The sequence below is a fragment of the Setaria italica genome, chromosome VI (genome assembly GCF_000263155.2).
Source record: "Setaria italica strain Yugu1 chromosome VI, Setaria_italica_v2.0, whole genome shotgun sequence".
NCBI classification, from domain to species: Eukaryota; Viridiplantae; Streptophyta; class Magnoliopsida; order Poales; family Poaceae; genus Setaria; species Setaria italica.
The window spans coordinates 26,113,796-26,185,884 of NC_028455.1; the positions used below are offsets into that span (position 1 = coordinate 26,113,796).

Sequence of the window (72,089 nt, forward strand, 5' to 3'; positions counted from 1 at the left end):
AGGCGAGTGTGCGTACGTGTATGTAAGCGTCTGCGTCTGTACTATGTGGTTTCAAAAAAAATAATTGTCCAGAAGTTTTAGTTTGGTCAACTCAGTTCGCCCAAGGACGGTTCTGAAGAGGTGGTGTGCTCTTTTGATTTTCAGAGACTGTAAACTCAAATTTGTAATGCATCATAAGCATCTGGATCCAGCCATCCTTTTCCAGGTAGGCCTTTCCGAAGTGTCACTGCAACTTCCAACGGCACCTCAAAGATTTAATGAAAACGGTTGCCTGATGTGACAGTTTTAAAGTCCAGTACAAATATAGGTAGCCGACCCTTTAATTACAGTTTTAAAGTGCCAGTACATATATAGGTGGCCGACCCTTTGGTGAACACCCTTTTCCATAAATTAATCATAATTATTGCACCGGATCTTCTACCCGTTTTATCCAGTGATGTTGGTAAATAATACCGCGTTCTCTAAATTATTAACCATTAACGATTCGAGACATGTGGATCTAAATGGCAGAATACAAATAGACCTGTCGCCCAAAATCCTTACTGGACATATCGCTTTTGACAGCCACCACAAAAGCTTTTTGGCCGGGGCCTAGTGGGCTTTATAATTTAGGTTGTTGTTGCTAGCTTAGATTCATAGGCACATGCATATGCAAGCATATAAATGAAGATGCGCTTGCTGGTACCTGGACTGGTAGTCTGGTACCACACTACAAACTATGTACTCTTTAATTGCAGCAGCCTCCACGGCCCACGACCACCAGCGAGCGAGCAAGCCAAGAGCAGCGCGCGCGCAGCAGCAGCCGAGAAGCGAAACCATGGCCCCTACGCCGGTGGCGCTCGTCCGCGTCGAGTCTCCGCAGACCGCCGTGCCAACGCGCGCGGTGGAGCCCGGTCGGACGCGGCGCATCGCCGTGGCCGCGCCCCCGCTCCCCGCGGCCGCGCTGCAGCGGCGCACCCGCGTGGTGCTCTACTACCGCACCGGCGGTGGCGTGGACGGAGGCGGCGCTCCGGCGCCGGCGCGTCTGTGGGAGGAGGTATGCTGGGCGAAGGAGTCGCTGAGCGAGGCCCTTGCCGACCACCCGGAGATGGCCGGCCGGCTCCGGCGCCGCGAGGACGGGTCATGGGAGGTGAAGCTCAACGACGCCGGCATGAGGTTCGCGCAGGCCACGGCGGAGGCGACCCTCGGCGAGTTCCTGGCGGCGGTCCGGGACGACAAGGACCGGGCGCGCAGCTGGGAGGCCGCGCTGGCGCCGTGGGCCGACGTGAACGCCGAGGACCCCGACATGTGCGCTCTCTTCTACATGCAGGTGCGTGCTTAGCTTGGCTCTTCCATCGTGTGGGTTATTGTCAAAGTTTCATACAAGTTTTTCATGCACGTTGCCACATCAGCACATCAGCTTATCTGATGACATGATAGAAAATTTAAAAGAAGAGAGAAGGATTCAATTTCATTTAGATGAAACTCCCTAGCACCAAAACCAACTCTGAATGTGTTATGAAATTAAATGGTACGTGGTGGCTATGAAACAACAATATGAAATTGTGCATTGGAGGGGTAGTTTTCAACATAATTTCATTTTCTTCGTGATGACGTGGCTATCTTGAAAACATCAAAATAAAATTAACGGTAATGCTATACTACACGCGTCCGAACCAAGAGAAAAAATCGGACGCGGAGTGCTGGCCTCCGGCCCCACGCCACCTCAAGTAAGTAGTCTCGTAGTCATCCATCTCCCGTTTCATCACTTATACTTATCCACTCGTTTTTTCTCGAGAGTCCAGACTCTCTTCATCCCCGACCTTCTGTTTCTCTTCTAATCCAAAGACCAGCGAGATGTGTGGGATGATGCAGGGGTGGCGGCTCTCCAGCAAGCACGCTGGCGGGTGGAGCATCGTGACGTGCATCTCCTACCCGCGCCCCACACCGGCGTCCTCCTTGATCACCTCGACGGCGTCGCGCTCCCCCACCCGGCGGCCTCATCCCGCACCTGCGCCCCACGCCGGCGGCCTCGTCCCCCACCCGCGCCCCACGCCGGCGTCCTCCTCCCCACCTCGACGGCGTCACGCTCTTCCACCCCGGCGGCCTCGCCCCCCACCCAGGCGGCGCCCCTCCCCCCCCACGCCGGCAGCCTCGTTTTGCAACTTCATCTAATGCATTGCGTCCTCCTCCCCACCTCGACGGCGTCGCGCTCTTCCACCCCGGCGGCCTCGCCCCCTACCCAGGCGGCGCCCCTCCCCCCCACTCCGGCGTCCTCAACCCAGCGGGAGCGCCCAACGCCCTCGGATCCAGTGGCCCTCTCCCCGACCCCGGCAAGATCCGAGCAAGCCCCTGACCCTCCCCTACCCCGGCCGGCGGCAACCTCCTCAGATGCGGCGGCATCTCCTCTCTTTCGGCCGACAACGGGCAGGCTGGTTGTTGTGGATCTGAGTGTTGCAATAGGTACCTCATGGTGTTGCAATAGTTATTTTTGGATGTTGCAACGGTGGCTATTGACATTTCATCTGTTTTGCAACAGTCTGACTTGCTAGCAATCGGGTGTTGCACCAACTTGTTCCTTATGTTGCATATAGTTGTTTTCTCTGTTTTGTCTCTTCTTCTTTCGTTGTTGCAATGTTGTAAGAGATGTTTTTTTTGTTGTTGCAATGTGTCTGTTTTGAATGTTGCATGAAGCAATTCGGGATGTTTCATGCACGTAAAGGTGTTGCAATTCTCGGTGTTGCAAGGGTTGATTTTTGATGTTTCGATAGTTATTTTTCAATGTTGCAACGGTGGCTTTTGATGTTTCATCTGTTTTGCAACAGTCTGACTTGCCAGCAATCGGGTGTTGCACCAACTTGTTCATGATGTTGCATATAGTTGTTTTTTTTGTTTCGTCTCTTCTTCTTTCGTTGTTGCAATGTTGTAAGAGATGTTTTTTTTGTTGCAATGTGTCTATTTTGAATGTTGCACGAAGCAATTCAGGATGTTTCATGCACATAAAGGTGTTGCAATCCTCGGTGTTGCAAGTGTTGATTTTTGATGTTTCGATAGTTATTTTTCAATGTTGCGACGGAGCGTCCAATAAAACAAAATTATCGGATGTCCGGGCGCTAGCACTACCGTAAAATTAAAATAAAATCATCCACAGGGATTAACTTTATATGCCCCTGGTGTGGGTCAGTGTCACAAAAGGAGTTGCTAAAATTTAATTCCAATAGTGAGTAGGGTGTCTTTTCGCGAAGAGAGAGATAAAGCAAAGCTTTAGGAAGCAATAGTGTTTGTTAATTTTTTATATAATTATAGTGTTTGGTTAGCTGGGTCAAGCGAGGGGACATGATAATATTGAAAAAATTTTGAGTAAATTTGATCGAGACACTTGAGCTACTGCTGGTTGGTGCAATAAAGGGCCACGAAGATAATTTTGCTTATAATATATTTTCAATTAATTCATTATCATGTTAGAAGTACGAAACTAGTGAGATAATTTTTTTATATTTTAACATATAATTTGATTGCTTGTTAGACAACACATATATGAAACATGGATACAATTTGATTACTTGTTAGACAAAACATATATGAAAGTCAACTTTTTGTAATTGAAACGTCCTTATAAAAATCAACGGAGTGAATACATTTTAGGAGCAATTGGAGATAATCCCTCCAGCCGCAAATAGAAATATAAGTTATGTATTCGACATCAATAGACGTGACCAAATGCGGCCCCGCCCAGCCCGATAGCCCAGCCCGTGGCCAAATGTGGCCCTGCCTAGCCCAATGGCCCGGCCTGTGGCCTTTATAGGGTCGGGTGTGGCGCGCATTTTGCCTGCTCAAAAAAAATTCAGGCAGGCCAAGCCCAGCCTGATTATTTTTTGATTTATTTTACAACTAAAAAAGATCGGACATCCTAGTCCGACCTGAGCCCGACTCGAAAAAAGCCCGAAAAAGCTAGTTCGAAAGCTGTTCATGGGTGGACTTGACCACATTTTTTGGGCTGAAAACATTCTGGGTTTTTTGCCGGCCCAACCTGTATTTTGCTCAGGTCTAGACATCAATATGGTCATATAAAACATTAATTTGACAACTAACTTTTGTTAGAATATATTTCTAACACATAGGAAAAACACACAAATCTACTATATAACATAGTTAATCCATAATCAAATTTTAAAATAGTTGACTCAAGCCAATCCAAAAACACGATTTATTGTGAATAGAGGGAGTAAAAATGTTAGCTTGGTACTAGCATATAATGGAAGTCAACTCTTAGTCTTGGCGAGTGGCATATGCATACAGAATTCGTATACTTGTTTGAGTACTAAACAGTTCTTAGATGTAAGCTCATATTGGAACATCTTCAACTGCAAAGCGTGGCGGAAAATATTATCAATTATTAGTTATACAAAAGAAGAACTTTTTAGACGGTTTTTTTGAAGCTTGATTATTTAAAGCCCATTATTAAAATATTTTCACATATTTTTTAGTGTGCGGCCACGTTTGCAATTTTTTTTTAAAAAAGAACTTACAAATGCTTGAATCCCGAACAGGTTTGTGCACGTAGGCTGAAAATGTTGGCCTACATTTAACATAGAAACTTGTACTACGAAAATTAAAGAAACGGAATTTACTTGTGAAGCTGCTGCATATAAGAGTGGTCATTTTTAATTTCTTTATTTTCTCAAGTCTTAAAGGTTTGGTGTATTCCTTTTGCACTGCGCGTTCGAGTTCAGCATAGATTGTTGAGTTCACAGTTCCGTGAAATATTCACTCACTGGATGAAAGTTGTGATCAATGGCGAAAGTAGCGGGTGCATCTCCAATGCCCTTGACAGGCCACGCGGCCAAGGCAACGCAAAGCACCCGGAAACGACCCACTCCCCGACCTCCCGACCTCGGAGATAGGTGGGGGCAAGTGGCACTCCTCCGATATCCCCGTGTGGGGCTCGGAGGGTACGGAGCCACCGTACCAAGGATAACTGCCGGCCTCACATGGTGAGGGGGAGGGTACGGAGCCACCGTACCAAGGATAACTGCCGGCCTCACATGGTGAGGGGGAGGGTACGAAGCCACCGTACCAAGGATAACTGCCGGCCTCACATGGTGAGGGGGAGGGTACGGAGCCACCGTACCAAGGATAACTGCCGGCCTCACATGGTGAGGGGGAGGGTACGAAGCCACCGTACCAAGGATAACTGCCGGCCTCACATGGTGAGGGGAGCAGGCGAGGGCTGGCGCATGTGGGGCATTCAATGCATGCCATGATGATGTGACGTGCATGGCTCCCCACCCGCTCCTGCCACGGCACAGGAGGTGGGGGGCGGTCGTGGACCGGTGGGCCATCTAGTGCGACTTCACCCAAGGGACCGTCTTGATCAGCGACGCCATCATGGTGTGGCGGGACCGCTTGGATTAACTTGGCTAAAGCACAATTAAGTCACCTGACACGCGATCATATGCTTTAATCAAGTTAACTCGGCAGTCCGTCGGATTTCATCCGATATACCACTACATAGGATCGAGATAGCAGAGCTCACACGAAGGTGAGTGGTTACAGAGAATACAATAGATCATCCAACTTAAACAAGTACATTAATTTCTTACAACACTGGTTTGAAAATCAAAGTTTTACAGAGTTCTTAAGCAGCGGAAAAGATAAACTAGCGGAAGCTAGCGCCGAGGTCGGATGTCACGGATGAGACCGATCCTGACATCACTGGTCCCTATCCTCGCCGTCCGAGGAGGGATCCCACTTGACCGTCCACCCAGGCGGGAGCTGGGGAGGCCAAGTGCCAAAAGCAGTAGACTCAGGAGCTTCAACATCACCTGAAAGAGATTGCCACAACAAGGCTGAGCGACTATGCTCAGCAAGACTTAACTGACCGGTGGGATCTACTTCACCAACTTCTAGACATGCAAGGCTCTTTGGCTGAGGGGTTTGTTTTGCCAAAAGCAACTACAGTATGTCCTTACTTTCAATATTTTAGCTCAGATTCTAAGTTCATTAACCAGTCTAAATTAGCAACTTATGCTAAGCAAACATAGCTTCCAAACAATTTAAAGAACAAGCATCAAGATTAATATCATCATCATATTCCATCTTTACTCAGTGTAGCATAGCGATCAAGTAGTCCCAAACTGTGAGAGGCAGACGAATCGATTCAAATTTCTTAACCATGCATGGCGAACCTAATCTCACGACATCCGCGCACCACGGAGGGTCGCTTCCCTTGTCGGCCGTCCCCATCAATCCCTTGAGCCGTGTCGGGCCCACTTCTCTTGGTACAAGGTTCCACAGATCCGGCCTCTGCCGTTCTGTGACCGCACTTGTCACCACATGCGCCCGCAAGGGAAACTCTGTTCCAAAGACAGTGGATCAAACCGCTCACGTCCTGGTTCAATCAGGTACTATGCTTCCCCATCCCATACTAGGTATGAGATTAGTACTTTCAAACACTTAATCACGAACACCAACACTTTCCGACCTTAACCAATTTCATGTAGATAGACGGGGCAATCCACCGACCACCAAAATAGTTCACAGAGCCCTGCCCCGTCCATCGTCCTTATAGTTGTAACCAGAAGGAGAGCAAACAAATCCTACAACTCGCGAGTGATAGGGAATCACTCGACTTTTACTGAGTCCTGTTAAGCACTGCAACTACTCGGCCTATCATACTAGTGTTCAGATCAAGGGAACTAAGTCACGCATCTATGGTTCCAAACAACTCCTGAACGTAAATGCACATACATACAACAGAAGGCATGCGCAAGTTTAGAAAGATTGGGTGATGCTCTGGGGCTTGCCTTCGATCAGGGCGGAAGCAAGCTGATCTTCGGCGCTCTCGGGTTCAGCTCCTGCAGGCGGCAACTCGGCTACAACTCCATCTTCTGGCACTGGGTGCAGCTCGTACGTGCCGTTAGCGAGGTTTAGCTCTACACGGAATGCAAATGCAAGGGTTAAAACACTTAGACGGTTATTTCAACAACACATGCAAGGATTTAGCCCAAAACTATAGCAAAACTATAGGAAAAGTGTGAAACCCACTTCATTGGATTCTACTCAGAAAGAGGATTCCAACCCAAGTGATTCCACATTTTTCTAATTTTTCCTCAGTTTAAGCTGAATTTCCCAAGCTTCTATTGATTTAGAACAAGATAAAAGAGTCGGATCGGGAAAAACTTACGATCTGACCCTTAGACCTAAGGAATAACTGTACCGGGGTCCTCATACTTAAAGCAGAGAAGTCCCTAAAATTTTACACAGATACCCTCGGTCCAAAAGAAAAGGATATAGCCGAGCCCTCAGGCGAGGCGGATAGGGGTCGGGCGAAACAGATAGGGTCGGGCGAAACGGACAGGGGTCGGGCGAGACAGAAAGGGGTCAGGCGAGACGAAAAGGGGTCGGTAGCTCACCTTTGGTCCTACTGACGAAGTCTTGGGGTCGGGAAGAAGCAAGCTCAGGCAGGGCGACGAAAGGCGTTTAAGGTTCGGGCGGTGGCAAGGTCCGGCGGTGCTCCGGCGGCGACGGTGTTTCCTGTGGGCAACAAGCAAGCTCTAGCACAGCGTGGAAGAAGGCAGAGCGGCTGGCGGGGTTGGCAAGGCACGGCGTTGGGCGGAAAGGGAGCTTCAGAGAGAGCTCAGATGGCGGCACTTGCGTGTGAAGCAGAGGAGTGTGCGGTGATAAGGGTGAAGGAGATGAAACCACGCAATCAGTGCGGCGAGGGCAAAGATGGTGAAGGGAACTTCAGTAAGAGGCTTTGGTACCCTTTTTATAGCAGCGCGGAAGATTTCGGAAGAAGGAACGAGCTCAAGCGGTGCGAGGATAAGATCAAGGCAGAAAGGAGTGCTCTGCCGCGGCAGCGATTGGTCGGCGTCTCCATTGGCCGGCGAAGCGGAGCTCCGGGGATAGGATCTTTACGGCATTTGGCAAGGAAGACAGCGCTAGGCAAGCATGGTTTTGCCGGGTGGAAGGATTGGCGAGGTCGAGCGCGTGGCTGGTCGTGTCAAGCGCCGGATTGGTTGCGGCGACTCGGTATCGGCGGACAGGAGGGAGAGAGGGGGCACTGCAGGCGAGGACGCTGCGGGCGAGGTGACAAGGCAAGCGGCGATGCTAGCAAGCGCGGGACTAGCGGCTTTGCTGGGGCACGTTACTGGCGAGGCGGGGGAAAAGGAGTTGTCACTACCTAAGCGGTGGTTGGCGATGGCGGTATCGTCGCGAGGTGCACGCTTGCTGGTGTGGTCGCGCCACGCGGCGGCGGCGCTCTGAAACAGGGTGCATGTGCGCTCTGGTGCTCTTTGCCCGATAGATCTGCGGAATCCTGTTCTGGGTCCATCTTCCAGCATCATGATCTCTCGATTTCCAAACTACACCACTTTGACTCCCTTAACAAGAGTTGTAGAACACCAGCCAAGGTCCAACTTTTGTGTTGGATCGAGCTCAAAGACGCAGTGGATTTGGGGATCCAAAGCTCCAAAGTTTGGAGGAATACTGGTTTCGGGACTTAGAGAGAAACGGTGGTTTGCTGGGTTTCAAGGGTCGGGGCTGATTTGAACTGCAGATTTGGGGAAGTTTCGGAGATGAATTGGACCAAGGTCCAATTAACAAAGTTATAGCAGGGACTTCGTTCTCCAACTTCTATAAAGAGTTTTCTTGGCATCCTGCTCAACTTTCCAAATATAAACCCTCCCTAAGGCGCTAGGTTGGGCTGAAAACCATACTTAGCCGGTATAGCTCAAGAAAGGCTGAGTCAACCAGATTAGGGGCTTGTCTTAAGATTAAACTCGGCTGGGTTAATCTAGGTTGTTACACATGGCCTGCAGCACGCCTGGGAGTCTACCCTTTGCTACCTGTCCACCATTACATCCCAAACGTGGGCAGGGCTGTACGACCGCAGCTAACCTGTGTCGAGGGGCACGCACCAATGTGGGGCCTTTGGGCCCATAGACTGAACACAAACCAGAAGAGGGCTCCCGACCACTAGGAGGGAAAGGGGCGCTACCGGCATCATTCAAACGACAGTTAACAGCCAGGCTCCTACGCACCCTAGCATCGCACGCAGCCTCCCACCATGGGAGTTGGTGGATGTGACAGTAGCCACAGCTAGCATAGTACTGCCACAACCCGCACAGTGCCTGCCTCACCGTGCCTCACCTGCCACGCTGCACAGTGCGTGGCACGTCCTCCCCCTCCCCCCCCCCCCCGCCCCCCCGACGTGCCACAGGAGTAGGGATAGGATGGGAAGCTATTCCACGATGGGCCCATCACATCCGACCAGGCAAAGGGTCCCTCCCTGCTAGGTGTCTCGACCACTAGGGTTGAGGGACCCTCACTTTCTCGCTGTAGCCCAATCCCCAAGCCTATATAAGGGGAGTTGGGTTTTCCTTTGACTCTTTGACACTTCTCACACACTTGCATGCTTACGAGCACCCCGTTGTAATCCTGCTGCACACTCAGACTTGAGGAACACGAACTCTCACCTTGAATTGGACGTAGGGTTTCACCCCGAACCAGTATAAACCCTTGTGTCTATCTGCAAGTCATTGATTGTGAGGTGAGTGTGGCGTGATTCACTAGTCAGCGGTACAGAACACCGATAATTGGCGTGCCAGGTAGGGGTAGTCGTGGATACCACATCCAGCTCTTGATGGCTTCCTTCGGTTTCAGCTTCGGCGACAGCAATGCTTCCAACGACATCGTTCTCTTTAGGATTCTCAAGTTTGCCATCATGGTTGGGGGAGAGATCCATCTCATCCCCACCTTGGTTCTAGCCTAGGGTTTTCACTTCGGAAGCCTGGACTTCATAACCGACCAGTTCAGCCACCTACACCTCCACGAAGAGGAACGCCCTGTGTAGCGCGGACTACCAGAGGAATCCTCCTCTGATGATGAGGGTGTGCTACCAATTGACTATGACGTCCTCGCGCATAAAATCGACGCACACTTGGGGATAGCCTCGAGCCGGAGGCTTGCCGACACACGTTCTACGCGTTGGCCAATGTCTTCTCCCAGCTCTCTAGGGAGGCGCTGCTACCCCCAAAAAGTGACTTTTGGGACCCTAATACCATGCTCCCCCATGGCCTGCGTAATGCCACCCAACTATTTGAGCTCGACCTCGCACGCTGGCTTTGACCCCCATCACCAGATTTTGTGTTCGTGGGGGCTGTCGAGTACTCCCAGGCATCCTTTCATTACCTTTTGGAGGTGAGCTTCACGAGCAGCTCGTCTTCCGAGATGGAGCTCGTGCTGAGTAGCCACCCTTTGAGAGAGTGCTTCATGGTGGAGGCTGTAGCTGATCCAATGCATGCCGGAGGAGCACGAGGTGTATATTCGCAAAAAGGCCGAGCGCTGTACCGCTGAGGCAACGGAGCTGGAGAACAAGTGCGCGCAGTTGAAACGTGACCGTGCTAAGCTGGAGCAGCAGTGCAAAGGGCTTTTGGGAGGCTCTGCTCGCGCTCGTGCTCCTCACGTGCATGACCAGATGATGCGCGATGACAACGACATCCACCGCTTTGCACGGGCCAGCTAGAACATCGCGGCTGTGGTCATGATCCTATGCTCCATTCCCGAGTCTCAGGACCCCAAGGGACTTTGCATCTACCATGAACTCAAGGGGCTTCTGGAGGCTGCAGCGGTGCAATAGGCCGAAAGCTCCCTCGAGCGGTGACAGGAGGCATCCAGCAGGCACCAGGGACAAAGCGCCAGTGGGGTTTGGCCCCACAGCTGCTGCCTCTACCCCGAACAAGCCAGCGGGAAGCAGGCCAGCTCGCAAGGGGGGCATTGGAGCTGCAGCGTCCCCTGGCCTTGGTGCACAGTCACCTCGGTGGCACCCATGATGAATAAGGCATGATCGACGCCAAGCGGCGTGAGCGCGTGGCGACCATTTGTACCATCGTGATTGTGACGACTACCGTGACCGCCATGACCGACGCTATGACGGCATCCTCATGCCCAACTTGGAGGGTCTTGGCCTAAGGGCGTTCGGGAGGAGGATACGCTCTGCCCCTTTAATTTTCCCGAGTGCTTTCGAGCCCCGACCAACATCACCAAGTACATTCGGGATATGAACCCTAGTGTTTGTCTTGAGGACTACCGGCTCCTCTGCCGTGGAGGGGGAGGGGCACCATCGAAGATTACTTCATCATCCAGTACTTGCCAATTTTCCTAATGGAATCGGCTCGTGCCTGGTTCAAGTACCTCCAAACCGACTGCATCCGGGACTAGGCTAACATTCGCCAAATCTTCATTGGCAACTTCCAGGGCACCTACACCTGAACAGGCAACTCTTGGGACCTCAAAAGTTGTAAGCATAACTTCGGAGAGATGCTCTGGGAGTATATCTGTCGCTTCTCCTGGTAGTGCAATGAGCTCCCCGACATCGCTGACACGGACTTATTCAGGGCGTCCATCTTCGAGACCACGCCACCAACCATGCCTTGGGCGAGTAGGAGGTGGTCGCGATCTTTGCCAAAGGAAAGAGCAGCGCCAAGCATGGCGGAGATGAGGAGGGCGGCTCCTCCCACCACGACAAGAAGAAAAAGAACAAGAAGCGCCACGACAACGAGCTCATTGGTATGACCGATCGCGTGGGCAAGTAGCAGATGGGGGCAAGCCCACGCCCGACCACTTTGAGAAGCTACTAGAAGGGTTGTGCCCGAACCACAGCTTCCCAGTGAGGCACCTCTACAAAAAGTGCGACCTTATGAGGTTCTACATAAAGGGCAACCTCAAGATCGACGCTATGGGGAAGCAGTTGCTAACCACTGATGGCGACATAGAGAACAAGGACACCTTCCCCAATCCCCAAAGCTTCCTCATGATCTTCGCAGAGCTTGATGCCTAAGAGTCCAAGTGCAAGCAGAAGCTGATGGCTCAGGAGGTGAACACCGCTCACCCTGCAGTGCCGACCGACATGAAGTGGTCAGAGGCAGCGATCACCTTCGACAGGTCAAACCACCCCGACCACATCCCATCACCAAGGAGGTTCCTCCTATTCATTCACCCCATCATCGCCAACACCCTCTTGTCTAAGGTTCTCATGGATGGCGGAAGCGGCCTCAGCATCATGCACATCAGTATGCTTGATGACATAAAGATCCTACGTTTTGAGATCCGACTAACTTGGGTGCCCTTCCACGGGGTCATCCTAGGAAAACTAGCGATTCCAATCATGCAAATCGACTTGCCTGTCAGATTTATGGACTGTGTGAACTTCTGCATGGAAACCCTCACATTCGAGGTGGTGGATTTCATGGGATCCTACCATGCGATCCTCAGGCGACTTTGCAACACAAAGTTCATGGCCGTTCCAAACTACAGCTACCTCAAGCTTAAGATCCCTAGTCCCCAAGGGGTGATCACCATGAGCTCCAGCTACTAGCATGCCTGTTGATATTTCTTAACGTTACGAATAAATCCGCAAGCACAAGGATATACTATTATATCATTTCAGCCGAACAATATTTAGGGTATCATAATTTATATTTTTTTCCACCCAAAGGATGGCATTAGTGTAAAAGGATTTATCGGATACATATCCAGGATCATAAGCTTAAGTAATAGACCAAAGTTCATACAGGGGTAAGCCATGATAAATATATGAGGGTAATGCGATACACAAACAAGCCAATCTCAAGAATAAAGTATAAAAGAATAAGCTTAAGGTTAGCGGGAGCAAGGCGTCCAAGAGGTCCTAGTGGCAACTATCTATACTAGGAAAGGTCATACAAGCACACGGTTAGAGCTAACTCTAGGCATACAACATTACGGGGAGAATATCCGTCCCTAGTCTACCAAGGCAAGGTATCCTTTAGAACTCCTACACCATACCCGAACGTGGGGAACTACAAGGGACGGACAGGGCTGTCACCACCTACCGCCTACCCCTCAGACCGTGGGGCATAGTCATATTCGATAGATCCCAACGTGCTCGAGCACCACGCTCATATACGTGATCACTACTCTAGCCCCTCCAGAACCCCGACCATGATGATCGACAGGCATAGAGCTAGAGCAAGCCTGAAGGCACAATGAACCGATGCGGTAGCATAATTTAGCCTAAGCATACGAGTATAACTTAATAAAGCACAAGTCATGGCATAATACACTACCGAAATAGCATAACAACCATACTCTTTATAGATAGAACACCAACAAGTCGAGTACAAAGCCATACCGAGAGCCAGAGGTTACGTCCCCAACAAACCCGAAGACTAGCTTAGCACTATAAGAATTCAGCTCTATCCTAGCTCCACTAGCCTAAGGATTACAAGAGTAGCAAGAGAGAGAGGGAGAGAGGCTTCAAGGGTGGTGTGTGTGAGAGGGGGGGGTCTCCTCCTTTTATAGGTAGTTGAGGGTGGTTCCCGGGAGGCATCCACGGGGAATCTTCCCCAACCGCTATAGGGAGTCCACCAGCGATCGCCACGTGGAAGATAAGGGTGAAGGGACCCTATCCAGGTTTGGCCGACCCTGGGCTGGGCCTCCTCCCCACCGCCTTTGTCTGGTGGGCTACTGGTTGGACCTCAGCGCTTTCCCTTTTGGACCCATGCTGGATTGGGCTAGTTTGCTCTAGCATGTGGGCCCTCTTATCTATCATGTACGCGTCTAGTGTTCTTCTGTGTGTTTCGTCCATGTTCGCGCATGTTTCCTCTCTTGTATAGATATGTATCCTTGAAATAACTTATTTGCCAATACATGTGGAACTAGGTTATTGATAACAATTATGTGAGTAAGGAATGTTAGTTTTTCTTTATTCTTTGAGTAGTGTGACGGTCAAATTTCTATCATAAGGACCGTCAACAATGCCCAACTCTGCGATAAGGAGAACTGCAAGCTTGCCACCTAGACAATCTGCTCCCTAGAGTTTCGTGAGATCTAGAAGGCCACGGAGGAGGTCACCTCGACTCCAACAAGGCCTCCACGTCGGGTGCCTTCAAGCCCACGAAGGATACCAAGATGGTCCAGATCGACCCTGAGGACCCCAGCAAAGTGGTGTGGATCGGCACCATGCTATCCACGAAATGGGAGCGAGCTCATTGACTTCCTGCGCGCCAATCGGGATATGTTCACGTGGAAGCCCTCTAACATGCTGGGAATCCTCAGGGAGGTTGCTGAGCATGCCCTTGACATCAGGCCAGATGCCAGACTGGTCAAGCAACGCTTGTGCCACTACAACAACGAGAAGTGAAAGGCAATAGGTGAAGAGATAGCCCGGCTCCTAGCGGCAGGGTTCATCAAAGAGGTGTTCCACCCCGAGTGGCTAGCCAATCCAGTGCTTGTGTGGAAGAAAAATGGCACCTAGCTCATGTGCGTCGACTACACTAGTATAAATAAATCATACCCCAAGGTACTATATCCCTTGCCGCGCATCGATTAGGTGGTTGATTTGACCACAGGATGCGAAGTCCTGTGCTTTCTGGATGCCTATTCAGGCTATCACCAGATTGCGATGGAGTCCGACTAGCTCGTGACCTCATTCATCACCCCATTTGGTGTGTACTGCTACATCATGATGCCCTTTGGGCTCAAGAACATGGGCTCTAGGTATTAGGAAGTATATATGTATATTAGGATGTATTTATCCTTTCCTTGTACACTTGATGCATTCCTTGTACTTCAAGCCATATTAGCCATATATATATAGAGGTCAACCTTCCTCATTAGGGTGTGTGGTGTTTCCCATCTACTTCTCTACACCAGGTACCAAAGGTGCATGCACCAGTGCCTAGACTTGTTGGTCGATGACACCGTCAAGGTGTCCATCGGTGACATCATCGTTAAGTCCAAGAAGGCCGAGCAGCTCATCACCAACTTGAGGGATGTGTTCGAGTGTCTTAGGTGCTACAACATCATGCTCAACCTGGAGAAATGCGTCTTTGGGGTGCCAAGGGGAAACTCCTAGGGTTCATCATCTTCAAGCATGGCCTCGAAGCCAACCTAGAGAAGATAGCGGCGATCAGGAACTTAGGGCCGATCACCAACCTCAAGGGTGCTCAGAAGCTAATGGGGTGCTTAGCCTCAGCCACTTCATGACATGACTTAGGGAGCGTGGCATGCCCCTATACAAGCTCCTGAAGAAGTCTTACCAGTTCTTGTGGAACGACGAAGCTCAGGAGGCATTTGACAAGTTGAAGGCTTTCTTAGCCTCACCGCTGACCTCGATCTCGCCTAGACCAGACGAGCCCCTACTGCTCTACATCACCGCAACCATGCAGGTGGTCAGCACGACCCTTATCGTGGAGCACGTAGAGTCAGGACACGTCCTCACGGAGCAGAGGCCGATGTACTTAATCAGTAAGGTACTCTCTGACACCAAAGGTCCACTACCCCCAAATACAAAAGATGATCTATGTCATCCTCATCGCCACGCACAATCTCCTCCACTACTTTTGAGAGCCATCCCATAGTGGTGGTAACATCGGTGTCGCCTCGGGGCGAGTGGCCAAGTAGGCAACAGAGCTCATGGGCCACCAGATCTCCTACATGCTAAGGACCACAATCAAATCACAGGTCCTTGCTGACTTCATGGACGAATGGACCGAGGTCCAGACCCCGCCACCCTTGAGGGACTAGGAGTACTGGATGATGTACTTCGATGGATCACTTATGGCGATGGGCGTGGGGGCTGGGGTCATACACACCTCAGCCAAGGGGAATCGCATGGAATGTGCAATCCTCCTGCACTTTCACACCAACTACAATGTGGTGGAATATGAAGCCCTCATTCATGTCTTAAAGATTGCCTTCAACCTGAGCATCTGTCGCCTCTATGTTAGGGGCCATTCGAAGCTGGTCATTGACCAGGTCATGAAGGAAGCATTGTGCCGCAATGACAAGATGGTCACGTACTACAACAAGGTGTGAAAACTTGAGGACAAGTTCGATGGGATCGAGCTACATCACATCCTCATGTTTGAAAACCGTGTGTCGATTTCCTGGCAAAGCTCGTGTCCAGCACGGAGTATGCGCCGCCTGGGGTGCTCATCAAGCTTTTCAAGATGCCCAACCTGACCTTGGGTCCCACTGCCCCCGACCACAATCAAGCATTGAAGCCAACCTCGGGCCCTAAGAAAATGGGGGCCCAATCAAGAGGTCGAGACAACTGAGCCTGACTGGCCCATGCCCTTCCTCAACTACCTCTAGCAAGGCACCCTCACTAGCGATGCAACTAAGGCCTGACAGCTCGCCGGGCATGCATAGTCCTTAATCATCATTGGGGAGGAGCTCTACAAGCATAGCCCATCTGAAATTCTCCAGAGGTGCATTCCACGCGAGCAGGGAAACCTGCTACTTCTAGATATCCACACTGGCACCTGCGGCCACCACGCGGTGCTGAGGATGCTGGTCAGCAAAGCCTTCTTGCAAGGATTCTACTGGCTGACTACAAACACTAACGCCCAACAGATCATGCACACCTACAAAGGGTGGCAGTACTATGCACGACATACTGACCTCTCTACGCAGGAGCTACAAACCATCCCCATCACGTGGCCATTCGTGGTCTAGGACCTTGATTTGGTTATGCCTTTCAAAAGAGCGGCCAGGGGCTACACCCGCCTCCTCTTGGTAGTGGACAAGTTCACCAATTTGATCGAGGTGAAGCCCATCACAAAGGTCACATCCGCGGCAGCGGTTCAGTTCTTACTCGACATCGTGTATCAGTTTGGGGTCTTGAACTCCATCATCATTGATAACAGCACCCAGTTCATGGGGAAGAAGTTCCTCCATTCTACGACGACACAACATCCAGGTGGACTAGGCCTCCGTGACCCACCTGCGCACCAATGGCCAAGTCGAGCGTGCCAACGGCATGGTTTTGCAGGGTTTCAAACCCCGCATATTCGACTGCCTTGACAAGTTCACGGGGCACTGGGCTAGTGAGGTACCTGCCATGCTCTGGAGCTTCACAACAACACTGAATAAGTCCACAAGGTTCACACCCTTCTTCATGGTGTACGACGCGAAGGTTGTGCTCGCAACCAACCTCGACTATGGTGCACTGCGAGTCAAGGTGTACAACGAGGCAAGGTCGGAGGAGGCTCACCAAAACATGCTTGACTAGCTAGATGAGGGCGTGACATGGCACTCCTTTGATCAGACAAATCCTAGCCGGCCCTCCGACGATACTACAACAAGAGCGTTCAAGGTTGGGCCTTCTAGGTTAGGGACCTGGTCCTCCAACGGGTCCAACCACCAAGGGCAAGCACCAGCTCACGCCACCTTGGGAAGGACCCAACACCATCGCCAAAGTCCTACTCCTGGGGGATTATCGCTTTAAGGATAAGAATGGCAACGTCCTCACCAATTCAAGGAACATTGAGCTGCTACGTCGCTTCTACCCTTACTCATTCTTTGTTATAAACAATGAAAAGCCCATCATTCCCACCACCTCTTTCCCTTTCTTCTCCCTATTCCGAGCGGTTCATACCAACCTGTGCGGGTGACAGGCATGACCCTCTCGGGGGGCTACATACATATGAATACCTTAGCCGCGAAAACTTGCTTATCGTGATCCCGACCCACATCGTGCAACCAAATTGTGGAAGAAAGCCCCGCGGGCTAGCTCCCAAGCTTTACTGCACACCAAGCAAAGGGAAAATGAGAAAGTAACGCAACACAGCTAGAAAACTGAACTTAAAGACAAATTCCAAACAAGTTCTTGATAATCAAAACATCTGTTACAAAATATCTGAGCTTCAAAGGGCTAAAAATCTACTCTGCAGGAGCTGAGCGTCGGTCCTGGATGTTGGAGGGTGAGACCTGACTGACCAGCTATTGAGGGCTTACCGCCAGAGCCTTCCTGAGCACATGGATCTCCTCACCCAATTGTTTCCTCGTGTACCCACTCCCTACGGTGGCAAAGTTCACACCCTCATAGTGTATGGCCATGGACATGAAGGCAATGAGGGCACCATATTGACGCCCGTTAGTGATCTCGGGCCACCCCGAGCTGGTCCACCAGAGAGCCCGCGCTCTGTGCCCCTTCCCCCAAACACATAATCACAATGCCTCAGCCGCACCTTGGAGCATGTCAATCTCACCGACCACCTCCTACACTTGGTGCTTGCCGCCACTTGTTGCTGGAGGGCCGAGGTCGCCTCGTCTTGCAATCCTGAAAGGTTGAGCTCCCGATCAGAATCAGCACAAAGGTTAGAGGAAAACAAAAGCACCAAGGGAAGCTAGGATCCTACTGTTGCAGATCGCTCTGAGGGTGTGGACCTTGGTCACCAAGGTTTGCCGAGCCTGCTCCGCCTCCACCCTGGCGGTCTCGGTACACTGACGGGAGCGCTCCATTGTCGCCACGAACGCTTTCATCTCCTCCACCTGGCAAGCCCGTTTGATGACCTGCACCCGGTCCTGAACCACACGGTCGGCGAACTCTCTCCTTATAACCTCCGTAGTCCATGCAGCTTGGGTGGCGGCATCCTCGGTATGGCGCTATGCAGCCTGAGTAGCCTCCGCCTCGGATCGAGCCATGGTGAGCTCCTGCTGCAACTGCTACACCTCCACGCGTGCATGCTCTACCTCGAATGTTGTGTATGCCAGCCGCCATTGGTCGGCAACCTCCCTCTTCTGCAACTTGTATGCGCCTCGCTAGAACTCAGATTTCCTCATCGAGATACCCAATAGCTCCTAGAAAAAAGTAGCAGATCATGCAATCAAAACCTAACCACCACGAGCAAAAGAACCCAAACCAAAAACAACACCAGTCGGATTTAGTGACCGGCAGTCAACCAAGGGGTTACTCAAGTAGTAGATTTATAGGTTGGGGAGATCATAGGACCAAGAACTCAAATGGTAACACAGGGGCACAAGGTTTAGATAGGTTTAGACCTCTGGATAGTAATACCCTACGTTCTATGTTCTAGTGGATTGTATTGCTGATCGTAGGTGTGAAGAGTTAACGTGTCCTCGGGGGGCACCCCTGACTTCCTTATATAGGCTGACGACCAAAGGTTACAAGTCAAATAGGATCTAATATTAGTCGGTTGTTACAAGGAAATCAATCTGAGTCAGTTGACCGCAAGTATCCCGTGATATCCAGGCTGAATCGGTTCGCCCGGCCTCAAGCTTGTGCTTCATCGAACTTCACGCCTTGCCCCACATGCCATGGTCGGGCAGGGCACACTTGTCAGGCCAGCCAGTATCTTGGTCGGTGGGGACCCGTGGGTACCCTTATCCCTCAACACCGGAAAGGGGGTAGGAGGGTTACTTGCTCGAGCAGAAGAACCTCCTCCTCTATCAATATTAGAGCGCCCGTCAGGGCCCCCAATGCCACAACAAGCAGCACCTGGGCCTTTCCTAGGTCATCGCGGACTTTCTCGCCATGCCCGATGATGCTAGCCCACGACGCGCGCTTGCAGCCATCGTCAAGGGTGCACAGGGCCTTGTGAGGGTGTCAGGGATGCACCCAGGTCAAAGTCAGGCCAACCTCAGACCTAGGCAACACCCTGATAAGGACCAGGCCCAGGCCCGATGGACCCTTCGGTAGGGCTAGCTACAGGGTAGGGCTTTGACCCTGCAGGGGGACTAGCTTGCAATGGTGAAATCCACACCTCCTCCCATTGTTCCCTCCGTGGATGAGGAATCCTCCACGTCGATCACCTCCATGGCGGCCAGTGCAGCCGTGATGGACACTCGGGCCTCTGCTGTGCCCGAGCTAAGCTACAGTGTAGGGCTTTGACCCTGCAGGGGGATTGGCTTGCAATGGTCAAATCCACACCTCCTCCCATCGTTCCCTCCGTGGATGAGGAATCCTCCACGTCGGTCACCTCCATGGCGGCCAGCGCAGCCACGATGGACACTCGAGCCTCTGCTATGCCCGAGCTATTGACCCCCATGGATAGCATGGTCACTGAGGGGAGACCGGCACTGGCTACCGGCGGCATGCCGACGTGTCCACACCTCTACCAGGGTCAGCACCAACCGAATGACGTGCTTCATGAACCCCCACTGAGGTGGGCTAGATGCTAATATTGGGAACGAACTCTCTGGCAAAAACAAAGATTACAAATTGGGTCAAAAATCAAAATTCGCACATGCATCCAACAAAGGAAGAAAATTGAAGGAATCGAGAACACTTACCTCTCTGACCGGCCCAGTGGGAGCAGCGCGGTGCAGCACTGCGCCGATGATGCCGTTGGCGATGGTTGCACCTGTGCTAGGGTGGAAGGAGGCAGGACGGCCACCGCGCGGCTATTGGCAGCAATTAGTGCACCAATTTGTGAACCGCAAGCGCACAGATTGGTTGTAACTTTTCCCTTTGAGTAATCCCCCAACGTTTATAAGCCTTGGAACAAGGGATTTGCATGCTTAACTAATAATCACTAATCAATGTAACCAAAAGCTCTATGTATTGAATAAGATTATGCTAATAAAGAGCTAAGCAGTCTAGATCAAAGCAGGTAAAGAGTATAGGGTGTGAACAAGGTAGATGGAATGCTTGTCCTAGGGATCTAGGATCACTTGTAGATGCAATCTCCATGAGTGAACAAACTAGACCTAAGTGTTATCGTGAGTGAAAGTGAACCATACCCAACACTTCTCCTCTCGCATACCGTCACTATGCAAGGATAATAAACTATTACACAACAAGAACATGTCAGGATGATTGTTCTAGGTAGCAACAAAGCAACCTAAAGTAGCACTGGGCAGCCATTACATGAAAGAGCATCATCAAGATATAAATGATAACAAATAGATCTTGAACAAGTGGTTCGGCGATTACAAATCAAGATCTCCATACAACCCCAAGGACAAAAAGAGACTTTACCCTATGATCATACACATGTTGATGCAAAAGGGGATAAAGGATGCTCTGTAGATTAGCTGGACCGAAGAGGATGATGAATGGGGGAAGGAAAGCCCCAGGCCGATCGGCTTGAGCACCTCTAGGCTAATCGGCTTGGGGTGTTTTCTCCTCCTCCCGAGCTCCATTTTGGGTGGCCTCCTGTAGATCCAATCTTCTCTCTATTCCTGACCTTGTGACAATGGTGAAATGGTGTATGCGTGGTGTTTCCTCTCTCTTCTCTTTCTATCCTTGCTTGTAGTCCTTTAGGGGGTATTTATAGTCCTTCGTGGGAGGCGGCTCTAGACGAATGGTCGATGGAAAAACCCTATATGCATCGTAGATTTTGCATCAAAGAAACGGGAGTTTTACCGGGCCTCAGAACAGGCTAGGCCGATTGGCTTATAGGGTACTAGGCCAATTGGCCTGGGCCCTTTTCTGGCCCATCTGGTCCTCCCCTTTCACGTGTAGGCTCCTCTTGACGACCCACGTCCAACTATCCATCAAGCTTCACACACAAATCCTCTGATTATGTTGTACTTCCTATCAAAACACAATATCCTCCAAAATACAACACAAATGCATTAACCAGGTTATTTCAGGTGCCAGGTGGTGGGTTAATATAAGAATTAGTCTGAAAACATCACTTAAATGGCCCTTAAAAGTTGTCAATAACGAGCGCCAACAATCCTCCCACGCTTAGCACTTGCTCGTCCTCGAGCAAGACAGATGTCTACAAACTCTCAAAAGGGTTGAACAAAGATCTTGAACCAAACCTAAGCAAGCGAGTCAAGCACCTAGCCCTCAAACAAAAGATCAGAGGAGTAGCAAAGATAATCAAAGTGTGGGTGTTCAAGGAATTATCTAAGCAAAGACTTCCCCACAGCTTTTATTAGAACTAAGTAGCTTCATGAATCAATCACACTTACTTTCTGGCTCACCTTGGAGGGTTTTTCTTTCATCATAAAACAATCTCCCTACAACAAGAATTGAAACCATATTTCTCTTCTAGGTACTTTCATGTCGCTCAATTAAAAGGTGGCTACCCTATTTGTTTGCAAGCTCTCATCTCTCAAAGGTCGCTCAATCATATTGTGGCGCTTGGACAAGAGTAGTTGGAATCAACACTTATTATCGAATTAAGAAAACTCTAACGGTTTCTTACCTTTCGAGCCAATGTTTAGGAAAATATCCACATAATATGAGGTTTCCAAGGGTGACAACATATAGAATGGTGGACATGTGCAAAGGCAAAAAATTAATTACTCTAAGGCACATAAGATGTCCTCACTGTTGGATTGCACATGGTTGAAAAGAAAATCCGTTATGTGAACAACAAGGTTATCCTTCTTTGCTCTTCTCTTGATCTTCATGATAACAAAAACTCCTCTCTTTGTTTCATTTTACCTTTCTATTATTTTTCTTTTTCTCTTTATTTTCATTCTTCTTCCCTTTTTCTTTTATTTTTCATCTTTTCTCCGAACCTCCTCTGAATGAAGACCCTTCATAAATAGCATTAGAACATTCCAAGAGACTTCCAGGAATTTTCTACATGCAAACCGAGGGTGGAGGACCCCAGGCCAATCGGCCTATAGAGGTTATAGATAAGCAATAAAAATTTAAATTACCACCAATTTAAGCCTTACTCATAAAGCATAATTAAAACCAAAGTACTAGATCATGTTAGAGCATGGGTTTTGCAAAGACAAATCAATTACTAAACTCCACAACAAAAATTTAGAATTCAAGACAAGGCTCATGATCAAGTGTTGCAAAGGCAAAGTAAAAGACAAGCGAGCAAAGGTAAACACTAAAAACACACGTACGATCCTCGAATTTTATTCATGCTTCTTCTCACAAAGACGCTAAATTAGCGATCTAGGCCTAAGTCTTCCCAGAATCTTAAGAATACTACTACTTCATCTACTTTTGATTGAAACAAAAACACTAATTTAGACTCCCATAGGACTCAACTCGACTAAATTGACTCCAAAAACTCCATGCGAGTGGTGATCCTCCCCTGCCCCCCACATGCTTAAAATCTAAGATGTCCTCATTGTAACTGCATAAAGTACAAAGGAATGAGACGCTTGTACACGCACTAGTGCTGCTGCCTGCAGTTGCTACACATGGGGCGGTTGCTGCTTCCTCCTCCATGGCTTTTGTTCCTCCTCATGTTGTCACACATCCAGCAGAGCTTCCTCACGTTCATGTTCAAGAACTTGTAGTCATTTACCTGATGACGCTCATTCTCCTCCATCTTATGGTTTAGCACCTCCATGGCTTGCATGGCATCGTCAACGGCGTCGAAGAGGTATTGGATGTTCTGCCTGCATTTAGGGAAGCATGCATGGTAATGCTCTTTAGGTTCCGGGCCGTTGTCTTATGGATCTTCTTCCTTGCCTTTGTCTTGACAGCGGCCATCCGGCTTCTCTTCCATGTCGTCCTTGCCATCTGAAATCCACCCAAAGTACTCGTCGTTGTCACCGCGGCCTGCAGCACCCTATGATCCAGGGCTCCTATCATCCTCCCAGTAGCTATCGCCTCCATAGTCAGCCGGCGTGTACACGGGGGTCTTCTCCATGTAGTTCTTGCGCTTGATCCCGAGAAGCCTTGATGAACGCTTGGTTTTGATTGAGAAGAGCCATCTAGACAACAGAAATGAAAACAAAAACAAAGGTTTTTTAGACAAAAAATTAGATGGTAGAGGTTAACAAAAAATTAATACAAATTTAAACGTAGCAAAACTAACTTTTTCCCCGGCAACGGCACCAAAAAAGGTTGTTGGCGTAGCGCGTCAATTCGTGAATTGCAAGCACATGGATCAGTTGTAGCTTTTTCCTTAGAGTAATCCCCCAAGGTATATCAATCTATAGAATAAGGGATTTGCATGCTTAACTAAGCACTAATCAATGTAACTGAAAGCTCTATGTATTGAATAAGATTATCCTAACAAAGAGCTATGCAGTCTAGAAGAAAGCAGATAGAGAGTATAGGGTGTGAACAAGGTAGATGGAACGCTTGTCCTAGGGATCTAGGATCACTTGTAGAGGCAATCGCAATGAGTGAAAGAACTAGATCTAAGTGTTATCATGAGTGAATGTGAACCATGCCCAACACTTTCCCTCTCGCATACCGTCACTACCAAGGATAATGAACTATTGGACAATAGGAACAGGACATGATGATTGTTCTAGGTAGCAACAAAGCAACCCAAAGTAGCGCTGGCCAGCCATTACATGAAAGAGTATCATCAAGATATAAATGATAACAAATAGATCTTCAACAAGTGGTTCGACGATTACAAATCAAGATCTCCATACGATCCCAAGGACAAACAGAAACTTTACCCCATGATCTTACACATGTTAATGCAAAAGGGGATAAAGGATGCTCTGTAGATCAGCTGGACCAAAGAGGACAGTGAATAGGGAAAGGAAAGACCTAGGCCAATCAGCCTGAGCACCTCCAGGCTCATCAGCTTGGGGAGTTTTCTCCTCCTCCCAAGCTCTGTCTTCCTCCTGTAGATGCATTGTTCTCTCTGTTCCTGACCTGTGGCGGCGATGGAATGGCGTATGCGTGGTGTTTCCTCTCTCCTCTTTCTCTCCTTGCTTGTAGTCCTATAGGGGGTATTTGTAGTCCTTCGTGGGAAGCGGCTCTAGACGAATGGTTGATGGAAAAACCCTAGATGCATCATAGACTTCACACCGAATAAATGGGAGCTCGACCGGACCTTAGAATAGGTTAGGCCGATCGGCCTATAGGGTACTAGACCGATCAGCCTAGGCCCTTTCTAGCCCATCTGGTCCTCCCCTTTCACATGTAGGTTCCTCTTGATGACCCACGTCCAATTATCCATCAAGTTCTGCACACAAACCCTCTGATTATGTCATATTTCGTGTCAAAACACAATATGCTCTAAAGTACAACACATATGCAATAATGAGGTTATTTCAGGTGCCAAGTGATGGGTTAGTATAAGAATTAGTCTAAAAACACCACTTAAATGGCACTAAAATGGTGTCGATAATGAGCGCCAATAGCGGCCCTGTGCTGCAGCCTCCATCCTCACACCCTCTCTCGGACCTCCCTGTGGTGCCGTGGGCATCACGAAGGTGTCAGGAGCGTGGGGGTGCCTGAGGATGCTTGCTAGCAGTCCTCCCCTGCAGCAGCTGGACCGACGGTAGCTCCTACGTCTAGGTCGTAGGTGCCATGAACCCCAACCCACGTTACGCAGCCATGGGTGTCGGTGCTGATCTTAGGGGCGGCATAGCGGGTCCAACCCGCCTAGCCGCGGTCGATCACCCGACCACGCTAGAGTGGTCATGGTGATGGCCACCCATTGATGCATCCCCTAGCGCTCTTGACTAACGTTCGTCGTTCATGTCTGACTTCCCTGAGGTGGGGGTGGAGATGCCACCCTCGTCGACAAGCCCGGTGGAGGGCCGGAAGGTGGCGGTGGTAACACCGTGGCGATCATCGACGCCCGATCACCACGAGCGGGCTTTTCCGAGTTCCTTTGCTTGTGATGGTTGGGCTGAGAGATTAGTAGGTCCTCACACCTCTCGTTAGACGCCCTGGGTGCTTTGAGCTTGCTTTGGCATTGGGCACTGGGGTGGTGTCTTTCTGGGCCACCTATCCCTACGGCGGATGGTCGATCCCGCTCCCCGTACCAACGGTGCCGCTCGTCCCAGCGCGACCTCGTCGAAGGGATCGGGGAGACCCTCCTGACCAGCACACAAGATCCCCTCGTCAAACAAGTCCTCGAGGTCAGGTGCACCACTGCCCTCACTGTCATCACCATCATTTTCCTCCTCCTCCTCCGACGACAGCCCCTAGGTGCAATGCCTCTCACGCTCGCGGATCATCTTCCACTTTAGGCATTCCTACTCTTGGGCATCCACCTGGTACTTGGCGGCACACTCAGCCCCCCGGGGTTGCCATCAGGGGAGTGGAACACTGACATCGGCTTTTCGAGCCCCTATACACCAACATCGGCTCGAGCTTTGCGCACAGATGCATAAAAAAAGGAAAAAGGAAGGGCAACGTGAGGTCGGAGGCAAACCACGTTGAGCACGTAGTCCTTCGAGAATGACATTGGGTGCACTGCTAAGGTCGCGAGCACTGGCACCTTACTATCGACAAGGTCTCTCACCCGTGATGCCACTTCATCATCGGATAGGGCCTCCGACCTCTCCCAAGTTGGGTCGTCCCTCGCAAGGAACGCGAACGGCGCGTGGTTGCACTTCTTCAGTAGTTGCACACACCGCTTGAGGAAGGTCTAGAAGACACTGATCTCGATCACTCCACCTTTTACCAGTTTCTCCACCACGCCCACAATGGTGTCCACCTTCTTCTTCTCCTTCGTGGGGCACCCCCACTTCCATGTCACCTTCTCCACCGGAGGGGCACTGGTGAAGTCAGGAAGCTTGCTGCCATCGTGATTCCAGATGTAGAATGAGTTGGCGTGCCAACCACGATTTGAATTAGTCGTCTTGATCTGGGGGTATGACTCCGACAACCCCATGCACATCTAGATCAATACACCTCCCACTAACCCGAGCTCCCTGTCGTCGCTGTTCACCTTACGAGGGGGATCTCGAAGATCCACCGGAACAGCAAGGCATGCAGCACGATGCTGAGGAACCCCTGACATGGTGCCACAAACCCGGCGAGCTACAGCATGCCGTTGGGGTTGAGGTGTTGCGGCTCGATTTCGAGCTCAAACAGAAGCCCACGGAGGATGGGATGCACTAGTAGCTCGAACCCGCGCACATGGAAATCAGTGAAGAGCACCGCCTCGCCGACTTTTGGCCGGGGGAAGTGCTATCTCGCCATGGTGTGCCACCCAGCTTTCTCCTTGGGTGAAAGGAACCCCTTGCTCACGAGCTCCACCAGCTTTGCCTTTGTCACCACCGAGGGCCTCCATCCTGACATGGTCATGAAGGAGAGGATGGAGAGCAACACCGACGGGCACAGGCAGACAGAGCTGGCAGGCGCAAGGTGAGCTGCTCGGATTCCTCCTCACCCCCCTCCCTCCCGATCTCTCTCTCTCTCTCTCTCTCTCTCTCAGTCTCTTAGTGAGCAGCTGTGCAAGATGAGGGTAGGGGAGAAGACAAGAAGAGGAAGGGACCGCGATACTTATGGGTCGGCACCCGCAGGTGCGAATCCTCCTCGTGGGAAATTCACATGGCCATGGCAGGTCCCACTCCACAACTGCTCCGTGAGACATGCGTGGGTGCCGCGGTGCACGTACGTGCATCCCACGCCATGAAGTTGTGATGGGGTGAGGTGACCCTACCACCTCAAGCTCATCAACTCCTGCACCACCTCCCCTACTACTCCGCCATCATGGGACATGAGGTGAACCGCCCTCGCTATCACTGGGCTTACCCCTAGGGAACACAAGTCAAGAACTCAAAGGCTGGCCCACCAGTGGGGATCACAGCCGTCCTAGGCCAAACACATCAAAGAGCAAGGGACAGGAGGTTGGCCCCAGTGTCTTCCAACTAGGCTAGCGTGAAGCCACCCAACCTCTCTTTCTTGTGTTTGGATCCTTCGTGGGAAGGCAGCGAGCCCCCCGACCACCTGCACAGGAGGTCGGGGACCCATGGGGCAAGCGATCGAGATTTATGGAATGCCTCCCGGCGAGGTACAACCAAACTCCCACGATCCGGAGGCGATTGTGTTCAGCCAACATGGCAAGCAGTCAACTGGTCCCCACAAAGGGATGAACGAAGGAAAAGGCCCCTGACCGGGACCCTAACCTACTCGAACCTCAAGGCCTTCCTTCGACCAGCTCCATGGCGTGACATAGGCCAAGGAGCTGACCAGTCTAAACTCGAATGGGGCAGCCCGATGATGCTAGGCCATGACAAAGAGACAACAGGTTGGCATTGGGTGGGGGACAACCCCGGATAAGCTGCAGAGGTGCTCGGGGGCTCCTCCCAACGACTTCGCAGATCGAACTAAGAACACAACGGGTAGAAAATGACTTTATTTCACCAAATACTCAGCACAAAGATGACGGCCAAAGGTCGCTTACAAGTGCAAAAAAGTGTAGGTATCACCATGCAGGGTGACACCCAGAGGCCATGGAGGCGGCTGCTACAAGTGCGGTGAGGCACTGTGGACGTGCTCATCGCAAGCTTTCTTGTAGTGTTGTCACCTGTAGGGTCAACTACGTGGAAGGGGCGAAGAGGGGACAAGCCCTCATAGCTTGAGCAAGCACCACCATCATTCCGGGCAAAGGAGGATGCCAACCCATCTCGAACAATTTCTAAAGGAATCATCAGCAGGACCTGAGTCTCCCAAACAATATGTGGCAGAAACATGGAGCAGGCCCCACTGAACCAAACAAATACATGAGGAACCTGGGACATGAAGAGCAGCAAATTCTCCTCGATGTGCCAAGCCGCTTGCAAGCATTCTTCGAGCGCCAATCACTGCAGGCACAATGGCCGACCATTGGTAGCCAGAGCCTAGCCCAAGGGGGCCTGAATCTACTACACTCTCTATGAGGCATCTCTTCAAAACTCGACGATGGCCAATGCTAGAGGCGGGTGCTGCTATTTATAGCCTTAGCACTCCACTGTGCGGGATGCTACTACATGGCATGTGAGGGCATATCACTAGCGGGGCTCTTGGGAGGATCCTATCGCTCTTCGGATCAGGCTGCTAGCCCCCTGAGCATCACTGCTCCCAAGGTAGGCGAAGTGCCAGGAAGCACGTGAGAGTGGTGCTGTTGTTTACTAGTGCGCAAATACGACTCTCTAATGCTTGGCCTCGAGATTCCTAACATGCGCAAGCGACGGTGTAGTACTGTCAAGGTCATAGGCTAGAGTGAGCACCTCACAGAAACTGAAGGGCAAAGAGGAGCCATCTGATCATGACAGTGAAAACAAGATGGCTCGAAGGGCACACCAACCAAGATGCTAAGGATCAGCGACCGCACCGATATGACCATGCTAGCTCTCTAAACGAGTCTCCGACTCCTTTAGAGGCTTGGAGGCTAGACCCACTGGGTCCGCTCTTGCAAACCCAGTGGAACGCAACAGCACCATCTATTACGGGCGAACACGGAGGAAGGGGCCCTCTTCCCGATTCTTCGAATTGTGACTAGGCTCGGGGGCTAATGACAGGTGCATGTACCATGGTTACCCTCACGGGAGCAGCTCTCCAAGGCCCTCAATTGGCCATGCAGCCCAGGTATGGCAAAACGCATGGGAACGGCCCACTAACCGACCTCCCGACCTTAGAGACAGGCGGGGGCACATGGCACTCCAATTTCCCCATGTTGGGGCCTGGAGGGGTAGGAGTTAGCCTCCCCATGCGAGGGCTGGTGCATGCACGACATTCAATGCACCATGCTGATGGGACGCGCACGCCTTCCCACCCCGCACCTGCCACGGCATAGGAGGCAGGGGTGGCAATGGATCGGCAAGTCGTCTGGTGTGACTTCACCCAAGGGACCGCCTTGGTCAGTGGCGCCATCATGGCCCGCGCAGCATGCCTGAGAGTCTACCCTGTGCTACCTGCCTACCATCACATCCCAAGTGTGGGTAGGGCTGTACCTGGGGGCACGCACCAATGTAGGGCCCATGGACCAGACACCAACTAGAAGAGGGCTCCTGACCACTTGGCAGGTGGTTGGCGGCGCTAGCACCGGCTGTCATTCGAACAACAATCACTAGCCAGGCTCCTACGTGCCCTAGCGGCAGGCATCGCACACCACCTCTGGTCACGGGAGTTGGCGAACATGATGGTAGCCACAATCAGCACAGTGCTGCCACGACTTGCACAACACCCGCCTCACTGCGCCTCACCTACCATGCCGCACGGTGCGTGCCCCCCCCCCCACCACCACCACAGGAGCAGGGATAGGATGGGAAGCTGTTCCACGGCGGGCCCATCACGTCAAACCAAGCCAAGGGTCCCGAACTCCCCCACTAGGTGTCTCAACTGCTAGGGTCGAGGGACCCCGACTTTCTCACTGTAGCCTAGTCCCGAAGCCCTATATAAGGGGAGTTGGGTTTTCCTTTCACTCTCTCTGATGCTTCTCACACTTGCATGTTCGCGAGCACCCCGTTTTGAGCTTGCTGTGCACTCAGACTTGAGGAACACAAACTCTCATCCTGGACTGGACGTATGGTTTCATCCCGAACTAGTATAAACCCTTGTATTTGTGTTCTAGCCATCGATTGTGAGGTGAGCACGGCGTAATTCACTAGTCGGCGGTACAGAACACCGACTGAAAGCTTTTGATATGTGGTAATCTTACTCACTTAAATGCTTTTGTTTGCAGTTGAAAGTCATTGACGATCCAAGTTAAAGTTGTGAGAGTTTTCAGTCACCAGTTAGAATTAGTTTACAGCAAAATTCTCTATTTGCTCGAACGGTTACAATTTCAGGTCAAAAGGGACATTTCAAAGCAATTCTCTATTTGCTCCGATTTTCTTTGAACCCAACTATACCAAAAAAACAAACAAAAAAGACCTGCTTTTTTGCAGTACCGTCTTAATCTTTCAGTGGAATTTATGTGTGATGAACACGACACTACTGCAGCTGACACGGTTCCAGGGCGACGGGGGCTACGCCGTCGGCGTGAGCTGCAGCCTGATGCTGTCCGACCCGCTGTCGCTGACGAGGTTCCTCCTGTCGTGGGCGCGCACGCACGCCGAGATGAAGGCTCGGAGCGAGCTCGTCACCCACCCGCTCATGCAGTACGCGAGCTACTTCCAGCGCCCCATGGCCGCGCGCGCGCTCACCAAGTCCATCCCCCTCGACGCCTTCGCCGGCGCCGACGACGGCCACGCCGCTGAGACTGTCCTCTTCAGAGCCAGACCCGCCACCACTGGTGCCGGCGCGCCCGACGATCACCGCGCACTCGCCGGCGCCTGCGTCGCCCAGGCGAGAGAGAGGTTCGGCATGGGCAAGGCGCCAGCCCAGTTCTCGGTCGTCGTCGTTGCCGGTGGGGACGGGCGGGGAGGGACGAGCGTCGAGAGGTGCACGGCGGACGGCCAGCCGGACAGCAGCTGCGGCGGCGGCGGACAGTACAAGCTTGAGGTTGCCCAGTGGCAGGAGCTCGGGCTGGCGGACATGGTGCTCAGGGACAGCAAGCCCGTGCACGTGTCGTTCGGCATCGTGAGCGGCGGCGACGAGGGGCTCGTGGTCGTGATGCCTGACGGCGATGCCGGTGAGTTTCTTGTCGCGGCAACTATTCGTCTGCTCCCAAGTGAATAAAAATCGCTAGTGATGTCTGGTGTTGCAAAACTCGCTCCTTGTCACGTATGTCGTGCTAGTTTCTGCTTTTTTGCATCAGCTTGTTTGTTCGGATTCGTTTATGGAATATAATGGCAGTTTGTAAACTGAATTGGGTTGACTTCATGCCCGCAGTAAATAAAAATTTGACGGTAAATACTTTGACGGTCAAATTTTATGGTTCCTATTCCCTCCGTTTCAAATTGTGGATCGTTTTGACTTTTGTAGATCCATAGATATTATTATGCATCTAAATGTATATTATATCTAGATGAATAATAGCAAAAAATTATGCCCCTCGAAAAACTAAAACAACCAATAATTTGAAACGGAGAAGTATAAAGTAATAAACAACAATTCGAAGCCGATTGTGTACACGTTCTTCTAAAGTCGTCAGCAATTTATAATGAAAAGTTTGAGCTTCAAATTTCATCATTTCCTCAAACAACCATGCACTTGGTGTGGTTTCAGACAAATTCTACCACCAGAACATTCTTGCGCGCAGACACACTGACATTAATAGTTAATACTAGTATACATGCTACTCCTACCTCGTTAAGATAACAATGCATGGTGCCCTAGCCCGTTCTCATATGAACCCATGCTTGGATAGAAACGAAACGGTGCAGTAACCTTAGAAATCTTACCATTCCCCACTCAGTTACATAGATTCAGGGCTATAGCCTGCAGTCTGAAGCAAAGACATGTAGCCTTACTATTGTTTCACCTGTACTATTACTGTTGCAACAACACTAGAGTGCGTGCGCCAAGTCCGTGGCCTGAAGATCTGAACTCAACATACAGGCCTGTCTTTGAAGGCAGCATGAGAATAAGGGCAAGTCTACGGTACACCATGACAGGTCCAGGATGATACTAAAGAGAAAGGACATTACAAAACATCACAGGGTTATTGTTACTCCATTCAACAACCAACTTGCAGTATAGTAGTCGTCTTGCAGAAACTAGACCGATTCTTCACACGTCCAATGAACTGAAATTGTAACACGAGAGTAAATTAGTTTTTGTAACAGCATATCCAGCAAAACCGTACCAAATTAGCAGTCACACTTGCTTTCCCAGAATGTGAATTTAAGCCCCGTAATTAATTATCTGGTTCACAGCGGAGGATCGAACCAGTTTCTGTAGTAAAGATTACAGATTCCTTCACATGTCATTGTAAAAAATTAAGCAGGATTAGTTCTTCTGTGTCCATCCCCCAATAAACAGAAAATATGCTGACTGGAGATGAGCCAAAAAAGTTCAGCACTTCCAAAACAACAAGTTGTGCATATGGGTTTTGTACCACATATGCACTCTATAAAAATGACACGCAATGGAGCTAATTTCATCTGCACTTTTCTGCAGTTTCAAATCCTATTTTTGAATACATCTTGGCTGCTGTGTTACAAGAGGAGGAATTCACTTTACTTGTTCAAGTTTGAAAGGAATGCCCTGAAAACTTGAGCATAATATATACAACTAGCAAAAATGTAGATTTGGCCTTTGTTTACATGTACATTTTGTGGTTTAATGAAAAACATGTTATCCCACAACTAACCGCAACATCATGAATGTCTAAGGGCCTAAACTTATGTAAGCTTATAAATATGCCAAGGTTCACTACTAGAAACTGGTGGATTCTAGTAAAGCTTTATGAGGGATAAGGGTACTCACGGGTCCCCATCGACCAGGATACTGGTCGGCCCTGGCAAGTGCGCCCACCCGACCATGCCGTGCGGGCCAAGGCATGAAAATACGTGGAGTACAAGCTAGGAGGCCGGGCCAACATTCTGCCCGGATATCCTGGGATACTTGTTGTAAACCGATTCAGATTGCTTTCCATGTAACAACCAACTAGGATTAGATCATATCCGATTGTAACCCTAGGTCGTCAGCTTATATAAGGCGGCCAGGGATGCCCCCCCTCCCCCCCAAGGGTAACGCACATCAACTCTTTGCATCCCATACCAGCAATACAATCCACCAGAACATAGGATGTAGGGTATTACTCTTCGAAGGCCCGAACCTGCTAAACCTTGCGCCCCTGTGTTACCATTCGAGCTCTTGATCTTGTGATCTCCCCGGCCTACAAATCTACCACCTGGTTAACCCCCTGGTGGATTGTCGGTCACTAAACATGACAGTTGGCGCACCAGGTAGGGGTGATCATGAGATCCTCCCCAGCGAGATCGATGGCACCCTGCCCCAGCGTCATCTTCCCTGAGAGCATGAAGGACTTCCTCGCCAACCCGATCCAACTCGCTTCGGGAGCATACCGGTGGACTCCGACTCCACCATCTCCTTCGCCGACTCGGTGTCCACCACCAGCTTGGCATCCGTCGGATCTGCACCGACGAATCAAGGTCTTCACCCGAGGATCATCACGCCACTTGCCCAGCAAGTCGGTGATCTCTCTCTCAGAGAGGGTCCCAGACATCCTCGTGGCAACCCACCACCCCACACCCTCCAATCTAACTGTGGGGCTAGAACGCATCAGCAACACTATTGTTGAGTACATCAACCTCTCAGAGGCGGCACTACGCCCTAGAAGGTCGGCATAGGGGTTCCCCATGCCCCTTTTTCCATCAAGAACTGGGCTGCCATGTTTTTCAAAAAACTTGGGTAGTCTTTCCAGATTCAATCCGATGACCCACCCGAACCCACCTAGTTTTCAGACTGTGGCAAGTTCCAGGTCCCTCGCTTTGCCCTAACCCCGAACCCTTACAACGAGGGTGATGACGGATGCTCCACGTCACTAGATCTGGAAGTCTTCGCTGTCTCCGCCGATGAACCTCCTCGTGATGGCAAAACCTCCTCCTTGGAGGAAGGGTGGAACGAGAGGAATCGAGATCGCGGCAGGCACCGCCAACAAGAATGAGTTGAGCCAGTCCGTCAGCCGCCTGCTGCCCTCATAGCGGCCGGTGCACCACCCGTCCCGCTGGCACCTAACGGTGGCAAAAACGATGACCAAGGGGGAGCTGGAGGTCGACGCAGGCGTCCCTTACGTGCCCGCAATCTGCAGGCCGACCTCGAACAGGCCGGTCATGACGTCTTCACCACACCCCAGGCCAACCTAGGGGTTGTTTTTGTCAACCTGAAAAACCTTCCAAATTCAGAGCAACTGCAGCGGATCTGGGCATGACTTCATGTCGCTAATGCCCAAATCGAGGAAAAACCCTAGGCCCCAGCACACTCAAGGAGCCGATCATCGCACTCTAGGTCTACATCTACCCAGCACTCCCAAACCTGATCTAGTCAGAGTAGATCCGATCGTAGCCAAGCCGATCACGACCGCGGAAGGGGAAGCCGGCTGGAGCCCATTCAAGAGGAGGAGGTGGACCAGTCCCAAGGTGATGACCACCATCCTAATGATGACAACCACCGACCAGATAACCACCACCACGGCAACCGCCACTGTGACGGACAAGGAGACGGCGAACGCCGCGGCCGGCCTTGTCAGCAACCTAATCGCGACCTCCACGATAACCTCTGCGACTGTCGTGACCTCCGTGGTGAGCTCAACAATCATCACCGGGATCGGGATGAGTTAGAGCTCTGACGGCGCACCTAGTACGACTGCAACTTCAGTGCTCCGGGGGTCGGCAACCAACCAAACCACAACATGGAGCAGGAGGCCCACAACCACCGGGAGGATGACCTACGCCGTTGCAACGACTACGACCGTCGCTATGGCACCCCTAGCGACGCCCATAATCCACCCTAGCATGACAACAGCGCACGCCCTAGGGCCCGCCAGTACAATACCGCCTCATGGAAGACAACGACAAGGACATCAACGGGTTTGCCGCATTCACCTCCCCCCCCCCCACCTCAGCTCAGGGTTGTCCAGTGGCCACCCACATTCAAGCCAAACATCAACGAGAAGTATGATGGTCACTCCAACCCGACGATCTGGCTGAAGACGTACTACACCTCGGTCAAGGCTGCGAACAGCAGCTACAACCAGATGGCCGCCTACTTCCCGGTGGTGATAGGAAGCACACCTCTCCTATGGCTCGAGAACCTCCCACGAGGCTGCATTGACACTTAGGGTTAGCTCGCCAGAGCCTTCACCCAGAACTATCAGGCTACTTACACCCGACCCGGAAACTCAAAAAACCTTGACCAAGTCCGCCAGCGGAAGAATGAAACTCTCCGCGAGCACATCAACCGCTTCTTCGACAATCGCAATAGGATTACCAGCGTTGAGGACCACAACGTCATCTCGTACTTCCGCACTAGCCTCAAGAACCGCTCAATGTTCTGAACCATGTTCCAGGCTGCTCCCAAGATGGTTGGACACATGATGCAGATCGTCAACCTTCACGCCGACACAGATGAGGACGAGAATGTCCAATTCCAGGATGGCAAAAACCGCCACAATGACGACTATGAACTGCCGACCCATCAACACCACCAGCACCAACCCCGGTCGGAGCCCTCCTGACCTCGGAACAGGGTCCCTAAGGTCCTCGCCGCCGAAGCCGACCCTGTGAGGTAGACAACCTTCCTCCAGGAGGAGTTCGACGATATGTTGAACATCCCGTGCCCCTTCCAAAAGGATGCACGCCACTATCTTTGGGACTGCACGATCCTCAAGAAAGAGCTTGGCGCCCCAGTGGAATACAAGCAGCCTCACCGGAACGACTACCGCAAGGAAGACAACCGCCGCCACGATGACCGCGATGACAATTGTAGAGAAGAGCACCGGGACCTGTGCAACCCAATGCCAACCAGGGCACTGGCAACGACAACAGCAAGTTCCAGCGTACCGAGCGGGAGGTGAACATCATCATCGGCAGCCCTAAAGTGTTTTGCAGCAACTATAAGCACAAGTTGCAAAGGCGGAAAGTGCACTTCATCTCCATCACACCAGTCCAGTATCTGCGCTGGTCAGAGATGCCCATAACCTTCTCTAGGAAAAATCACTGGGTGCACCACCTGAACCCTGGGTCTTACCCGCTAGTAGTGTGCCCCACCATAGATAGAGTCCTCCTCTCCAAGGTGTTGATCGATGGCGGCAACGGCCTCAACATCATCTTCACCGAGACCCTGAAGCGAATGAACTTCAACTTTGAGAGGCTCCTTCCCTACGAAGACCTGTTCTACGGCATAATACCCAGCAAAGGATCCTATCATATCGAGAGAGTCATCCTACCGGTCACGTTCGGCACCCCTGACAACTACCGCACCGAGCACCTCACCTTCAAGGTTGCCAACTTCAGGACCTCCCAACCATACCTATCTCATCCTCAAGATGCTAGCTCAAAACAGTGTCCTCTCCATTTACAGTGATGTTGAAACATCCTACAAGTGCGACACGGAAGCCGTGTAGCTTGCCGAGACCCTAGAGTACTTGGCCAATGCTACCATGATGCTCGCCGAGTCCAAGAAGGTGGACCAGAACCAGCTGACGATCCCAGAGGTGGAACCGACGCCCATGGCGCTGTGGCTTGACCCACAAGTCAAGAAGATCAGCCTCAACCTAGAAGACCCCTCCAAGACGGCCCTTATCGGGGCCGGCCTCACTCCCAAATAGGAAGACACGCTCACCAGCTTCCTCCGGGACAACTCGGAGATATTCGCGTTGAAACCATCTGATATGCCCAGTATCCCGCAGGAGCTGGCTGAGCACTCCTTGGAGCTGAGCAAGACACCAAGGCCGGTCAAGGAGAACCTTCGTTGTTTCACTCAAGATCGTAAGGAGTTCATTAGGGTAGAACTAAATAAGCTCTTAGCTGCTGGATTCATCCGTGAATGTAAGCACCCTGGCTGGTTAGCAAATCCAGTCCTTGTAAAGAAGAAAATTGGTGAATGGAGAATGTGTATCGACTATACTGATCTCAACAGACACTGCCCTAAAGACCCCTTCTCTCTTCCCCACATCGACCAAGTCGTGGACTCCACGGCTAGTCGCACCCTTTTATGCTTCCTCGATTGCTACTCTGACTATCACCAGATCACCCTCAACCCCGCCGACCAAGATAGGATCGCGTTCATAACGCCCTATGGCATCTACTGCTACAACACCATGACCTTTGGGTTAAAAAACGGTGGCGCCACCTACCAGAAGGCAATCCAGGGTTTCCTCAAGAAACAACTCGGCAACAACGTAGAGGCCTACATTGACGTTATAGTCGTCAAGACCAAAGACAAAGAAAACTTCATCGCTGACCTCACTCAAACCTTCGACAGCCTCCGGGCCTATCGATGGAAACTCAACCTGGGCAAATGCGTCTTTAGCGTCCCATCCGGAAAGCTCCTTGGCTTCATGGTCAGCCAATGTGGCATCAAAGCCAACCCTGTCAAAGTAGATGCCATCGGAACATGGCGCAGCCAGCCGGCAAAAAGGACGTCATGAAGCTCATAGGCATGATGGCGGCCCTTAGATGTTTCATCAGCAAGCTTGGTGAAAAGGGACTCCCCTTCTTCAAGCTGCTCAAGAAAGCGGACAAGTTCGAGTGGGATGATGAGGCCCACAAGGCCCTTGAGGAACTCAAAACATTCCTATCCACCCCTCCCGTCCTGATGGCCCTGGCCAACCAAGAAATATTGCAGCTATACATCTCCGTGAAAACACACGTTGTGAGCACGGTGCTAGTTGTAGAACATGAAGAATCTAGCCACGCCTACATGGTGCAAATGCCAATGTATTACGTCAGCGAGGTCCTGAGTGATTCCAAGGCCTACTACACGTAGGTCCAGAAATTGCTCTACGCAATCCTGATCACCTCCCGTAAGCAGCATCATTATTTCCAAGCACACAAGATCCGAGTGGTCTCCTCCTACCTAATCGGCGAAATCCTGCACAACAGGGATGTCCACGACCGAGTCATTCAAATGGTCCATGGAGCTCAGCCAATTCAACATCAACTTCTGCCCATGTCATGCAATCAAGTCCCAGACCTTGGCCAACTTTATTGTAGAATGGACAGAGATCCAAAAGCCACCCTTCCTAGAGAGGTCGGAACACTAGACGGTGTACTTTGACAGCACCCTCAACCTTGAAGGAGCTGGCGCGGGATGTCGTGCATGCATCTCTGGGTCCACCATAAGGTTTAGACTATCCTACATATAAGGCTGGACACCGAGATGCATCTGACATGGAGACCATGGCGCAAGACGGCGTAGTCTGCATGGGAAGATAGGAACTAGTCGAGGATTAGGAAAGTACTCGTAGTAATAAGAATAGAACTCCTCTAGTTGTATCCAACTAATATTCTTGTAATCAACTGACCTGTAACCCTGCCCCCGGCAATATAAGGTAAGGCAGGGACCTCCTCCAACGCAATTCAATCCAACCAACGCACAGGACGTAGGGTATTATGCAATCTAGCAGCCCGAACCTATCTAAATCGTGTGTCCGTATTTACCTTTTAGTTCCTGATCTTGATGAGCCCCACTAACCAAAACACTACCTCAGGAACCCCCCTCAGTAGGTTGCCAGGTTTAAACAACAACAGCTGCCGCACCAGGTAGGGGATCTCGCTGAGAATCCACTGGCGAACTCGATGGCACAAGTCATCCTCAAGCCAATCGTCACGTTCAAAATAGGCGTGACTTTTGTCTTTGGCTCCTAGGTTTGCATCGCAGACGATGCTAGAAATTTCCACCGCCACATTGCGTTGACCTTGGAAAAGAAGCAGCAAACCATGAAGCTCTAGCGCCAAGCTTTGGAGGATCTCATTGAGAGTTTCGCTGAATTTTCAATTTCCAACCTAGTCAGAGGCTGGGGGGATGAGTCCGAGTTCAACTCGACTTCTTCCGCTTCCGAGTTCAACTCGACTTCTTCCGCTAGTCATATTGACTTTCACAAGCCAAAACATAAGCCATCGTGCGAGTCGGACTACCACCCAAGTCGATTCACGTTCGGAATACGCAACGCGACCACTATTTATCAGGCTGCCCTATCCAGATCACAATCCGATACAGATATGATCGAGGACCTCGACTACTACTCGGATCCAAATAAGGAGACTCCTTTATCAGGTTCGCAGTAGGGCCTAGTAATCACATCAACTTCTCAAGGTAGATTCGTCTACTAGCCCAACATGAAGCCACCCATTCTTGCCAAAGATGATGATTCGTGCCTCATCGCCTACCTTGACACTCTCCTGTACTAGGAGCTCCTCTGTTGCCCATCTATGAGGAAGGCGGCACCACGGCGGTCATCACTTCAAGCTCGGGAAGTCACTCTCCAAAGTGAGAACTCTTCGCTATCATTACTGGACAAGAGGATGAAGAAGAAGAGCAACAGGATAGAAACTCACGACATGAGCGTCACCCGGATGACATCTTGCAGGATGAACTCGCAGCCAACATTCTTGGAAAAGAGATTGAAGCTCAAAGAACTCAACGATGAGTGAGAAACGCCACAAGAGCAGAGCGCCGCCGCCACCTTACAGCGGACCTACCAATCCGGAACTTGGATAATGCTTTTGAAGCAGTTCAAACATGTCACCATCATACTCCTCTGGCTACCATCGCGTCAATAGTTCTCATCACCCGCGCGATGCCTCAGAGCAAGTACACAAGATAGTTGGCTCAATTGGCAGAACCTTTATACGAACAACTCGATCAGCAGAATCCGATACAGTTAGTCCAACACTCCCCATCCCAGCGAAGTCAACATGGTAGCAGCCATAGAGGCCCTCCGACAAGACCAAGTCAACTCGGAGGTGCCAGACCAAGACAAGCTAGAGCTGAAGGTAGTCAGGTAGGACCCTTGGGAGGCTGTGGCCACCATGAGGCTAACCTAGAGCTTGAATGCCTAGTAGAAGACCTCCGTAACAAGATCAACACCAACCGCTCACCCGAACCATCATCAACGGATAGCGCCGCGAGCGTGAGCAAGAAGTCGAACACCCAGAAGATGATACTGATGGGTTCCCTACCTTCTCAAGACGTGTGAGGAGTACAACTCTACACGAAAAGTTTAAACCCCCAGGTATCACCAAGTACGATGGCAAGCAGGACCCAGTCCAATACCTTCGGTGCTACTCACTATCACTACAAGCAACTAGGGTAAACGATGACACCAAAGTCATCTACTTCCCCATATACATGGAGGCGGCGCCACTCACGTGGCTTGAATCATTGGATAAGAACTCCATCGACTCATGGAAGGACCTCAAGGTAATGTTCACCAACAACTACGTAGGGGCAATGCAGCATCCTGGCAACAGGATTGACTTGTCTCAAGTTAAACAACAAGAAGGCGAGACCCTGCGGAGCTACTTACTTCACTTCTTCGACAAGAAAGCCACAATCGTGGATGTCACAGAACGCGACGTTATAGACTACTTCCAGAACGGCCTCCATGACCATCAGATGTTCCAGGACTTTGGTAGAAGACACCCCGCTGATGTCGAATCTCTCAAGATTATGGTACAGATGTGGGTATATGAAGAAGACAGGGAGATCGAAAGGTTGGAGTCCAATCACAACAAAGGCTAGAACAACAACAATCAGAACAATGGCCAACACAACAACAAGAACTGCAATGATCGCCCCAACAATGACAACCAAAATAACTACTCGGGAGGTCATAACTGCAAGCGAAAGCTAGATAATACTGTCATGGCAATTTCACAGTCGTCCAAAAAAGGTGGCGGCAAGAATCAAGATAGGCCCTCATTCAACAAGATCTAGAAGAAACAATACCCATGACACCCATACCACAAGCACTCTGCGATAATTATTTCAGTCTACGAAGAGTCATGAAAGACCTTCCAGAGCCATCTGGCACCAAAGACAAGGACAAGACCAAGAAAGACGAAGATGATAGTGACAATGGCAAGTTACAGAACCCATCCAACACCGTCAACGTCATCTTCGGTGGAACTGTGGGTACTGCTACTAAGCGGTCCCAAAAGCTCACTCTTTAAGAGATAATGTCCATTGAACCTGTGACGCCAATGTTCCTCAAATGGTTCGAGGTGCCAATTACCTTCTCCAAGAAGGACCAATGGACTAGTTTCTCAGACCAAGGATGGTATCCCCTCATCCTGGACACGGTTGTTGATGGCTCTAGACTTACTAAAGTACTCATCGACGGCGGTAGCGGTCTCAACATCCTGTTCACCAAGACATTGAAGAAGATGGGCCTTGACATCACTGATAACAAAACTTCTTGCTTAAAATAAGGAACTCAAAGAAAAATTGGCGAGCTCATCATCCAATTATAAAGAATTGGCCAAAAGGTTTGATGAAATCATTGACCAAAATGATGAGCTAACTAAGAAAATTGATGTCCTTGAACAAGCTAAAACTACCTCTAACAAGGCATCCACATCTTTTCAAAATAAATCTAAAAAGGATGTCTCTACTTCTTACATTGATTTAATTAATAAATCTTGCTCACCATCGTGCAATGAGACTTGTGTCAAGAATATTGTTGTAGAAACATGTGATGATCTCATTGCTCAAGAAAATGATGAACTCAACCGAAAAGTGGAAAGGCTCATGAAGGACTTGACAAGGATCAAGGGCAAGGAGAAGGCTAATGAGAGCAAGAAACAACCTTCTCAAGATAACCGTCCCAAGATGGTGAAGAATCTTGCGAAGGGTGCAACCGTTACTTGCTACTTATGCCATCAAGAAGGCCACAAGTCCTATGAGTGCAAGAACAAGAAGAAAGGGGAGCAAAAGAAGAAAGTCAACTCCAACATCAAGCCTTACTTAAGGTTAACAAGAAGAAGAGCACACCCTATCTCCTCAAGAAAAAAGATGACAAGTTGGTGGCTCACTTGATCAACAAGCAAGGCAAGGGATGGAACCAACCTATGTGGGTGCCTAAGGAGATCATGACCACCATGAAGGGCTCCAAGAAGGTTTGGGCTTCAAAGGCAACTTAGAGTCCACGGGACTCGGGAGGATTTGGAGACTTGACCACAAGAGGAGAGCATTTCATGCAAGTGCTAAGTTAATCAAGATTTGAAGCTAGTTGCAAATCATTGATGAATCCAATACCCAAATTCTCCAAAGGTAATTAGGTAACTAGATGTACTTTCCTGCTCTTTCAATTAGCATATAGTTTCTATGATTGTCTAGGATTGCATGAGCATATTTAAATTCCATGCATTTCCTAGTGTGCAATTTCATATGGTAGGTTTCTTATGCTTCTCTCTAATCCATGAGCAACCTACATGGTTTATTAGTTGTATAAAAATACCACTAGTGATTATTTCATATCTTATGTGCCAAGTCCAAGTCATACAATTACTTCCAAATGTTGTTATTGACTAGTGCATGTCTCTCACAAGTAATTCAAATACTATACGCACATACTTAGGGGGAGCTATCTTGTGATTTGTGTTTTTAGACTAACATTGTTTGCATGCTTATCATGTGTGTAGTCTCATGTTACAAGAAATGATCCCTGGAGATATGCAAGCTTTATCTTTCCAATGGTGCTCAAATGTTCACTTGGTATCTTTGTCTACATTGATATCATGCATTTCAATTCATATAAAACTATCTCCATGCATAATATAGATTAAACTCCTCATCTTGTCTTAATTGACTAGTTGCGCATATAGTTTGCCATCCACTATATGTATGCACACACTTAGGGGGAGCTTAATCTATGTTATGTGATTTTCATGTTCATGATCTTATTTTCCTTCCACACTCAAAAAACCATGATCTATGAAACTCTCCTTTGTGCTTCTAATGTGTTCCTTTTTCGGTGTTTGATTCCAAAGGGGGAGAATTTTAGCAACAAAAGCAAGTAGACCTTAAAAGGGGACCCACCCTTAAGGGGGAGAATGTAAGAAAGCAAGAACCTCAAGTATAGGGGAGATTGTACATTTCAAGCTTGGGGGAGATTGCAAGAATTTGGTCCAAGAAAGGGAGAAAAGTGGCATTAAAATAAGGGGAAACCTTACGACCACATGACCACATGAGGGGGATTTCAAGTTAGTTTTCAAATTGGTAAGAGCAAGGTATGATTTACTTCAATTTGATATTCACTGCATACACTACTAGAGAACTCGGTATTAGTACCGATTCGTAGACTGCATATCTCCTGAAAATGCATCCGGGATTAATCTGTCCAGATAAAAGGGGGGATCTTTTATCACGGGTCCCTCAACCAGGATATAAAACCCTCCTTTAGTCCCAGTTTGTAAAACCAACTGGGACTAACGGGGCTGCCACGCCAGGCGGTGGACAGACACCTTTAGTCCCGGTTGGTGTTACAAACCGGGACTAAAGGTCTCCTCTTTAGTCACGGTTTGTTTTACAAACCGAGACTAAAGTGTGTGCCATGCAGGCGCCTGCATGGCGCCTATAATTTCGTGCATATCTCACGTACCCCTTTATTAACCTTTAGTAGTTGAGAACTTTTTTTTAATAATGAAATCAATCAAACTAGTATTTAAACGAATCAAACAATTATTTAAATGAATCAAACAAGTATTTATACAAATACTATACAATTCTTAGCGTACTATATATATATACAAATCTAATTAGCGTACGTATTACATATATATATATATACAAACTTAATCAAACTATATATATATCTATGATGATCTTCCCGTCGAGGTGCTAGGAGCGTCTAATTTTTGCCCATCGTAATGAAAGTCTCCTTTTGGATTTACCACCTCGTACACCAGGAATCCAATGAGACCTTCACATATTGCCGCTACTCTTTCCTTCTTCAAGAGTCCCAATTGAATATTCCCCATCTGTAATTTGGATACATATATGTGAATTTTACACAAATAATTGTAGAAAATAAATAACTATTAATAGTTTTATTTTACATACTTTAAATTCGTGCTCTGTGGCCTTGCTGGTCTTGGGTCCCAATAAATTGTGCATGTGCTCATAGACATAGTAGCCACATAGATTATCATTCTCCGGTTCTTGTCTTAAGCACTGTTGTGGGGAAAAACAATTAAGTTATTAAATATTCATGCTATAGAATGTACAAAATGTGGTTCTTGTCTTAAGCACTGTTGTGGGGAAAAACAATTAAGTTATTAAATATTCATGCTATAGAATGTACAAAATGTGCAGACTTCATACATACCGGGAAGTTTGTTCTCCATGTAAAGGGGTGTTTGGATACGAGGTGCTAAACTTTAGCAGTGTCACATCGGATATTCGGATGCTAATTAGGAGAATTAAATATGAGCTAATTATAAAACTAATTGTAGAATCCTGTGCTAATTCGCGAGATGAATCTATTAAGCCTAATTAATCCATCATTAGCAAATGGTTACTGTAGCACCACATTGTCAAATCATGGACTAATTAGGCTTAATAGATTCGTCTCGCGAATTACACTCCATTTGTACAATTAATTTTGTAATTAACCTATATTTAATACCTCTAATTAGCATCCAAATATCCGATGTAACGGGTGTTAAACTTTAACATCTTGAAGCCAAACACCCCCTAAGTTTTTCTTTGAATTGACCTGATCTGTCTGCCCTGATGAATTCTCTCCATGCTCTGCGGATTAAAATAATGAATGATATAGTGTTAGGTGAAAATTGAGGAAACAAATTTTGTATAGAGATAGAGGTCCAGAATTATTACATGTCTAGCGTGTGTTGAACATCTTGGTACTCCTTCGGATCTCTCCTCAACGAATCGAAGACAGTGGCGTGACTTCGATCAATGTTAATAATAATGAGGATCCAGTGGGAGCTGCGTACGTAAATGTTCATATATATTAGAGGTAACTAACATTAATCAGGTAAGGAAAAAGAAAACAAATATAGACGCTATACACACACTTACTTGAAGTTGTATGGAAGTAGTATGTGATCCTTTAATTTTTGTCTGTCTAAAGAATTGTATACTGCCAGCAACGTTCTGTCTGGAAAATCTCGTATCTAGGCTTGGTTCACTATGGATGGATCCATGAAGCCAATATGGAGGTACGCTTCATGTCGGCACGTCTGAATTAGCATCGTACATAAAATGGAAGATGAAGTTAATTAGTATGGCGACGCATGCACAAAAATTAAAATATGAGTCAATATTTACATGTACATATAAACGGACACTTACAGAGTCCAGGCGCTCATTAGAGAGACGTCTAGGGCACTATGATGGTACACTTCGTATATATCCTTGAATTGTAGCCACAGGACTGCCTCGCCTTCGCCGTGAAAATCTATCAGTTTTATCTTAAGGCCCAACATCTCCCTCTTGTCGGCAGACAACTTCATGTACCATTGATGGAATTCATACATATTTGTTGATAGCTTCTTTAGCGAATCAGGGCTAACCATAGGCTTGCCTAGCTCAAAGGTCCATTTCGGTTCACTTGGCGGTGCAGCTGGCAGCTCAACTTTTTTCCTTTTTTTCTTCTCATCAACCTTTACTAATGCCCGTTCATAGTTTGATAGTAGTGGTTGACTCTTCTTGGCTTGTTCTTGCATCTTGATGAATTTATATAATTCTCTTCGATTTACAGGCGGTGGCTCCATCTCCCTTGCTTTTCTTAATTCCCTCTGTTCCCTCAACCACTCACTAGCTTGCACTTGGATTTCGATCCAGTGTTCCTCATGAGTCATTGCCTCCCAGCATTCCTCAGAAGTCACCTCAGGCTCCTTTGTTTTCTTCTTACGCTGTCTTGTCTTGGGAGGCGGTAGTCGTGACTTCTTAAATGGTGCTCTTAGTCCCGGTGAAGGTGATCGTGGAGGGGTGTTGTTGTCATCGTCGTCACTACAACCACCAGGATGTGGTGGAGATGGAGACCTTGATCATGGAGCAGGTTGTGGTAGAGATGATGGTCTGGATGTTTGAGGAGATGGTCGCTGCTGTGGATTTGCGAAGAGTGGTCTTGAGCTTTGAGGTGGTGCCTCCACGCCGGGGATGATGATGTAGCGTTTGCGCCATAGAATGACCCCGTGAACCACTTCTCCTAGTCTTGTTGACCCGTCGCCTGCTGGGAAGTTCAGCTCTAGACCTTCAAATTGGCTATCAGGGATTGTCTCGACGCCAACACTGGCATAGCTAGGTGGAAGCTCCATGCCATGGCATGTATGATTTGGCAGGATTGGCAATGCACTCCCGTACGCCACCTGGATATATAAAAGAAATGAAGTTCTTAAACTTCAAATTGCCAAAGCACTCCCGAGGCTCCAGTGCATAAATATTATGTATATATACATACCTTAATGTTGAGGTTGCCGATCGGTACATGCAGCTCACATGTGGTGCATTGCGTGATGGCATCCACAGGGAATAGTTGCTCTTCCACGGGTAATCCTAGCGTATGTGGCGCAGGTAGCCCTGTGGACGCACAGCTGCTCCTGAGGTGTTGAGAAGGGCTACCAACTGCGTCGGCCATTTGTCTACTGCCTCCCTCCTGCATTCTTACTTCTACAGATTGCAGTTTGGATTCTATCGTGCACCGCCACCTCTCATCCTCTTGCTCCTTTCTTCGGTTCTAGCTTGTGTACTTGTCCAAGTCGCCATGGAATGCGAACTTCCACAGAACAAGCCCAAACCCTCAGGTACGTCCTGGGTGTTCGGGATTCCCGAGGGTCATTGTGAGCTCATCATTCTCTCAGCACACCGTCAACGTCCCATCCTTAACATCTTTAATAATCTTGTCAAGCTTTGTGGCCACTTCATGTAATAGGTCATCGAAGACCAGCGTCCATCATCTGGGTTTATCTCACCTCCATGAGCGTAATACCAATTTTTCGATCATTCAGGCCAATCAAATATTCTTGGTACGATACCCTGCTCAATCAGGTCTTTTTCCATCTGATTCCACTTGGGAATTGCTTTGGCGTAACCACCTCGCCCTAGCTTATGATGGTACTCCTTCCCCCCAGCATTGCCTGTGTTATAGGCAACCTTATTCTTACTGTCTTCGGTGCTCTTGTATTGTACAAATACCTCCCAGTGGTCCTTACACTGTGGATACACAGTAAAATCTGGAGTTCGGCCCTTCTTAATGTAGGTGGTATCCAACTTCTTCTTGAATGTCTGGAATTGTGTGGCCATCTTCTTCAGTGTCCACGCTTTCACATCATTTTCAATATATCCATCGGGAAATGTGAAATGTTTCTTAACTTCATCCCACAACATATTCTTTTCTGGTTCCTGGAGCGCGTATGGATTAGTCATTTTGCCCTTCCATTCCCTTATGCTGATGGGCACGTTCTCCCTTACGATTGCCCCGATCTTACTCACGTACTATGTTACCACTTTTTGGGGAGCAACTAGCCTGCCCTCTTCTGTGACTTCCGTGATGATAGCCTTTTTTTTCCAGTCTTCACCTTGGAAGGTCCTCGGGGCTTCGGATGACGGTTCGTCGATCCAGAGGGCTAACAGTTCAAGATTCATTAATTAATTAGTACATAGTAATAATGAATAACATCATATATTATATATACAGAGGGTTAAATATGATCTATACCTCGTCGGAACCTTCTGACACGGTAACATTTTGCTCGGGCTCGGGCTCTTCATTGCCTTCGGCGGACAGGTTAAGAAACATGTCTACCTGGCTACCCTCTTCATCGGTGTACGCTATGGGAAGGTTGGAACTACTATCACCAGCAATAATCTGCTCCATTAGATACCTTTTGGCCTCGTCGTCTACCATCGATCTCAACTACTTTGTACATGAAATCATATATAGAACAACCATGAAAAAAAATTCATTTCAACAAATTTTTTTGAAATATACAAAATGTAATATACAAAATGTAATATACAAAATGTAACATACAAAATGTAATATACAAAATGTACTATGCAAAATGTAATATAAAAAATGTAACATACAAAATGTAATATACAAATTGTACTAAATTTCAACTAAATTTGTAAACATGTGTACCAAAGTTCAATTAATTGCTAAGCATTAATTAGCAGTATACAACTATATTCCACAAACAATTAGAAGTAATCTACCAAATTTCTAAAATTAATTCGGGCCAGGGGGATGGCTGGACTTGGAGGTGGGCGCGTCGGCGATGAGGACACACGGCGACGATGGGGGAGGTGGCCGGCCGGCTAGCGATGAGGACAGTGGTCGCGGCGACGGGGACGGCTACAATGACGGGGAGGAGGTGGCGCCGGTGCGCGATGAGGGGCACGCGCGGAGGTCGCGGCGATGGGGATGGACGCGCCGGCGGTGGCGACGGGGATGAAGGAGGAGGCCGGCGATGACTGCCGGCAAAGATGATGGCGGCGGCGACGGAGACGGAGGAGGCCGGCGAATAGGATGGGCCGCCGGCGGCGACGGGAAGCGGCGACGGCGGAGGCAGGCGACGGGCGGGACGAGGACGACGAGTGAAAATTTCGCTAAGCGTTGGGCAGGGGGAGTGTAGAAGACGCTGTAACTTTTATACAGGACCCCCTTTTTATCCCGGTTTGTAACTACAACTCGGATTAAAGGACATTTAACCCCGGTTCCTAATACAAACCGAGATAAAAATGGGGGCCTTTTATCTCTGTTTATGATCACCCGCGATAAAAGGCCCCCCCTTTTATCTCGGTTTATGATCAACCGGGATAAATGGGTACTTCCAGGCGGGAATCAAAAAGTCAATTTTATCCCGGTTCTACTTTATAACCGGGATAAATGGGGGCCTTCTCCTATTTTTCATCTAGTTTTTGAAAATTTATTCGATTTATGTTTTCACTGGATTTCAGGATGCAAAAAATAAGATATTTACATATTTCAGACATGCAAAAATATATTAAATTAGCAAGTTTGTTTACAATAAGTTTTAACTAGTCATAAATTTTATACTATTTCTTTTTGCTTCTATTTCAAAATTTATTCGATTTATGTTTTCACTGGATTTCAGGAAGCGAAAAATAAGAAATTTACATATTTCAGACGTGCAAAATATATTAAATTAGCAAGTTTGTTTACAATAAGTTTTAACTAGTCATAAATTCTATACTATTTCTTTTTGCTTCTATTTGGAAATTTATTCAATTTATGTTTTCACTGGATTTCAGGAAGCAGAAAATAAGAAATTTACATATTTCAAACATGCAAAAATATATTAAATTAGCAAGTTTGTTTACAATAAGTTTTAACTAGTCATAAATTCTATACTATTTCTTTTTGCTTCTATTTGGAAATTTATTCTCGCCGGTTGGAACTTGTAGGCATCAGATCTCGCCGGGTTTTGCTGAATTTCATGAAGTAAAAATTAAAATAAAACTATCCATCACATTGCTAAAATTTAAGATAGAAATACATAAATTAAAATTTCAGAAGCAAACAACATGATACACTATGACAAACTCAAATATTGCTAAAAGTTTACATAGAAATACACAAATTTAAACTTGAGAGCAACAACAACATGATACACTACGACAAACCATCCACTAAGTACTATCTAGAAGGACTTCAAGCATCCTTGGGAAGCGAAGACGAAGGTTTCGCTGACGCAGCCTCATCATATGGTTTATTTGTACCTCCTGCAATGGTAGTACTTATAAGTGGACCTAAAACACCCGGGATTAGCGGTGGAGCATAACGACCACCAAAAGGAGGTTCCTGACCCACCGCAACAGCATCTTCATGACATCTTTGCAAATAACGAAGCATTGCTTTCTCCCACGCAATCATTTTCTTCGGCTTATCGTGAGGGCCAACTATGGTTTTCCCCTTGCCACGGGAGGAACGAAGATCTCCCCCACCATCGCCACTACATCCAGCATTAGAAGCCATCTCTATGTACCACAAAATATTTAGCTCATATTGAATTTACAAATAACTAAACTATTAAAAAATTCAATATTTCCCACATAACGTACTTATTCTAAAAATGGCTAATTGCATATCTCTATCTAAAAAGTACTAAAGTATCAAAGTATCAAATTACACCTACAATTTATATGGTTAATTTATAAGTATTAAAAACACATTTACTCTAATTTTTCCCTAATACATAAAATTGAAATAATCTCAATTCTACCTCACATTTACTGTCCATTCTCCCTCACATTCAAACTATCCATCACATTGTAGCTCAAAAACATGTATAAATACAAATCCTCTACATGCTTAACAATATACAAACTAATTTTTCTCCCTCTCTAAAGTATAAAACAAAGCTTAACAACAATAAATGAATGGAGCATGAAGTAGCTAACCTTCACAACACTTTGGATGGGTGAAATTCCCACAGAAATGAGGAAAAAAATTTCAGCAGCACCTCCCCTAGGCTTGCTTCAGCACCATCGAGAGGATTCACTTCTCTATCTTTGTGGAGTGGAGTGGCTCGAGCTGGAGGAGTGGAGGAGGAAGAAAGGGTACTTGTAGATAAGATTTTATCCCGGTTGGTAAATCCAACCGGGATAAAAGATTAGAGCTTTTGTCCCGGTTGGAAATCTTTTGTCCCGGTTGGATTTACCAACCGGGAGTAAAACGTTTATCCCGGTTGGTAACACCAACCGGGACAAAAGGTTGAAGCTTTTATCCCGGTTGGTGGCTCCAACCGGGGGTAAAGGGTAGTGCCGTCGGTGCCCTGAAACTAGCTGTTTTAACCGAGACTAAAGGGTGGCCTGTAGTCCCGGTTGCAAAAAAGGAACCGAGAGTAAAGGTGCACCCCATTCCAGCCTACCGTGGCACACCGCCTTTTCTCCCGAGCCGAAATTAAACCAAGACTAAAGGGGGTGGTATCTAAAGTCAGTTCTCTGGTAGTGATATTTCAATTTGCATATGATTCTTGCTCTTGCATTACATTCAAGCAAGTAGTTCCACTTAATTTCTACATTATCTCTTGCTTTGATTGTGTTGTCATCAATCATCAAAAATGGGAAGATTGTAAGGAAAATGGCCTTAAGCCATAATAATTTTGGTGATTAATGATAATATAGTTATTGGGACTAATGTGTTTGCAAGATGTATCTTTGTAGGTGTTTTTTAAAGAATGCTATATGATGTGTTGGGGTTTGGTACAACAGTTGGTTTCTTTTTTTGGTTTGCCTTATTTCTTTATCTTGAAGTAAACTTTTGCCAGTGATTACATGCCTTTTTTTCTCTTTACCCATGTGGTACTTTTTCCTCTTTCTGCTGTTTGAAGAGAACGATTTTCAGGAAAATAAGTCTGTCAACAATAATGACAGCCAGCTGTGTTCCACTATATCTAGGAAATTTAATTTTCACATTAAGGATTCTGATCTCTCGCAATGCTCTGTGAAGACAGATGCCATTAATTTCGTTGTTTCATGACTGTAGAGCTAATGGCTCATACGTATGGATCAAGGAAATTTAATTGGAATTGACTCCTCGAAAATTTGAAGTTCTTTTATATATCTATGTATTGCACTTTGCTAAATCTAATATGAATATAGAATTCTTATTTACTAAGTTAGTTAAAAAAAACGTGCCTGACATAACTCTAAGGTTAATTTGATTGAGTTTGGCTTTTTGATTCAAATAATGTAGGTTTATATGTGGTGCATCCATCTTTATCACTTATGGATAATATAATAATAATAATAATAATAATGTACAAAATGAGGGTGAAAAAGGACAAAGGAGAAGACACTCGGGCCGCATTAGAGGGGAAGATTAGCGAAGGGAAAAAAGACAAAAGCGCCAGAGCTGCATCTTATTTTCTTCGCGAGAACTTAAAAGGAATGAAAGTAATTGTGCCTCCATCTAAATTTAATATGAATATAAAATTCTTATCTACTATGTTTTTCAAAAACAAGTGCGTGTCCCACGTGCACTCAGCACATTATGTAGCTATAAGATCAGGTAGATTGCGATGCATATTGGTCAAAACACCATGTTTTTCATGTTATTTATTACGTTGAAATCTTTTTTTCTATTATAGCAACACACGGGCATAACACATAGATGTAGTGCACATTTCTTTGTCAGTTAGATTAAAATATTATTTATCTATGATTTGTATTGCCCGTAGCAACGCACGGTCATGATGTTAGTAAGTATAAAGGATTTAGAGTTGATGAAGAAAAAGAAGCCCACCTGAGCTGTTGCATTGGGCTTGGGCCATTGGCATTGAACGATTTTTTTTTCAAAACGAGCTAGGCAGGAGAGCTACCGATTATATTAAAAAGAAGATGGTCCTGACTGAATATATACAAAGCACCAAGCGGTGCGAAAGTTCAAGAAAAGTATATATATACAAACGTATAAGACCCTAAGCGCAGAAAGAAGTAACAGCGGGTGATTAAAACGGAAAGGTGTTTTGCTTCGGCCGTAGTCCACATCGCAGCCTCGTCTTTACCTTTGTGGAATATCATTTTGGTTGTAGATTCCTTGCGCTCAAAAATTCTCAAATTTCTCTCTCTCTCCAAATAGTTCATGAAACAAGCATGATCATGGAGCGCATGCCTTTCCTAGAGCAACACGGCATCATTGCCCTTGTCGACCACCAGTGATGTAAACTATCCTCATGTTCCCAAAGCATCGGTTTAATTGCCACACAGGATATCCAATTCGCCACCATATCCCACAGTCTACGCGTCACTCGGCATTGAGGGAAAACGTGAACTGCCGACTCTTGAGTGTTGCGGCATAATGGGCAATTAAGTTCATTGGGCCACCCCATTTTTGTAGTCTATCCGCCATCCATAGCCTGTTTTGGATCGCAAGCCATGAAAAGATCTTATAGCCTCTAGGAGCCCTTACTTTCCAGATCAGAGTGTCGAAGTTTGTGTATGTAGAGCCAATGAATTGCGCATTGTATGCGGATTTAGCTGAGTAAGTCCTGTCCACGCTTAACTTCCATTTGATGTCATCCGCCTCCCCTAGTTGAAGTTCCACAAGCTGTATAATTCTCCATAGGAGGATATATTTCCGGAAGTGTTGCACAGAGAAATCTTAGTGTTGAAGGTTGATGTCGTAGATCCAATTATTGTTATGTAGCGCATCTCGCAGACATCTGTTCTTTTTCTTGGAAATGGAGTAAATATGAGGAGCTACATCGCTCAACCGCTGCCCCTGCCTATCCAGTGTTCCAAAAGGAGGTCCTCGTTCCATCACCTATTTCGATCAGTAGTACAAGAGGCAAAGAGCTTCCTATCCATACTGTTATAGGGAACTTCTAACCCCACCTAATGTTTATGTTCCTTTTTCCACTCTTGCCACAACCATCTCAATCTCAATCCTCTTGCAAACTTTGTGAGGTTTAGGATCCCCACTCACCCTAACCTAGTTGGTCTTGCAGATCTTATCCAATTAACTTTGCATTTTCCACCTGTTATTTCCGCAGCCCTAGTCTAGAAAAATTTATTTCGCTTGTGGTCGATATCCTTCAGCACTTCTTTTGGGGTGTCAAGCGCCTGCAAGGTTAGCACTGATTTTGTGAGAGCTAGACATGCCACCATGGTCATGTTCCTCGCATTCCATGCAGTAAGCTTGGTAATGGCCTTGTCGACAACATAATGGAAGTGCACTCTTTTCAGCCGCGTCGTCATTAGTGGCAGCCCCAAATATTTGATCGGGAAGGTTGCTCTTGTGACCGGCAGATCCCCAGTCACGTCGTCTAGATTAAGACTATCACAGATTATAGGCACCACGCTTGATTTCTCAAAGTTTGTTGTCAATCCTGACATCTCTCCAAATCTAGTGAGTAAGTCAGCAAGCGCCCTGATATCATCATTAGATGGGTTTAGGAATATGGTTGTGTCATCAGCATACATGGAGGTTCGCAGGTTTACAGATTTTCCTCTAAGCTTGGTGAGTAAGCTTCATGCTGTGGCAGCTTCAAGGAGGGCACGCAGCGGCTCAATGGCTATGACAAACAAAAGCAGTGACAGTGGGTCGCCCTGCCATAATCCTCGCTGGTGCTTGATGGGGCTGTTTGGTATTCTGTTCAGGAGGACCCTAGATGACAATGTGTAGAACAGGGATGTCATCCAATCATGCCATCGGGGGAGGGGGGAACCTAAGTTCTCCAAGAGGGATAGCAGATAATCCCATCGCACCGAATCGAAAGCTTTCGCTATGTCTAGCTTGAGAAATAGTGTCGGTATTTTGAGCCAATGGAACCGTCGCGCCATATTGCGGACTATCAAGAAATTGTCATGGATGCTTCTTTTCTTTATGAAAGCCGATTGCGTGTGCGATATGAGGGCTTTCATATGAGGCGCTAGGCGCAGGGCAAGGATCTTGGTAATTATCTTGACAAATGAGTGAATTAGACTTATGGGCCTAAAATCAGACACTGTTTCAGCTCCTTCCTTTTTTGTATGAGGATGATATTGGCTGTATTAATTAACGGGAGACTCGTGCAGCGCAGGTTGTGGAAACCGTTGGCTACCTCGATGAGATCGGTCTTTATTATGTCCTAGCATGTTTTAAAGAAGACACCTGTGAATCCATCTGGGCTAGGCACCTTATCGGAAGGCAGTTCGTCGATTGCATGCTTGATCTCTGTTTCAAAGAAGGAGTCGTCGATGCTGTGTAGGTCTAGCCTGGGTAAATTTAGACAGTCCGAGTTGATATCCTGTGATTTGCAGCCAGGGTGACCCATCATCTTGCTGAAGTGGTCTTGTATTAATTTTGCATTGTCGTCATGGTTAAAGGCCCATTGGGTGTGCTGCTTAATCCGCGGGATGTAATTCTTTTTTCTTCAGCTATTTATTTTTCTATGAAAATATTTAGTATTAGCATCTCCCAGTTTGAGGTTTTTTTTAGGCGTGATGCTTGCTTCTTCCTTGCCCTTTCAACGACCGCAAGGCCGAGGATTCGCCGCTTCAGTTTTTGGCGTAGCGTGATCTCCCCTGTGGAGAGGACTCTGTGCTCCTGTGCCATCTTAAGCCTGAGTATTACGTCCGATGTCGTGAGAAGTTGCATCTTTGCGTCCGGGTAGAAGTTTTGGCTCCAGGTTTTCAGTGCGGCGGCTGTTTGCATCAGCTTGTAATACAGGCATTACAAGGCTTGTTCCATGCTTCAGCCACGGTGTCTTTGAAACGAGGGAGTTTCGTCAAGAAATCCTCAAATCGGAAAGTGTGTGGACGTCTCGGGCCGCTTTGATTACACAACAGTAGGGGGCAGTGATCGGAGTGAGACGTGGAGAGGGCGTGCAAAACATGTGATGCAAAGAGATCATGGCCTTCCGCATTGCAGAATATGTGGTCCAGCTTGACGAGTGTCGAGTTATGTTGTTCATTGCTCCAGGTGAATCTACGATTTTGTAGAGGAATCTCTGATAGTTCGCATCGTGTTAGTGCGTTCCTAAAGAGGCTCATTAGTCCATGATCTAGCCTTCCATTGTTTTTATCGGCTTTGTAGATGAGGTTGAAATCCCCCGTTATCACCCACGGGTGCCATTGGTAGGCTTGATGGAGAGCATTTCTTGTAGGAAGGCTCTTTTTTGGCCCTGTCGTGATGGACTGTAGACATTTGTCAACCTAAACGAGTTGCCCTCTGTTAAAGAAACTGTTGCCGAAAGGTGATGCGCGCCTCTATCGATCTCGGACAGCTGCGCATTGCTATCGTCCCAAAGGAGCAATAGGCCACCCCTGGTTCCCAGGGGACCTGTGGCCGGCACAAAAGCAAAGTTATTTAGCTTATAAGCTCCCAGAGCATTGAACGATTTTTGTTTAAGAAAAAGAAGCCACCTGAGTTGTTGCACTGGGCCATTGGCATTGTTGGCTTGTCGCGGACATTGCATACGGTCCAGGAAGGTGTAGCGTTCCAAGAAACATATCTATCTTCTGGTAGATTTTTTCTTCTACAACTTCCAATATTTGAGATTGGTGAGAATAATCACGTCCGTTGGATTCCGTCATCATCGCCTTCAACTAGGGGTGCAGGCGGGGCGGGTTGTGGCCAGCCGCAATCCCGCAAAGCTAAGCTGGCGGGTCAGTTGCTTGGCTGCCCGCTAAGTAAACCTGGCCGCTGAGCTTGCTTTGTGGACTTGGTGGGTCACCTGCAAGAAACCCGCATGTACCAGCAGTTCCCTTGCCTCTGCCCTCTGCCGGCATGTCAGCATGTGCTAGCAGCTTGCTTGCCTCTGCCCTCTGCTGCTTGCCTAACAGAGTTGATCACTACTCGAACACTCGTGTTAGAGTGTTGCTCCCGCCGCCTCTATGTCCGCCATGGGAGCGCAAACCCTTGGCTCTAGAAGGTTCTTGAAGGCGGAGTAGACGAACGGGTTGGGATGGTGAGTTCGGGCGTCCGGAGGAAGCAGAGGCAGCTGTGGGGATCGGGCTTGTGTCGGCTGTGTCTGTGCTTACAGGCACCGCAGCATCACCACACTCTGCTTTTTTTACGGGCCTGAGACAAGGAATTGGTGGGTGGCCGACGGTCCAACCAGACGATGGGTTCAGGGAGTAAAAAAGAGCTTAGATGAAAATTTGTAAATAAAATCTATGTTTTCTCTGAGATGTGTGAGTCGTAAATTGAAAATCTTGAGCTGAACTTTTTTTTTGAAAATTATTGAGTTGAACTTTTGAACTCGTGAAAAAGGCTTTAGTTTAGCGTCCTCAGCTTTTTCCAAAAAAATAATTTTGGCTACAAAATTCATTTTTGGGAATGTGCCAGACCTCATATGACTATTTACCCAGAGACATAATATCATGCGTAATGATTTTATATCAAAATTGCAAAGGAAAAACACATCCCCTTTCACGTTTTGCAAATTTCCCTTCTTTTATTTAAGCAAAACGCATCTTTCAAATTCTAATTATCCTTGCCAAGGCACTCAATTCTTATGCATTTGTTTTGTTAAAAAAAAGTGTACTACAAACCCTTGAGGATTGCAGTAGCCACGGCACTCAAATCTAGCATGTTAGTCTATTACTACCTCCGATCCGAAAACCAGGCGAATTCCCCAGTGACATGTATTTCTGGCAAAAGGGAGAACTACACTTCCAACCTAGCAAAAAAAGATGTGGCAATAACATAAGCATTCATTATCGCAGCATAGTTCAACCATAGGCCAGCTTAACTAGTGATAGTAAAAAACGCAGAAAAATTTAGCACTCTTCTACAAAAAAAGATGATTGGCATAGTTGCAGCAACATTGTTGGTTCATGTGTTTGGCAAACAAAATACAATGCTGCATTCCATTACCAAGCCTCAAGAGTCCAAAGGAAGATCGTAAGTGCTTCACTCTAAGCTTGCAGGCCATAATTGAACAATCGTGTCCAAGGTTACACAAGGTCGGGACACAGGGTGGTTCAAGAGAACTGGTTACTTAAGAAAAATTTTGCAGTTCAGCAGTTGTACTGATGTTATCATCTCATCTGCGATGGCCAAATGAAATCTACTCTTCAGCCGAGGATCGCATATCCCAGGGCCTGAAAATGAAACAAAATCTCTTTCAATATAGAATATATATATAATATTAAATTGAAGTGGGCAATTGGAAGGAGGGGTCAGAGCACACCACTACTCCACTAGCACACCGGATACTGCACATTGCTACATCATCACATCAAGTAAAAGGAAAGACAAAGTCCATGTAGGACTCCAGCATTTGACCTAGTTAAGAACTTACGACCCTCACATGAAGCTGCGTTGGTTATAAACAAATATAAATTATCTCACAAGGGGTCCTGTTTAGTTGAAACATAAAACCAGGGGCAAAGAGTTAAGAGGAAATGATATAAGTATGGGCACCGTTCCTAAGAGATATGTGATGTGTCAAACTGAAGCAGAGCATCCAACCATGCATGCATCTCCATGGGAAGGAGTTTATATTAGTGTAATTGAAGCCTAGAAGTTTATATATTGCAGTCGACAGAGATGAGGGAAGGAAAACATAAGCATAAAAAATATTCACGACTCCCTGAACTTTTTGAGAACGTATGACTGCCTGAGCTCATGTTCATGATGAAATTTCTTGAGAGACTCGACAAAGAAAGGGAAAGTTAACCACCAATCCACCATACACCTTACATCTGTAATTGCTGCCTATGACTGAAAGTGAAAAGAAGCATCTGTTATGCACCGAGCTAATACGGACCTTACAAGAACTGTAAGTCATTACACAGTCAACACACTGACAAGATTGGGCTTGAAATTTGACAACAATTACTGATGCCCCTGGAATTCATACATATATAGTTTCGAGAAAAATAAAGAGCTGCCATCAAACTTAATACAGTAATATGCACTTAAAAGTTAAAAGAGGGAACCAAAACTTACAGGATCACCTATAAGTTTGCAGTATGTAATTATTAAACAGTCAGTTGAAATATATATATATCATCACTACTAAAGCGTGAACCCCAAAGCAATTGCTCTCCAGAGCAAGTACCCTGTCACAACCCACAAGCATTGTTACAAAGAAATTCAAGAAATTTTGATACAGAAGTATCTCATGCCATCAAAGTCACCTGAGCTTCCAATTTATTGGAAAGAAAAATGTTTCTTTTTATCAAGAAAACATCTGAAGTACAATCTGTCTTTATTAATATGACAGAAGCAGATGAGATGTGGGGCAGAGAGAGCAGTCAAAAATAATGGAAGGCCTTGCATAGTAACACATGACGTTTTACTTGCATTAGAGGAAGCCCTAGGGAAAATTTTCAGTAAAGCATATCTTCAACAGAAGAGTATAATTAAATAGTTGTCCTTCATTTTTAATGTGTGTTAGTGTACATAATGGCACTAGTGGCCCTGCCCTCCCCCCCTTGTGACAGAAGTGGAAATTAAACCATACGTGATGATTCTCTAGAGCATGTCATCCATCAATCCATGGTGTGGTAAAAATCAAATTAAAGTGACATCTGTAGTAAATAAAACACACCTATATTTAATGCAGAATATCCTATGTCCAAAAACTAATATTAGTTGCACACAATAATTTATATCCTTTAGGAAAAGCAAAATCGCCTGCCCAACAGCAACACTAAAGTGAACAAAAAGTTTACAATAAATTCAGAACACTAACTTATGGATTTACTTATGAAAGCAGCAAAGAGCATTGACCTTTCTTGCAATTTGCAAACTTATTAAGCAAAAATCAAATAGCAACTATGCAATGTCCAGGTATCAAACAAGACATATTCTTTAGATTGGTTCAACAGCAAAAGTTTTTACCTATGAACTACTTCTAGGAAATAGATGTCGGACAAGAATAGCTCAGGTTTTTGAAATGATTCCATTTCAACTCAATGACAGAACAAATCTAGCTTGAGATTTGTAAAGAAACAAACATCAAGTTGGCACTTCATGTTTCTATGCGTACTGCATGAACCCATTACGCAGACCTGGTACCATTTTTGAAGTAAACATTTTTTTTGGCCATTACTTCCTACTGCAGAGTCCTCCAGAAATGCAAAAGACTACATACCAAACCTTAAATATCGGAGCAGCATCCTAGAAGTTGTGTTGAGCTCATGTAAGGCCAAATTAGTATGATAGCAGCTTGATCTATTAAATTTTGACACCAGAAGTCCAGAAATGGCAATCAATGGATAGAGCATACCAACACCACGTTCGATCATATCAGTATACGCATACAGATTCTTAGGTGAAATGGAATATAGGAATTTGCAAACTGCGCACTCAATTGGCTGAAAGAAATTGAAGGCAGCAGCAAAACTACGGGCAAGACAGAAGAGGAGCAAACTGAACTATCAGTTGGTGCCACACAAATTTCACTGCAATAACAGGATGGTATGCACTAGTAAACTCCATGGTAATTAGGAACATCATTAGCTTTTGAGGCTCCCCACCCTGTGGCGGCAAAGACCATATACAGCAAGTAATCACTGGTTTCACATTGATGATTTCAGAATGTTCAACAACTTATACCATTTACGGTGGAAAAAAATAAATGAGTACCAATTTCATCACAACTTGTCATTTCAGCTCTGAATTTCATTCTAGAGTCAAGATAACTACTAAAGCAAGCACACAGGGACAAGAAGTAAACAGAAGTGCTTTAAATGAACTTCGCCAAAGGTTTATCCATGCACTGATGCATTTCCATATCATTTGCCTCATGATCTGTATTAAACTAAGGGTGCAAATTAAGAGAAACTAAGCAGCGGTCCAGAAAATTAACAACTGATGACCCAGTTACAACAGACAAAAGGAAAGGTAAACCATCTTATACTCTATTCTTTTCATCTGAAAGCACCTACAATTGAACATCTAAACCAGCTCCTAATTGGGTGTTGCGCTACACAGGTCACAAAAATATCCACACCCATTTTAGTTTACATGCAGAATATGGTTATGCAAATTGGTATGGTGCAAAGATTTGTGAGACTCTTGACCTTTCTTGCAACACAAACAGAGAATCCCGAACAGCATGCCCATCTTCTAAAGGAACAGGAAAATACAGGTTCCACCCCACGTTTCACTTATGAGATTCGATTTGGTGTAAATATAGCATCACATTTCAGTGCCATCAAGCAGCAACTTAAGCACACTTCCCTGATATCCATTGACATGAAAATTGGTCAAATTCTAGCTAAGAGTATCCCGGCCCTATGAGCAAGCATTGCACTCAAATAGACAATACAGAGTATTGGGCACCAAATTTTTGAACTTCTCTTCGATTTGGACTAGGAGAAAGCAACACACATTGAGCTTGCCGGTATGCAACAAAACAAATCATCAGAACAGATGAAGACATACAGAGAGGACTTTATACCTTGGACGATAACACGCTATGCCCTCCTCCGATCAGTGTACCTCCTCGCAGGCACACTCTGCAGCGGTGGCGGTGGCGGCAGCATCCTCCCCCTCCTCCTCCTCACGACCTCCGCGGCCACGCAAGCAGTGAGGACGAGGCAGATGATGCAGACGGTGATGACGGGCGGCGAGACGAACGACGACGCTTCCGCTTCATCCCTCGGAGCACGCCCCGCAGCGGCCTCCGCGACGCCGACTTGGGGGCCTCTGCTCTGGCCGGGCTGCCACGGGAAACAGAACACCGCCGCAAAGCAAAACCCACCAAATCAAGCGCGTTATTAGTCGTTTTCTGGGAGCTCGAAGAAGCGGAGGAACTGAAGGAAGGGGGCAAAGTCCGGCAGCACGCGAGCGAGGGTACCTTGGGGACGGAAGCTCTCTGAACGCACAGCCCGGTGAGGAGCACCACGGCCGCCTGGGGCCGGTAGTCGACGATGCCCCAGCCCCTGCGGTGCGCCGCGGCGGCGGCGGCGTAGACCACCAGCGCGATGGCAGCGTGGAACATCGGCGCGGCGCAGTCGGAGAGCGCCATGGGAGCGGAGCGGTAACCCTAGGCTCCAGAAGCTTCTGCGCCGGGGCGGCGGGGGGCGGAGCGGGTTGGTGGCGGAGAGCGTGGGGGTGGTGGTGTGGTGGCCTTGTAAGGGACGGGAAAGGCGAGTGGGTGACCGGGTGATAACCGGTTACCGGGTGGAAACGGTATCGTGTGCACCTGCTCCGGCTGGGGAAAAAATCTGTTGCGTGCACCCAGGAGGTGTACACGGGGCTTCACTTGGGATGAGGGGTTTCCTGCCGGAATTTCCAGGGATGCTCACTTCTCTTCTCATGTTTAATAACAACGGCTTGAGAAGAATGTTACATTTTCCCGTTGAAAATTTTTACCTTTGCCGTTGAACAATTTTCTAGGGAACTTTCAAATTGAACGTTCACCACTGAGATGCGTTTTTTTTTCATTTCTCAATTTATATCGCCGAATAATAGTCCTATTCAGCAAGAATATATGTAAACTGGGTCTCGAGGCACCCTATCTGAATGCTTAGCACAGTTAGTGTAGATATTAGACCATACTAATTGCATTGAGTAAGCATGAGTACGTGACATATAAAGTTATGGTGTCCAGTCTACCATGGAGTCAACGGGACAACGGAGGTGATGTACAATGTGGTAGTAGATTGTCAGGGGGCGAAGTTCGGCACCACAAGTCCACAGGTCTACAAGATTCGAGGTTGGTTGTGTAGCAAAGTTATGGGGTGTTTGGATAACAAACTTTAGCAACTGTCACATCGGATGTTTGGATATTAATTAGAAGTATTAAACATAGTCTAATTACAAAACTAATTGTACAGATGGAGTTTAATTCGCGAGACGAATCTATTAAGCCTAATTAGTCTATGATTTGACAATGTGGTGCTATAGTAACCATTTGCTAATGGTGGATTAATTAGCCTAACAGATTCGTCTCGCGAATTAGACTCCATCTGTGCAATTAGTTTTATAATTAGCTCATGTTTAGTCCTCCTAATTAGCATCCGAATATCCGATGTGACCTTACTAAAGTTTAGCACCTCGTATCAAACACCTCCACGCAAAGGTGACAAGAAATTGTGTGCTAGCCCTTTAATCTATGTATTATTTTTCTCTGTGTGTTTTACACGTTGTGCAAGAAGTGGACAAAAAGTCGAATCTACATCACGTGCCTTCTCCAATATTTAGAGTCAACATTAGCTTCTATATGTCAATATGGCATACTCCACATCAATACCAAAATCAATGATAAATGATACAAGTTCTAATCATCTAACTTTTAGCACGTACCTCAAAAATAAAGTGATCCCATCTAACACGAACATAATCTAGGAATATGTTCATGAGCCTCTCTTTTTTAAGAGGTAGCTCATCTTTCTTTTCCCTCTTCTCTCTTTCTCTAATAACTACTGAAAAATACGTTGTGGCACTCCTTTGAGAGGCCTAAGCAACCCGTACATGCAATGCAATAATCAGCTCGGGCACGTTGTCGAGAGCCTAGCTAGTACGCTCCGCTCCGGCGACAGTGCTCGTATCTCCGGCCGGCCGGAACGGAACCGCGCACGCACAGCACTCACGCGCCTGTTGGCGGCGGCGGTGGCCTCGCTCCCGGCGAGAGAGCATGCCACGCGTGCGCACCCTGATCTCGCCGCACCCAGCACATTTCGGCGCACTGGCCGGTCGCCCGCGCTCTCCGTGCTCTCCCACATCGCGTCCATGTCCCACGCTGCCACGCAGACGCTACTCGCGTCGTGCACGCTCGGGCGGAGCCCAGATCACCCTGGTGACGACCGCACCAACAAGTACAGAGCTCGTGTCGCGCGCGGCCGCGGGAGCCAACAGGCCGGCGTGGCGCGGCGCCGCGGGCACCTTTGCACCATCCGGGAGGCGTCTCCGGCTCTCCGCCGCTCGCTCCCGCGCGCGTGCGCGCGCGTGTAGCGCGTAGCAGAACAAAGGCAGCCGAGGCCCCTAGTTCGTGCGCGCGCGCAGCTCGGTGAAGGCGCCCCGCTCGGCGCTCCGGCCTCGCTCCCTTTGCGCCCATGGCGGCGATCGCGATCGGTTGCGGCGACGAAGCTGGCGGGCGGCGCCCTCGCCCATCCGTGGGGGCACGGACCACGCGATGACGAGGTTCTCGCGGCGCGCCACGATCAATGCCGGCGCACGATCCCTCCCATCCGGTGCCGGCCTTCCAGGCGGCACGGCCGAGTGCCGACCAGAACACTGGTTGGACCGTATCCGGGAGCACCATGTCACCAGGCGCCGCCGTTGGTCTTTGGCCGCCATCTTCAAGTTCGATCATCACTTGCACCAACACATCGAAATTCAGCAACAGACAGATGATACATTGACACGACCACGGTTCGTGCACTGCATGTGGTCGTATACGGGTTCTACAAACCTATCACTTACTAGCAGTGGGGGTAGTGCTCGCTCCGAATTCTCACTAATCACTCCGAGTACGAGTACAGTCTCTCTCTCAATCTCACCAAAAGCACGCCAGAATCCAGATGCACTCGATCGGGATCCGTATATCGCCGCCGTGGCTCTGCTTCACTCGCGCCGCCATGCTTCGCCGATGAACTTGGGATTGGGCTTCTTGGTCCGTGTAGACTTCCTGACGCCACTGGCTTCATCAGGTAGCAGACTCCTTTCAACGTCTTCAGTTCCAGCAGCACGTTCAGGCTTTTCAACATCATCTGCCTGAGTTGTGCACCGCCATGCTTCGCCGATGTACTTGGTATTGGGCTTCTTGGCCCGTGCAGACTTCCTGACGCCACTGGCTTCATCAGGTAGCAGGCTCCCTTCAGCGTCTTCAGTTTCAGCAACAGCAACACGATCAGGCTTTTCAGCATCATCTGCCTGAGTAGTGCGCCGCTTTCGTCTTGACGCTCGATCCATGACAATTGAAGAGGATTGCATATCCCAAGGCCTGGAAATGAAATAAAATATCTTTCAGTAGAACACATTGAAGAGGCAATAGGAAGGGTCAGAGCACATTGCTGCATTATCACATCAGGAAAAGTCCACGTGTGACACCTACCTCTGGCCAGGTTACAAACTTACGGCTATGGTCTGAGCAGTGCATGTTATTGTATACTCGTATGTGGGTTGTACTAACATGTCATGCATTGTAGCAGCTCTCTGAAGAAAAAGTGTACAACAATCCCATTTGCATCCTAATACGCAACAAATTATAAGTGATCTTGCAAGGCTGCCTATTTTGTTGAAACTTAAAACCTGGCAAACAGCTACAGAGGAAATGATGCATGTCTGGGCACCATTCCTATGAGATGTGTCAAACAGAAGCAGAGCATCCAACCATGCATCTCCGTTGTGAAGGAGTTTATATTAGGGTGTGATTTGTTAGGAACGAACGGCGTATGGAATATGAAGTAAAGAATCAAACCGCAAGGAGACACACGATTTACGTGGAAAACCCCTTCAATGTGAAGGGGAAAAACCACGGGCACCAGCCGTCAACAATCTCACTATATCAAGAGTTTGGGGTTACACGCCTAAGGCGGCTTACAAGAGAATCTGATGATCTCTCTCTCTTCTATCTCTTCTGTCGCATGAAACCCTAGCAAGGGTGTCGGTATATATGGTACCGAAAACCCCAGACAGGGGGTATTGAGCGGTACGGACTCTTGGTCCCGTATGAGGATGGAACTCCTCCTTGTCCGACCTTGAGTCCTACGTCCTGGAGTCGGGTGCGCCTGGGACTTCGCCTCGTCCGACCTCAAGCCTGGGGTCGGATGCGCCTGACCCCTTGAGGGTCGATCTCCGACTCGCCCGACCCCGAGTCCTGGGGTCGGGAGATGCTCCGACTCGCCCGACCCCGAAGTCCAGGGGTCGGGAGACGCTCCGCGTCGCTCGACCCCGAGTCCCGGGGTCGGCAGATTCTCCGCCTCGCCAGACCCTGAGTGTAAAGGGTCGGGAAGGTCGGCCTATATCCTTGAGTGAATTTGGAACAACTCCAACAAACTCCACCTTGAGACAAATTCATCTTGTATCATCAACCCTTCATCCTGAACAGAACAGAGACAAAGAAAACCACTGGTGCCAACAATAGTCTCTTGGACTATCCGATTAAACCAACTAAGCCCGAGCATAGCTCAAACTTAGTAACAGGAATAGGCTTTGTCATCATATCAGCAGGATTATCATGAGTACTGATCTTGCATACCTTCAGCTTACCTTCTTCAATCACATCACGCACAAAATGATACTTGATATCAATGTGCTTAGTTCTTTCATGGAACATTTGATCTTTAGTGAGGTAAATTGCACTTTGACTGTCACAGTGCAAACTTATGCAAGATTCAACTCCACTAAGCTCGGCGTACAAACCTTTCAGCCAGATCAATTCTTTGCACGCTTCACAAATCGCCATATATTCTGCTTCAGTAGTAGACAAAGCAACAACCGACTGTAATGTAGCCTTCCAACTCACAGCACAACTGCCAACAGTAAACACATAACCTGTGAGTGATCTTCGCCTGTCCAGATCAGCAGCATAATCTGAGTCCACATAGCCAACAAGACCCTCATCAGTTCTTCCAAACTTTAAACAGGAATTTGCTGTGCCTTTGAGGTATCTGAAAATCCACTGAACTGCCCTCCAATGTTCTTTGCCGGGATTAGACATATATCTACTAACAAGACTCATAGCATATGACAAATCTGGGCGAGAGCAAACCATGGCATACATCAAGGACCCAACAGCACTAGAATAAGGAATCTTTGATATGTCTTTGACCTCTGCATCTGTACTAGGACACTGAGCAGCTGACAACTTGAAGTGAGGTGCAATAGGAGTACTTACAGCCTTAGCATCTTGCATGTTGAAACGCTGAAGAACTTTCTTGATATAATTCTGTTGACTAAGAAATAGCAAACCAGATTTTCGGTCTCTACTAATTTCCATACCAAGAATTTTCTTAGCACTACCAAGATCTTTCATATCAAAACCGCTACTCAATAGCTTCTTTAACTTATTTATTTCAGTCTTACTCTTGGCAGCAATCAGCATATCATCAACGTATATCAGCAAGTATATAGGTGATCCATTAACATGCTTGATATAAACACAGCTATCATACTTAGATCTTTTAAAACTGTGTGATAACATAAATGAATCAAACCTCTTGTTCCACTGTCGAGGGGACTGTTTTAAACCATACAAGGATCTCTTCAACTTGCACACATATTTCTCCTTGCCAGGCACTATGAAACCTTCTGGTTGGTCCATGTATATGTCCTCCTCAAGCTCTCCATGCAAAAACGCAGTCTTCACATCTAACTGCTCAAGCTCGAGATCATGTGAAGCAACAACACTAAGGAAAGTGCGAATTGAACTGTGTTTTACCACTGGAGAGAAAACATCATTGTAGTCAACACCCGGAATTTGGCTGTAGCCTTTAGCAACTAACCTTGCCTTATATTTTGGAGGCTCTCTTGGAGATAAACCCTCCTTTCTCTTGAAGATCCATTTGCAGCGGATGGCCTTCTTATTCTTAGGCAAAGGTACAAGTTCCCATGTACTGTTCTTCTCAAGAGATTGCATCTCCTCATGCATAGCCGAAATCCAATTTTCAGTATCGCCACAATGAATAGCTTCTTTATAGGTTGCTGGCTCATGAACATTCTCCACCTGTTCAGCACAACTCAAAGCATGGTAAGACAAATTACACTCTTCAATGAGTCGGTTAGGAGGGGCAACTGTCCTTTTGGACTTGCGTTGAGCAATGGGAAGATCCTCCTCTGGAGTTTGCTGGACATCATCATGAGCAGCAGCCGACCCCGAGCCTGAGGGGTCTGGCACATCAGCAACATTCGACCCCGGAGCCAAGGGGTCTGGCGCTTGAGCATCAGCCGACCCCGGAGCCAAGGGGTCTGGCGCATCCGACCCCGAGACCAAGGGGTCGGGGTTATCAGCATCATCACGAGCGTTCTCCACCTACATGCGCATTCGCTGCAGTTCTTTGTCTGGAACTTGATCTGAGGACAAGCTGTCAGTAAACATCACAGATTCATTGAAAATAACACTTCTGCTCATAAAGGTCTTTCCGGTTTCCGGGTTCCACAATTTATAGCCTTTGACACCCGAACCATAACCAATGAAAAGACATTTAACAGCTCTGGGCTCTAATTTTCCATTATCAACATGAGCATATGCAGTGCATCCAAAAACTTTCAACTGTGAGTAATCAGCAGGCGTACCAGACCAAACCTCAATGGGAGTTCTTTTATTTAGTGGAATAGAAGGCGACCTGTTGATCAAGTAACAGGCAGTATTAGCAGCTTCAGCCCAAAAACGCTTGCTCATCCTGGCATTAGACAGCATGCAACGGGCCTTGGATATGATGGATCTGTTCATGCGTTCGGCCACACCATTCTGTTGTGGAGTATGGGGTATGGTGTGATGCCTTACGATACCTTCTGATCTGCAATAATCATTAAATTCACGCGAACAAAATTCTCCACCATTATCAGTACGAAGCAATTTCACCTTCCTTTCAGTTTGCCTTTCAATCATGACTTTCCAGTCCTTAAAAGCAGCAAAGGTATCATCTTTCTGTTTCAGAAAATAAGGCCACACTCTTCTAGAGTAATCATCAATAATTGTGAGCATGTAACGAGCACCACCAAGCGAGGACTTACGGGAAGGACCCCATAAATCAGCATGAATATAATCAAGAGTACCTTTAGTGGTGTGAACAGAAGTGCTGAAACGTACCCTTTTATGCTTCCCGAAAATACAGTGCTCACAAAACTTCATTTTACTCGAAGTGCAGCCATCCAGTAGGTTTCTCCTTATCAATTCTGCCATACCATGGTGACTCATATGTCCCAGACGCATATGCCAAAGGTTAGTTTTACTAGGTTCCTCATTAGTAATAGCAGCAACAGCGGAATCAGAACCAGTTAAAGTACACCCTCTAAGGACATATAACTTTGCAGAATTGAGATCACCCTTTAAGCAGACAAGATTACCTCTTGATACCTTCAGAACACCATCCGAACCGGAATATTTGTAACCTTTTGCATCAAGCGTGCTCAATGAAATAAGATTTCTGGACATCCCTGGTATGTACCTGACGTTTTCCAGAGTGCGTGTCATGCCATCATGAGTCTTGATCTGAACTGATCCAATCCCCACAATATCACACGGGCTATTATCTCCCATCCGCACAACATCCCCTTTCGGCATAGACTTATAAGAGCTAAACCAATTTCTATAAATGCAAATATGGAATGAACATGCAGAATCAAGGATCCACTCATCATGACCAGCAACACAACCGGCAAATACCACCAGACTATCTCCAGATTCTTCATCAGACACGGCAGCAGCAACAGAGACCTTACCAGCCGACTTATTTTTCTTCTTCTCCTTATTCTGTACTTTTCTGCAATCCTCAACATTGTGATTTGTTAGCTTGCAATAAACACAGAATTTTTTGTTACCATGCGGCTTGGACTTTGAACGGCCTCTCCTTTCATAGTTTTTTCTTTCATCATCATTGGAGGATCTGTTATCATTTCTGCCTCTCACAAGCAAAGCATCGCCCCTGGAAGACGACGTTCTGTCATTCTGCACCATACCTCTCATCTTCTCCCTTGACTGGAGAGCCTCATAAACTTCCTTTAAGGTTAGTTCATCACGGCTCAAGAGTATGGTGTCACGAAAATTTGTATACGAAGTTGGCAAAGAACATAACAGTAAAAGACCTAAGTCCTCATCATCATACTTCACCTCCATTGATACTAGATCGGCGACGATCTTCTTAAATTCAGCGATGTGGTTTATCACTGAATCTTCTTCCTTCATCTTCAGGGTGAACAACTTCATCTTCATCTGCATCTTACTGGTTAGATCCTTGGACATACAGATCGATTCCAGTTTCAGCCATAGTTCTGCAGCAGTTTTTTCTTTCAGACACTCCTGCAAAATATCATTATGAAGATGTAACTGTATTAAGGCAAGAGCCTTCTGATCCTTGCGGATCTCCTCTGGAGTCCACTCGGCCTTCGTCTTCTTCCCGAAGCTATCCAGCGCCTCATCATAATCATGAGTTTGCGTCAGAATTCCCCTCATCTTGACTTGCCATAGCGAGAACCGCGTGTCGTAGTTCAGTAGCGGTAGATCAAACTTCATCGACGTCGACATGAAATCCAAACAATAACCAAAGCTCTGGTACCACTTGTTAGGAACGAACGGCGTATGGAATATGAAGTAAAGAATCAAACCGCAAGGAGACACACGATTTACGTGGAAAACCCCTTCAATGTGAAGGGGAAAAACCACGGGCACCAGCCGTCAACAATCTCACTATATCAAGAGTTTGGGGTTACACGCCTAAGGCGGCTTACAAGAGAATCTGATGATCTCTCTCTCTTCTATCTCTTCTGTCGCATGAAACCCTAGCAAGGGTGTCGGTATATATGGTACCGAAAACCCCAGACAGGGGGTATTGAGCGGTACGGACTCTTGGTCCCGTATGAGGATGGAACTCCTCCTTGTCCGACCTTGAGTCCTACGTCCTGGAGTCGGGTGCGCCTGGGACTTCGCCTCGTCCGACCTCAAGCCTGGGGTCGGATGCGCCTGACCCCTTGAGGGTCGATCTCCGACTCGCCCGACCCCGAGTCCTGGGGTCGGGAGATGCTCCGACTCGCCCGACCCCGAAGTCCAGGGGTCGGGAGACGCTCCGCGTCGCTCGACCCCGAGTCCCGGGGTCGGCAGATTCTCCGCCTCGCCAGACCCTGAGTGTAAAGGGTCGGGAAGGTCGGCCTATATCCTTGAGTGAATTTGGAACAACTCCAACATGATTGAAGCCTAGATGTTTATAAATTGAAGTGGACAGAGACAAGACAAGGAAAACATGAGCATAAAAAATAAGCTCATGTTCATAATGACATTCCTTGTGAGACTTGACAAAACAAAGTGTTTCTTTTATCAAGAAAACATACAATGTGTCTTTATTAATATGACAGAAACAGGTGAAAAGTGCTGCAGAGAAGCTAGTCAAAACAATGCAAGGCATTGCATCGTAACTTATAAGGTTTTACCTGCATTAGCGGAAGGCCTAGGGAAAATTATACTCTCCATAAGAGTATATAAGAGTATAATTAAATAGTTGTCAGGCATAATTAATGTGTGTTAATGTACATAATGGCGCTAGCAAATCAAAGCACCATCGATAGTAAGTAGATCATGCCTATATTTAATGAAGAACATCCTGTGTCCAAAAACTAAATTAGTTGCACAGAATGATTACATCCGAAAATCATCAAAATCGTCTGCCCAACAGCAACACTTAACACTATAATGGAGCAAAGTTTTCAGTAAGTGCAGAACACTACTACTCCTGGATTTACTTATATAAGATGCAAACAGCATTGACTTCTCTCGTAATCTGCAAACTAAATCAAATAGCAGCTGTGCAATGTCCAGATATCAAACAAGACTTGCTCTTTAGATTGGTTCAACACTAAAGAGTTTGTACCTATAAACCACTACCAAGGAAGACTCAAGGAGATATCCTCACCTGGAATCCAAGTCCATGGGATCAAGGAGACACAGGTTACAGGAGCTAAAACTGTTGGTCAAAGGTGGAATGGAGGCCGGAGGGTAGTATTCGTCAAGTTGCTAGTTTGGGACAGGGTTCATGATCCCAGTAAATCCAACGTTCCCTCTCTCACGGTTGCGTAGTACATGCCCTTGTGTATATCTGTGGTAAAATTGTTTAACGGTTCCAATAAGTGCATCAATTTAGTCACAGATGGAGCAACCGTTAGCTGCGCCATAAAAAATTGTTTAACCCATTACTGCTCTTTTTATTTACAAAGCTACCTTTCATGGCTTTCAAAGCATTCAACCGCATCCATGCCAAATTTTTTTTATATTAAAACACTACTGATGCAACCTTCAAAAGAAATATCTTCCCTACTCAGAATAGGAGATATTGTTCTTGACACCATTGCCACATTTAACATATAAAACCATGGTAAGTTTCTCAATTGTGGACTTTAAGCAGCAAGAACTGAAAATGTGGCTTCAGAGCCGACCTGCTTCCATCGCCATAATCGTTCCTGTCTTTATGAACTCCATCTCTACTACTGCAGAAGGCTGCAGATTCTTTTGAAACATCAGCAGAGAACCGAAATGTACCCAGACTTTCCTCTTCATGAATAAGATTCATGGCCATTATCATCATGATGATGCAACTTTTCCAAAGAAAGCGAAGCCTTCTTCTTACACAATAAATTGATAAGCTAGCAAAATGAGCCAACATTACCATTGAGGCACTTTCCCTGCCCATAGGATTCCCAATAGTACCAGGTAAATCATATCTATGAAACTCATTTGCTTCAAGTCGACCAAGCAAACGGATACTTTCATGTATAACATTATACCGCTTGTCATTGGCAGACCTCATTTGGCTGAAATGAGGCAGCATGTATTTCAGTGAGGAACCCATTAGCCTAAGTACTGCAGCAAGCCAAACAGTCTCATCTGATACTTCAGCATCGGCCTCATGCACCTCCTTTTGCTTTGCACATAACAGGATATCTGGCAACATGTGCTTAACATCCATAGTAGCCTGTTGCCTGACCTCTCCATGAAGCATATGCTGGTTCTCTTCGATCAGGCAATCAATGTCACTCTCATCGATGGGCAGGTCATCAGCAGTGTGCAATTGGCAAAATGAAAATAGCCCATTGATCTGACTCTGAGTTTCTCATCAGTGGCATCTTTGATACAACAACTAAAATGTCTTTTCTCGCCCAAATAACTCAGTGGGGTTTTCACACCAGTTCTGTAGGGAGCACACCGTGCCGGTAAATATGTCGCATAAAGATTCATGGCACACTCAAATGCTAGCAAATTCAAGTCCAGATTTTTGTCACTGATGCATCTTGATACAAGCAGTAAAAGATGTGCTTGGACAA

The 72,089-nt window shown here is 47.6% G+C and overlaps 2 protein-coding genes across 2 annotated transcripts; one reads left to right on the forward strand and one right to left on the reverse strand.

The window, feature by feature from the left end:
* The first annotated feature begins 620 nt into the window (after positions 1–620).
* Positions 621–31,209, forward strand: LOC101772604. The gene is made up of 2 exons (XM_004973388.3): positions 621–1,309; positions 30,329–31,209. Exons 1-2 carry the CDS (start codon positions 719–721, stop codon positions 31,004–31,006), a joined length of 1,269 nt encoding a protein of 422 aa, XP_004973445.1. The 5' UTR covers positions 621–718; the 3' UTR covers positions 31,007–31,209.
* Positions 31,210–60,583: 29,374 nt separating this feature from the next.
* Positions 60,584–61,195, reverse strand: LOC101773009. The gene is made up of 2 exons (XM_022827348.1): positions 60,973–61,195; positions 60,584–60,835 (listed from the first exon to the last, which is right to left on the reverse strand). The coding sequence occupies exons 1-2, from the start codon at positions 61,141–61,143 to the stop codon at positions 60,590–60,592; spliced, it is 417 nt and encodes a 138-aa protein (XP_022683083.1). The 5' UTR covers positions 61,144–61,195; the 3' UTR covers positions 60,584–60,589.
* Positions 61,196–72,089: the final 10,894 nt, after the last annotated feature.

What these genes read in the sequence shown, in the direction of transcription:
- LOC101772604 (XM_004973388.3), top strand. Translation starts at nt 719, where the DNA reads ATGTACTCTTTAATTGCAGCAGCCTCCACGGCCCACGACCACCAGCGA. An exon ending in GCGCTCTCTTCTACATGCAG is followed by an intron (nt 1,310 to 30,328) that starts GTGCGTGCTTAG and finishes ACACTACTGCAG; the next exon opens with CTGACACGGTTCCAGGGCGA.
- LOC101773009 (XM_022827348.1), bottom strand. Translation starts at nt 61,143, where the DNA reads ATGGCGCTCTCCGACTGCGCCGCGCCGATGTTCCACGCTGCCATCGCG. An exon ending in AGAGAGCTTCCGTCCCCAAG is followed by an intron (nt 60,836 to 60,972) that starts GTACCCTCGCTC and finishes TTCCCGTGGCAG; the next exon opens with CCCGGCCAGAGCAGAGGCCC.